This window comes from Rattus rattus, chromosome 4 (genome assembly GCF_011064425.1).
Source record: "Rattus rattus isolate New Zealand chromosome 4, Rrattus_CSIRO_v1, whole genome shotgun sequence".
NCBI classification, from domain to species: domain Eukaryota; kingdom Metazoa; phylum Chordata; class Mammalia; order Rodentia; family Muridae; genus Rattus; species Rattus rattus.
In genome coordinates, this window is record NC_046157.1 from 6,320,065 (window position 1) to 6,392,153 (window position 72,089).

The following is a 72,089-nucleotide window of genomic DNA, read 5'->3' on the forward strand; positions in this document are numbered from 1 at the left end:
AACTCGAAGAAGTGTTACATAAAACACCTTCCTGACTCAGCAGTGAGCTATCCCAACTGTTTTTGCATTTGCATAAAATCCATGCATCGTACAAAATTCTAGTCCATTTCTCGTCTAAGCCATTCTAATGCTTCATACAACCAAGCGAAGCAGAATCGATCAAACCTATTAGATTCATTCCTAATCCCTAAAGGACTTCTGTCTCTTAGCATTTTCATGCTAACTAAAACTAGTGTGTGTGTGTGTGTGTGTGTGTTTTCTTAAGATGTCAGATGTGTTACCTCCTACATATAATACCTATGAAACCTAAATGCTTCTCCCTGAACTGAAAAACCATCGAGAAGGGCAGTGGACGCTGTGGAGCCCACCCGGGGCCAGCGCAGACACTGTAGCGACTTTCTCAGCCAGCCCAGGCTGGGTCCACCTCTCCTTCCCCTGATCCCAACAGCCTCCCGGCGAAGCAAGCTGCTTGATTTGTGTCCTGTCCTGAATCCCCGCCGGACTGGACACAAACTAGAGAGCCTTTCAGTCACAGAGGCTGTGACACGGCCATCGCCAGGAGTCAAAAGGGACCTTCTAGAAGTAGCAGAGGCTACTCTTGTCCTGAGCCGATGTGGGTGGCAAACAGAAGAGGGAGGGAGGGAACACTGGCCGCTGCACTGTTTCCAGAAGTGAGCTGCTCCCCCCCACACCCTGAAACAGGACAGAGATGTCACGTGACAAGCCAAAGGGAAGCTGAGCTGAGCAAGAGCCTTCACCACAGAGGACAGACTACTGGGAAAATATGGTTACTTCCACTCTGGGGAGCTCCGCCATGTGACCTATGACACTCTGTGGTCACCACCGCTCTCAAAGTTCTCAGTGAAATTAAGGCTGGGTCACAACTCATGACACCAGATGCTACATAGAAAGCAAGATACAAAAGGAAACAATGTCATTACAAGGTAATAATATAAGGGGAACACTAAGCAGACCACTGGACTGCTACGGTTAGTAATGGGGCTTGGAAAATGCCAAGAGGGTTGGAAAAGGACTCGTCAAATCAAAGAACAGAAGAAGCTCAGGGTGGTCCCCGGCCGCAGTTCCCAGCTGCCTACACAGTGGTCTCCATAGTTTCGATCACTTCCAGATCGGACTGCGATGGGGAGAGCAGGGTGCACTCATCCGGTTCCCAGCTGCTCTCGGGGCTGTAATCTTCCTCGGAACTCAGCTCTGCCCCTTCTTCTGTGTCCTCGTCACAGGATTCCACATAGTGAGCCCCAATCGCATTGATCCCCGAGTCCTCGGAACCGGAAGGGGAGGAGCAGTGACCCAGTTTCGGAGTGTCGCTCTCTTTAGAAATTAAGGCATCGTGTGCAGAGACCTCCTCGGGGCTTATCTTCTGGGAATGGGGCGCCTGCTGCTTCTGCACGTAGCACATCTTCCCGTTAATACATTTAACCTGATAGTTGTCGATGAAGAGATCAGAAATCATACAGTACCTTGGTGAGTCAGGGGGGAGCGGAGGCTGGAAGACAGACGCAAATTTCAAAAAGTGTTCAGTGAGCGAGACGGAGATTTGAATGGTGTTGGTGGGCTCTCGTGGCCTTGCAGGGATCTCTGTGCTTGGAAGCTGTTCCACGGGGGTCATAGGCTGATACACATATTTGCCTGTGGGACACAGAAGACATGGCTGAAATGTAAGACCACCACGCAAACTGTATCAGCATAGCTGCAACGGTCTGGCTCTGTACAGCAAGCATGTTCTCTAAAGTGCTTTGCTGACATCCAGCTCGAACCAGTAACAGCATCATCACTTGACACTGTCACATTCACATCACTGGCACTTCAGATCCAGTGTGTCACTGTAATTTCCATGCAAGAAACCCAAAATACATTCTGAAAATTTAACTTCACAAAGAATGCCTACCCGGCATGCGTTGGGCCTTTGGTTCAACCACCAATGCTGAGAGACAGACAGAGACAGAGAGACAGACAGACAGACAGACAGAGCTGCTTCACTGTAGGCCTGGAGTGGGCAGACAATCCTGTAACCAAAACGAGTCACTCACCACACTGGACACAGTTCCCAGAAACAATAAGGCCAACACACACAAGCGAGAAGAAAACACAATAAACTACAGAACTGTAACTTCATTTTTAATTCTAATATAGGTTAACACATATTAATATATTTCAATGTATTCAATGTATTACTAAAAAGAATATGGGCGAGCGTCCCTTTGTAGGTGTTTGTGTTTTGACCTTGTTTCTACTGCAGTACTAGAGATGGAACCCAGGGGTGAGCGTGTGAGCCGCCACTGGGCTATGCCTGAGGCCCTAGGCGGGATGTTTTAGTCGTATGCACACATGTATTTAGCAGGTAATAGCCTACTAGACTGTCCTGACCACTGCACAGCAGGCTAAGGCTGAATCTGTCTAAAGACCCAAGGGAAATCATTATTGTTTCCCAGACACCAATGCCATGGCCACTTCAGAACGGAAACCCAGCAGGTGCACACACAGGCAGCCCAGGTTTCTCTCATCTCTATCTCTCCCCTTCTGCACTGGGCCCTCAGCTGCTTCTCGGAGAAAAACAATGGTGTCTTAATGTGTTCCTTTCCACACTCCCTTTACTTCTTTCCTACATCTAGAAAGTCTTTCAAGTGCCAGTTGCTAAGGAAATGGACTAAAACTATGCAGTTTGTAAGTCTAACAAATTGATATTGTTGTTAATGTTGTTACTGGAGACAGGGTCTCACGATGTAGCCCTGACAAGCCTGGAACTAGCTATGTAGACCAGGCTGGCCTCAAACTCAGAGAGCCACCCACATCTACCTCCTGAGTACTAGGATTAAAACTATTGCTACCACACCAGCTTCTCAGTCTAAAATTATTTCATAATACTAAGCTCAAAGGGGTCCAGGGAGATGTCACATAATAAAAGGACTTACAATGCAACCCTAATGACTTAAGTACAGATTCCCAGAACCTGAGAAAAAGTCTGGTGTGTGACCTGTGTGTCATTCACACAGCTACAGGGAGAAGGGAGAGAGAGGAGAGGCTCCCAGGAGCTTAAGGCCAGCTAACCTGGGGTACGCAGAACAGCGATAAACAAGGGAAGACCCTCCCTCAAACAAGCTGGGGACGACACCCAAGGTTATCCTCTGACCTTCACACATGGGTGGGTGACATACACAGTATCTATCTATCTATCTATCTATCCATCCATCCATCCATCATCTATTATCTATCTATCCTCTCATCCATCTATCAATCTATCATCCACCTATCATCTATCTACCATCCATCAATCTATCATCCATCATCTCTCTATCATCCACCTATCATCTATCTACCATCCATCTATCTATCATCCACCTATCTATCATCCATCCATCTTTCTGTCATCCATTTATCATCTATCTATCTAAGTGCAAAGGAAGAGGTAAGGAAGCCTTAAGGAGCCGCTGCTGTGGGCATCCTCTGTGTCCTCCCTGTTGGATGAGTGGGTTTAGTCAGGCTGGGTTTCATCCTTCACACGCATTGTAGCTGCTTTTAAACCTTAGTGCCACTGGGATTTTAGACCAGATCATCCTTTGCTGGGGCTATCCAGGTGCACCACAAGAGGGTTAGCCTGGCTTCTTGCTATCAACTTGACAAAACAATTAAAAAAAAAATCCAGATATTGCCCAATATCCCAAGGGAGTCCTCTCCTAATAGAAGATCAAGTGTTTAGGATATCCTTGTAAACATCTCACTGTAGAAGGGTGTCCCTGTAAACATCTCACTGCAGAAGAATCATGCTTTATTTCTTGGTCGAGCTGAAAATCCTCAAATCAAACTAGCTTTGTTAGGAAGACCATCTCAGGCTGTTTTGTCTTAACGTTAAGACACGGAAGAACAGCGACTACAGGCAGGACCATGTGCCGTGCTGTGCCACAGAGCACACTGTTGGCCATCAGCACCAGGCCAGGTTAGCTTAGGCTTCACCCTGGAGTACCACGGAGAAAAAACACGTCCAGAAAGCCTGCATGGATATGAATCATGTGAACCCCAAGGGCTGAGTTTGACAGGGGAAAAAGTTAGAACTTGATTACACCTGCCTGGGGACTCCGTTTTCAACAGACCGGGTCCCTGCACTGCTCTGTATCTGCAAAAGATGTGAAGCAAGAGTTGGGTGTGGTGGTTTAATCCTAGCCCTCTGAAAAGCAGAAGCAGGAGATCTCTCTCTCTCTCTCTCTCTCTCTCTCTCTCTCTCTCTCTCTCTCTCTCTCTCTCTCTCTCTGTCTCTCTCTCTGTCTGTCTCTCTCTCTGTCTCTCTCTGTCTGTCTGTCTCTCTCTCTCTCTCTGTGTGTGTGTGTCTGTCTGTCTGTCTGTCTGTCTGTCTCTCTGAGTTTGAAGTCAGCTGGTCTACAAAAGGAATTCCAGGCCAGCCATGGCCATAGACCCTGTCTCGGGAGGAAAGAAGAAAGGAGGGAGGGAAGGAAGAGAAAAGAAAGATGTCAGGGTTGGGGATTTGGCTCAGTGGTAGAGTGCTTGCCTAGCAAGCGCAAGGCCCTGGGTTCGGTCCCCAGCTCCGGAAAAAAAAAAAAAAAAAGAAAAGAAAAGAAAGATGTCATGCCAATGAGAATGACAGCAGCTCACATGTACCAATTGGCCAGCACGGGATCCCAGTCTCCAACTACTGGGGATATGGAGGAAGCCGGAAATGTTTTCCTGGGGCTGGAGAAATGGCTCAGTGGTTAAGAGCACTGACTGCTCTTCCAGGGGTCCTCAGTTCAATTCCCAGCCACCACATGGTGGCTCACAACCATCTATAATGGGATCCGATGCCCCCTTCTGATGTGTCTGAAGACAGCGACAGTGTACTCATATTAATAAAATAAATCTTAAAAAAAAAAAAAGAGAGAGAAAGAAAAAGAAAATGGTTTCCTGTCTAGAAGGAAATGGGCAAATGGGAGTCCAGTTTTCTTTCTGCCGGACTCTTAAGCTTGGGAAGCCACAGGTGGCAGATGTTCAATGAGCTCGCTACAGGGTGCTGACCGGGCTCACCCACCCCACGTGACACTGGTTTAGTTACCACTTGGCACCACTCTAGGAGGACCAGGGCAGTTGATTGCTATCTTCCAGAATCAGCCTCAGCCTCGGAGCAAAGGCTTCTGCTTAGTTCAGAGATGAGGGGAGAGGTGAGGCCGCGCTTCAGGGCTGTATCTCTCTTTCCCAGTCTTGACATCCCCTTGTCTCACTCTGCTCCCTTTCCCTCTTTTGTGATCTCCATTATATTTTTTGGTTTCTCTCCTCTTGGTTTGTGATCAGTTATATTTGCTCAGCCCAGGGGAAGTGGCACTATTAGGAGGTGTGGCCTTGTTGGAGTAGGTGTGCCACTGTGGGATGGGCTTTAAGACCCTCATCCTAGCTGCCTGGAAGCCAGTCTTCTCCTAGCAGCCTTCAGATGAAGATGTAGAACTCTCAGTTCCTCCTGCACTGTGCCTGCCTGGATGCTGCCGTGCTCCCGCCTTGATACTGGACTGAACCTCTGAACCTGTAAGCCTGCCCAATTAAATGTTCTTTATAAGAGTTGTCTTGGTCATGGTGTCTGTTCACCGCAGTAAAACCCCAAGGCATGGTTATTCCTTTCTTCCTCTAGCCTCCTTCCCTCCAAAGCTGTTTTCCCTTCTTGAAGTATGGCACCCAGTACGACTGCTGGGTCGCCACCTTCATGTATTAAAGTCCCAGTTACCAACCTGATGTTCTTGAGAGATAAGTGGATCTATGTGAAATGGTAAAGTGGAACCCCCCCACACCCGATGGGTTCCATGTCCTTAAAGAAGAGGATGAACCCAGAGCCTGTTTTCTCTTCAGCTTCTGTAACCTGGGTGAGCATGCTCAACAGACACTGCATCCACTAAATTTTCATTAGACTTTCCAGTCAGGCTGTAAAAAACAGATGTTTATTAAGCCATCCAGTCCATGGCAAGTGTGTGTGTTCATGGTGTTCGTGTGGAGAGGGGAGGCATGTTTGTGTAGCATGTGTGTTTGAAGTGTGTATTGTGGTCGTGGGGATGGGCTGGGTTCGGGTGAGATGTGGGAGTGTTGTGCACATGAGTGGGCATGTACGCACAGACAGAAGTTGGCTGAGTGTCTTGTTCAATCACTCTCCGACGTATGCTTTGAGACAGAGTCTCTCACTAAGGCCAAAGCTCAATGTTAGGCTCTCTGGCTGGCAAATGAACTCTTAGGATCTGCCTGTCTTCACTGACCCCCACCCCCATCCCCCAATGTTGGGGGATTGTGGGAGCATCCAACCACGCCCAGCTTTCCCCTTCATGAGTTCTGGAGATTCAAACTTGGATGCTCATCTTGCATAGCAAGCGCTCAGTGTGTGGCCCTGGACTACAGCAGTCTGAACTGCTATCCACGTAGTGAAACAGACCAGCTGGGAGAGGCATTGTGCGTCAGAGCGCAGCCCTGTCTCACTCTGAACTGGGCAAAGTCCGTGATCTGGGAACACAGATGCAAAGACAAAGGATGGGAAAGAGGCCGCGGCCCCAAGACAAATTATCACATAACACTGCATTGTCTGATCTCTTTACGGAAATAATGGACGTATGGCTGGAGGTGTGGCACCGTGGTGAGTCCCCTGCCGAGCAGGCACACATCTCCAGCACCACAATAAATAAGTTAATAAATAGCAAATTCCTGACCCAAAGAGGAGTGGAAGGAGAGTAAATTATCTAGAAGTTTCACTTCTGGACACACACACAAAGCAAAGGCAGAGTCCCACAGAGCAGTGTCTATACATCTCTGCACATAGTGTTATCCAGAAAAGTGTTCATCGACAGACAGACGAATAAAAGCAAAAATGTATATGTGTAACAGAACATTCAGCATGCCAAACATGGCTCGCTGGAGGATAGTGTGCTAAGGGAAACAAGCCAGTGACAGCAAGATAGCTTATCTGGATCATTCCACATGTGAGAAGCCCAGAGCAGTCAAATTCATGCAGGCGGAAGGTAAAATGTTTTCTTCCAGGCATGGGGCGTAAGAAGAAACTATGTAGCAAGTAATTTCAGTTTACAGGTTGCAAAGTGCTGTGAAGACCAATGGTGGCGACAGCTGCTCAATATGAATGTCACTCAACACGTACATGGAAAAGTGCTCAATGACACTGGTCACTGGGGACACACAGATCAACAACAAGAATGGCGGCTATCAAAGGAGAAAATAGCCAGCAAGATGAGCATGCTAAAAAGCAAGGCTCTCCCGAAGTACTAAAAGGAAGGAACGTTCAAACAATCATTACAAAGGCAGCAGGAGGGTTACTCAACACTGATGAAGGGCGGGCCTCTCTGTTAGAAAGGGTAAAATGTGCATGTCTGTGGAAGTAGGCACTCCGCCTGGGTGCGAGCCTGGGTCCAACCTCCAGCTAGCAGCAATGAAATCCAACTACAAATGAACGTCTGGTTGGTGTTTTGGGGTTTGTTTTTTTTTTGTTTGTTTTTTTGGTTTTTTTTTTTGCTTGGTTTTGCTTTTTGTTTTTTGCAACATAGTTGCACTGTGTAGCCCTGGCTAGCCTGAAACTCACTATATAGACCAGGCTGGCCTTAAACTCAGAGATGCCTATGCCTGCCTCCGCCTCCCAAGTATTGGGATTAAAGGTATTACACCACCGTGCCTGGCAAAAATGAGCTTCTATATGATCCAGCAATGCCTGCTGGCTACACACATCCAGTGGGCTGGGAATGAGGAGGCACCTGCACGTTCACCGTAACACAACTCACAACACCCAAGTCAAGGCAGCCAAGAGTAGTCGATGAGGAGGCACCGCACCCCTTTCCAGGGGCACGTCATTTAGCCGTGTAAGAGTACGGTGGACGGTGGGATGGCGAGTAAAATAGGGCAGAAGACGGTATGACAGAGTCTGTCTTGTATGTGGAGAATAAACAGTTGGTCTCAAAGAAGCAGGGACTATTAATAGTAGCAGAAAATTGAAAAGCCAGACGGAGGATGGCTAATGAGTGCCACTGCTGGGTGGCAGCAATTTCTGACGTTCAGAGAAGTCTACGGTTGACAGTAACTGACTCTTCAAAATAGCTGATGGAATCCTCAGACAAAAAACTGAGTCTGAGGTGACCCTTACGTCCTGTGATGGTTTGTATATGCTTGGCCTAGGGCGTGGCACTGTTAGAAAGTGTGGCCCTGTTGGAGTAGGTGTGTCACTTGGGTGTGGACTTTAAGATGCTCCTCCTAGCTGCCTGGAAGCCAGTATTCTGCTAGCAGCCTTCAGATGAAGATGTAGAACTCTCAGCTCCTCTTGCACCATGCCTGCCTGGAGGATGCTATGCTCCCGCCTTGATGATAATGAACTGAACCTCTGAACCTATAAGTTGCCTGGGTCATGGCTTCAGATCACAGCAGTAAAACCCTAACTAAGACACCTCTGTCCCTCTAATCTGATTAGCACACTGAACCGTCACACTGCACTCCACAAACTCAAACTATACTTAAAAGCTGACCAGAAAACAAGAGATATTCTTATTAGTAATCTTTAAAAGAAAAACTGATATCCCTTTTAAATAATGAGACTAAAGTTAAACACGGGACATGATTAACTGCACACACACAAAAAGCAATTGTTACCAACATGGGAAAAATGCATTTCAGATGCCTCATTTCTTTGGAAGGAATCTCCTTCAACATTTTCACGAAGATCAATCAAATCCACTCAAGTACCTCCCGTGAGTCTTTGGAAGTCTCTAATGATACCATTTCTGTGGAGGAATAACATTGTGGACACTTGCTCACAATACCACAGTGAGTCTCCGCACATGGAGAGACTTATGTTTTCCTGCATAAACAGAAGCAGGACAATGTCACACTGTCAGGCTCACTCATGTTTACGACAGGTGATTGTCTAGCATAAGGCGGCAGCCCCCTTCCTTCTCCAGGGCTCACCGCGAGGCAGTGCAAGCCTTCAGTGGACCATGCTCCTCACCTAACACTCCACATGTAGCACAGACTGATTACATGGCAGAAACAGTTTTTTTTAAGCTGTCTCATTGTCTTAGTTATAGAGCACAAAGTAAGGAAAACAAAACAAAACTGCAACACCCAATACCCGAACTGAGGAGGTTGGCCCATATACGTTCCTATGCCCCATTAACCTGCTCTATGCTCCTTTACCTGTTTTGTATGTAGCCGTACACACTTGAGACTTTAAAAAAATCTTCTGAGGGAAATATAAGCATTTTTTTCCTTTGCAGAGAAGTTGATGTTTGTTAAATGTGTGTCCCCTTAACACAGGAAATACCCTGCTCTCATGAATGCAGTCATTTTAGTATTAGCCCAAGAGAAATATGATTGGGAAAGAAAATCTGCAGAGGAAAGGCAGGGTGTCCTGGGGCGGCTGGGTGTCCTGGGGCGGCTGCGTGCCCAGCTCAGGTACTGGCACTGGCTTTTCATCAAGTCACAATTGTTTATGGTACTCTATCCTGAAAGAAATGCTATCTAGTACTTTTTACAGTGTATCAGTCACTGAGCTGAGAGGCCAGTCACTCCACAAGTGAATGGAAACAGTGTTACAGAGGCTAGACTCTCCACCCAGCCCACAGAAGCCATGTGTGTCCACTGTGTGCTCCAGGGGAATACAGAAGAGCGAGCACTTTCTAGTATGTTGAAGCCTGTGGTGGTTAGACTATGTTGGCCCAGGGAGCGGCGCTATTAATAAGTGTGGCCTTGTTGGAGTAGGTGTGTCACCATGGAGGTGGGTTTTCAAACCCTCATCCTAGCTGCCTGGAGGCCAGTCTTCTCCTAGAGGCCTTCAGATGAAGTTGCAGAACTCTCAGCTCCCCCTGTACCAAGGCCTGCCTGGATGCTGCCATGCTTCCGCACTGATCAAAGTGGACTGGGCCTCTGAACCTACTGTAAGCCAGCCCCAATTAAATGCTGTTCTTTTACGAGTTGCCTTGGTCATGGTGTCTGTTCAAAGCAGTGAAAAGCTAACTAAAGCAAAGGCCTAATTAGAGATGTAAGCAACATCCTAGTTTCTTACTTACAGCCTACGCCATCCTTAGTGGATCCCATTTAATATGAAGCAAATCCCTGGTGTGACAGCCCGGTAGGCATATCTACTTACTGAAACGAGGGCTTACCGAATAGCCACTGTACTAAGTCAAATGCCATAGGGGAAGAAAAGGCTGCACAAGATGCAGAGGTATTTCTGGAAGCATTCGGGTTGAGACAGAATGTGAAAAAGCAAAACCACTTCAGGGCAACGTAAAGCACAGGGCCACGCAGAGGGAGAAGGACAGGCCCCAGGGGAACTCTGCCGAGGCTGGGGACTCTGCAGTTGAGCAGAGCAAGCAGACTATTCCAGATTCCTTTTAGAGCCAGGGTAAACTCAGCGTGGGGTTTGGACAGCAGGAGTGTGGCTGGCTGGGTCCTGGAGCGCAAGGCCACGGTACCCAGTGTGGGTATCACAGTGAGCTGTGAAGATCTCAGAGAGGCAGGGTGGACAGGTACGGAGAAAATGTGTGCTGATGACCAGAAAGAGGTGAGTGAAGAGGCTGTAAAGGACGTTGGACTATGAAGTTCTCATCCAAGCAGTGGAGAGAAAGAAATCAGGAGACAGCCACCCCCAATCCCGCACCCCTCATCCCCAACTCCACACCTCATCCCCCACCTCTATCCATATACCCCATCCTTCCACCCCTCCATTTCCCCAACACCACTCCCACACTCCATACCCCCCATCCCCCCCACCCCCCACTCCCCGTCAAGGCAGGGGCCACCTGCAGGAGGCGATTAAAGACTGGACTGAAGCCATCCCACCTGAGCCCCAGTGTGCTCTTCCTCTGTTCTTGGATTTCTTAACACAGTTAACATTCTTACATTTGATGTTCCCGGGTGTACAAGTGGTTTAGACATTCACCTCAGACAGATGTTGAAAAATGTCTCCAAGCCTCAGCTCGGTGACCAGAGTACTGTAAGCTTCTACCCTTCTTGTTTATAGACCTTGTCAGGCCACCGTTTGGCCAGCCTCAGACCTCTGAGACTATTATACCCCATGTGCAGAGTCCTCCATAGAGGGTCGGACCCAGTGCTGTGACACCCCACTTTCTGCGCTTGTGCCCACATCTACTTTAATACTAATAAAGTGAACCTTAACTGTGTGCAGGGCACTGAGGACGTGTTTTAAACAACCGGGCTCTAACTGGCCTCTGAGCCACTGTGTATGCAAATCAGGAAAGATCCCACTCAACAACTCAACACAGGAAAAGACACATAATTACAAACTACTAAGAGCGATGCTGGCCAAGTGAGAGGAGGCCGCAGCGAAATCAGCCACAGGAAGCTGCACCTGTGTTGGCCTGTGCAGCCGGGGATGACATTCTGGAGGCAGAATTCAGTACACGTCGCCTCAGGACGGGGCAAAAGGGCAGAGGAGGCCTTAGATGACTGGATTAAAAGGGTCTGGAAGGGGCCAGACAAATGCAGAACTGAAGAGGGGATGTTCGTAGCTGGAGAGCAGGTTCTAAGGAGAAAGCAGCCACATTTGCCTGTCTTCTTCCTCCGCCTCTCTCACTGAAAGTCTCAGACAAATCTGACTAAAAACCCCAGTCAGGAATCAACATCAAACTACACACTTCTCTAGGATCCAACTTAAATTTGGCTTTCAGTCGAACAGGGAAGAGGTGGATGATGGGTAATAAGGCTGGTCATGGCCACAGGGGACTGCACTGCTCCCTGCTCTCCTTCCTTGTAAAAGCAAGCATCACAAAGCAACCTGCACAGGGCAAGTCCTTTAACAGTGGATTTCCATAATCCCCATCACCGTGGGCCACACCTCAACTCCTCTAGAGTACAGTGACCAGTGGGGCCTGCAAAACATGGAGGGATGCTTAGCTCACTTAGGAATGCCCTGCAGCCACTGCCAGGGGTGATGAAGCACTAGACTCTTCAGATGTTAAACCTTCATGAAACCCAGTTTTGTGGTCTCTGGGATTTAAGGGATCTATACATATCATTCACATTCACACACACACACACACAGCATATGTGTTAATACACACACACACATATAATATACATACACATATACACATACACACACATACACACACATACACATGGCATATGTGTTAATACATACACACACATATATATACATACACATATACACATACACACACATACACACGGCATATGTGTTAATACACACACACACACACACATATATATACATACACATATACACATACACATACATACACATATGCTGAAAACTCATGTGTTGGGTCTGGGGGAGAGCATTCAACTATATCAACACAAACATACACACACACATATACACACACACACACACGGCATACGTGTTAATACACACACACATGTATATATATACATAAACATATACACATACACACACATATACAGACACATACACACACACATATATATATACACATATACACACATACACACACAGACACATACACACACATATATTTACATACACATACACACACATACACACATACATACACATACATACACATACACACACATACATACATATATGCTGAAAACTCATGTGTTGGGTCTGGGGAGAGATTTCCACTCATCAACACAAACACACACACACACACACATACACACTGGCATATGTGTTAATACACACACACACATATATATACATAAACATATACACATACACACACACACATACACACACATATACATACACATATGGCTGAAAACTCATGTGTTGGGTCTGGGTGAGAAATTTCCACTCAACACAAACACACACACACACTCTCTCTCTCTCTCTCTCTCTCTCTCTCTCTCTCTCTCTCTCTCTCTCTCTCTCTCTCTCTCTCTCTCTCTCTCTCTCTCTCTCTCCAGGAGAAGGAAGCAAAAAGCTGTGGCTACAAACTATGCACAGTGTTCAGAGAAAAGCAAAGGCTGGGGCTGGAGAGATGGCTCGGTGGTTAAGAGCACTGACTGCTCTTCCAGAGGAACTGAGTTCAAATCCCAGCAACCATGTGGTGGCTCACAACCATCTGTAATGAGATACACTGCCCTCTTGTGGTGTGTCTGAAGACAGCTACAATATACTTACAAATAAATAAATCTTAGAGAAAAAAAAACTTTATAGAAAAGCAAAGGCTGAAAGGGCTGAAAAGGGCTCCACAGAAAGCACAGACTGCAAACTAAAGGAAAGGTAGGACCTGAGGACAAGGAGGGAGTGACATGCTTTACAGATAAGCCCCAGGTGTGAAGGAAACCTTGCAAAAAGAGACAAGGTAATGGTAAAGTGTTTTTGTGTATGTGTTCTTTTAGAGTTATGCTAAAATCTAGAGAAGCAAAGTCAATTCTCATAGATGCTTTTAGTCTTTGGACCCTGACTAGAGACAGCTTACACCCTAGACAAGAGAGAGAATGGGTTTGAGAAAAGCAGTGCTCCCAATTCTCCACAGATCTTTGGCGAGAGAAGGAAAATGAGCAGAAGCTTTTTTGGAGCTCTCCTAGGGACAGAAGGAGGTCAGGAGACGTCCTGCCTCCTTACTGGCTCCTATTGGAGACGTGCTTATTCCTGGTTCTGGGTCCCTTAGGTAGGATATCTGGGTCCCCTTGGTGGGACACCATCTAGTTCTCTCCCTCTACGTCTATTTGTCTGTCCTTGGTGCACCAAGCTGTCCACGTCTGTCCGTTTATGTCTGTTTCTTGTTTCATTGCTTGAATGTTGTTCTGTGTTTCATGTTCAAAAGAAAAAATGGTTAAAACTTTACCTGCCTGTTATTCATGCCTTGATTTGGTTTTAACTCGTTTCAAAAATAAATAAATAAATAGCAGTCTCAATTGGCCATTGGAGCCCTGCACCGGTAGCTAGGAGCCTAGGTCAGCTGGAGAAGCCCCCCCAGGGGCTGAGCATCTACACAAGCCTATTTTAAAGGGGCCATCAGCTCCTCAGCTTCTATGGTAAGGGATCTGATTGTTGTTTCTTTTAGAAAAAAATCTCTGTGGTTGTGTTTATTGGATTCAACAGGTGGCAAGGTGCTCCTCTCTTAAAATTACAGCTAGAAAAAGTTGAGAATCGGTTTTGGTCTAAATATTAAAGATATGTGTAGCCACTTCATTTTTGGTTTTTGATTGGCTTTATAAATATGTTCTGCATGTCTTGGTTATAGATTACTGGCTTTTAAGTTATTGGGTATGGTTAAAAATTTGTAACATTGGTAACAGAAAGTCGGCTTAAAAACTGGTAATTTGGATGGAGTCATTCTAGACAACACGTGGCCTGAGCCAACCCAGGGAAACAGGTCTCTAATGATACCTCCAACTTGGTTAATATTTTGTTCTTATCCTAGAAACCAGATTTATAAAAGCTAAGATTTAGGGAAGAATCTCTTTGAGATATTGGAGGCTGCACTGTCTCAAATTCGTGTGCAGGAATTGGCAGCCAAACTTTGTAACATGGGAGTGATACACTTGTTGATTTTGGAGAGACTGGATTGTTTGTTGGAGGTTGAGTTTTGCTTTCCAAAGTTGTGGTTGTGCTCTGGTGTTGCAAGGGAAACTTAAAGATTGTGGTTAAATAGCGAGTGTTCCATTGGCTACAGTTTACAGTTCGATCGCAGGCTCAGGATTCTAACTCACACATATTTGTAATTAAGTAAAAATCAAACAGGTCGAGATTGTTTCAGGATTTGCAAAGGGCTGAGGCTTTGGAACTTGTGAGAACGTTACAGCCTGTTTGCTTACTCCAACTGCTGTTTCAAGAAATACACATAGAATTATTATGGATTTGGAGGATTGTTTTTATGCTGTTTCTTTACATCCTGTTGATTGTAAAAAAGGTTTATGTTTAGTGAGCTTGCTTATAATTTTGGAGAGCCCATGAAGTGATATCATTGGAAAGTTTTACAAAGGAATGGCTAATAGCCCTACACTATGTAAAATTGTCACTGCTTCAATACAAGAAGTTAGGACTTTGAATCTTCCAGTGTATATTATTCACTGGATGGGATTTTATTAACTGATACCTCTGAAGGAATTTTACTATAAGCCTTTGCTCTTACAACGAGCTTTAAATTTTTGAAGTAGCTGTTGCTCCAGAAAAGATTCAAAGACAATGTCCTTTTCAATATTTGAGAAATCAGTTATATCATAAATAAATAGTGGCACGGAAAATTCAAGTAAGAAAAGATAGTTTACTTTAAATTATTTTTAAAAGCTTCCAAGATATTAATTGCCAGGAGACAATCCCTCTGCCCAAATCTGACTCAGCCTTTACAAGACGTAGTTAGCCAAAGACGGGCAACCCTTTGGGATTGGCACCCACCTAAGACAGTGGCTCTGAGACTGGCGTTACTTTAAAAAATAAAAAAGGGGGACTTGTCGGACCCTCCTGGGCTCCCTCAGTGTTTGCCCCCCCCCCCTCGGAACTTTTCTATGCATGTGGAAACTTTCACTCTTAACAAAAGAACATCTTGGCCTTTTCTGTTTGGCCAATAGGCGGTAACACCATTGAGTCAGTTCCTGGTTTTTGTTCCTGTTTTTATCCTGAGAACGTAAACTTGTTTTTCCATTGTGCTTCCTGGGTTTTTTTTTCACCCGGTGGACTTGGGGTATATATACTGTGAACCTCAGTAAAGCTTTGGCATTCCTGTAGCACGAACGACCGAATCTCTGTCTTTTGTTAAATCCCCCAGGCTTACGCTGGTTCTCCACACTGTGGCAGCACGGGCACCGTCAAAGTATCTAGATCAAGTCAGCCTGTAGGGGATTACCTTGATTGACCCTGCCCACTGTAGGTGGCACCATTCCCTAGGCTGTGCTCTTAACTGTGTGAGTGAAGAAACCTGGCTGAGTATTCAGGGAGGTAACATAATCACATTAGTTTCTCTCTGCTCTTACTATGAATATGATGTGACTAGCTGCATGAGAGCCTGTTTTGACATCCCTTCAGTGATAGACTGAAACCTGGAACTGTAAACCAAATAAACATTTTCCTTCCCTAAGTTGCTTTTAGTTAGGATAGTCTATCACAGAGAGAGAAATGAAGCCAGAGCGGTAGGCAAATCAGGGTTTTGTATAGTGACTATGTCTACCTCTTTCATTTACTCAGAAAGTCCTACTTATCTGAAGAACTGGTAGAGTAGAGTAGTGGTTATAGACCATAGCTGAGTGAGTCATTTCTGCAAGATTAGTCACTGGGGTTGGCAAGAAACATGAAAACCATATGTTCAGTGTTTGCAGTGGAGGAAGATGGCAGAATGGCAGATGGGGGTAGAGGGGTATTGACCAGGGTGGGAAAAGCTGCATGCATGATCTCAGGAACACTAAGACATGGTCAGCCCTGTTGCTGATCTTCTAAAATAACATACCTCAACCTTACAGATATTTTATAAGATCATCTCTGCCACTCGCAGAGCTTGAGTCACCAAACTGGACAGCACATTTCTAAATCTGGAGTTTAGAAACTCCATTTATAAACAAAGAAATTTGATCCTTCTGTGAGCAGTAAAGCCAAACCTGAGCCTGGCAGTCTGGTGGTAGCTCTCTGCCATGCCACCAGCACAGGGCTGTAGACTTCTGCAGACCTCCAGCAACGTTACCCAGAGCCTCCCATTCGACAGACAGGAGCTGCTGACGAACTAAAGCAAGGGAAACAGGCATGAGACATCCACCATGCTTCTTTATTACGCTGGGAATGAAAGTGCAGAGATTCATAAGAAACGGACACTAAGCCGACAGACTGACTCGGGAACGGTAAGATCTGGAGCGTCTGCGCTTACAGCAGCTCAGCAGGGCTCAGGAAGTGTGTGCTGCATTTTAAATATAACTCTGTTAAAGGTTAATTTTTTTTATAGATGCCATGTCTGTTCATTATTCATGGACCTCGTTTTCAAAAAACTATACAAACTAATATAGTTTTATACTTTAAAAATCAGGGGCTGTAGACACTGGCTCAGCAGCTAAGAGCACATTACTCTTGTGGAGGACAGGGGTCTTATTCCCAGTGGTTCACAACTATCTATAAATCCAGTTTCACTGGATCCCTGACCTCTTCTGACCTCTCAAGCATAAAGCATGCATGTGGGGCATATAGGTACATGTATGCAAAGTACTCATACGTATAAAGTAAAATGTGTACATCTAATTTTTAAAATGTTTAAATTAAGTAAAAGTTTAAATTTAAAAAAAATCATATTAAAAAACCACTCTCTACCAGTAAGATAGGTTTTTTTTAAGCCAAACTATTACCATTTATGGGCATAAATTATATAGTCTTTAACTAGAGAAAATATATTTTGTAGCAGAGGATGGCCTTATCTGACATCAATGACAGGGGAGGCCCTGGGTCCTGTGGAGGTTTGTTGCCCCAGCATAGGGGGATGCTAGAGCAGTGAGGTGGGAGTGGGTGGGTGGATGGGGGAGAACTCTCTTAGAGGCAAAGAGGAGAGGATATGGAATGGGTGGTTGCAGAGAAGAGACTGGGGAGGGAAACAACATTTGACACGTAAATAAATAAAATAACCAATAAAAAATTTTAAATTAAAAAAGAAAGAAAAGAAATAAAAACAAAAAAGAAAATATGTATTATCATGCTGTTGTGTTTTCTTTTTCAATCAGATGTAATAATTACCTGTATTTTCCTCTTACAACTCATAGTTAGGTTAGCCAATTTAAAAACTGATGCCACCAGAGACAGCCCAAGAATTACGGGCCAGAAATACCAGACTTAATAGTTACAAGCTCGCCAGTGCGTCCCCTTCACTGACCATTTAGCCACTGCATGATGAGGACAAAGAAGCCCAGACAGCCGCCAACAACTGATCTGATTGGGTCTTTGTGCAAGGACGTCCTCTCACACAGCAGGAAGGATGAAACACTCCACAGCCAATATTAAACAAGAAAGACTGGGTACGCAGTCCAACGAGACTATGGGTGCACTAGCTTTCAATGTGTGGCCTCTCAGCTCAAACACTCAGACATAATGGACAGAACTCTGAAGTCACTTCCTGTGACTTTCTTTATCCTGGTGCCCTCAGAAACCATAGATGGCTTCCTCATATACTCTAATCACTTCTTAGGGCCTTTAGTTAGAGTAGATGCCCTCTTTATTCCATCTATGGTCTCTGTTGCTTGATTGGAAGCAAAATGATTCAATAACTATGGAAGGGTGTCGAGATAGTCTGACTCCATGACAGGCTTCAAATTGGCGGTTCAAGAGAGTAGGCCTAAATCTCTGTTTTCAAGAACTGGGCAAGTCAAGGCAAGTCAGTTACTGAAAAACCCCAGGCCTCAAGGCAACTAGTCAGAAACTGCCCAGCCATTAAAAGCTGCCCCACCACATGGTCTGAGGCAAGGACAATGGGTCAGCAACAGTTTCCAGGCTTCCCCAGCAACAGTTTCCAGGCTTCCCCAGCAACAGTTTCCAGCCCCACCTCCACCCCTAATACTCCAGCAATGGTTCTGAAATGTTCCTAGAGATAGAGTCAACAGATTAAGATAAAGGTCACCTACCCCTCTCCAGAATTCCCCTAAAGTGCTTTAAATCAGGCCTGAGAGCTCACTGGAGTGCCAGACTTCTGCAGAATAAAACACTCTTTCCATTTGCATACTATTTGAGTCTGGGGGAATCACTCTTCTGCAAATTATGGACACTTAGAGGTGGGTTTCTAGCAGGTAGTCATTTTCTGACCGTCTACTGAGAAACACAGTTTAGGCCGGGAATGTTGCTCAGTGGTTGAACACTTGCCTGGCATGTGTGAAGCCCTGGGCGCAAATCCCAACATCTCAAAACCAAACCAACAAAAAAGAAACTTGCCAGTTTCTAGACTTGGAACCTACATTAGTGAGGGATAAACGCTATGTAACAAGTACAAACAACATTCTTGATGCTTAAAATTGGACAAATAATAAGCTGATAGTTTTAATTAAGTTTAATATTAACGGGGCAAGAATTTAAGATAATGCATTCTAAAATCTATTTCTTTTAAGAATATGGCCTTTAGGGCTGGAGAGATGGCTCAGTGGTTAAGAGGTCCTGGGTTCAATTCCCAGCACCCACATGGTGGCTCACAACCATCTGTATGAGATCTGACACCCTCTTCTGGTGTCTGAAGATAACTACATTGTACTTATATATAATAGGGGGAAAAAAAAAAGGATATGGCCTTTATCAACAATTAATGACCAAAAAAAAATTTTTTTTTTTTTTTAAGAAAACCCAAGAAATCTTTTATTGAGTACGCTGAATACAACCTACACCTGCTTCCTGAATAGTAAGATTCGGATTCATCCCTCAGAGTCGCTGAGCACAAGTTTATCTCTATTCCAGGATGAAAGGCACCATTATGATGCTGTTCTGCGGCTCTTTGAATGACAGCTAAGCACCGAGGGTGGCCCAAGGCTGCCAAAGCTCTTCTTCCCCGAGGCTAGAGCAGACCCCAAGAAGGACTGGAACGAGCTGCCTGCTTGCCACCCAAGGCCTCCAAAAGACTGCGCCCTGATTTATAAGTGAGTCCCGCCCAAAACAATGGGAGCCGCACTGAGCATGCCTAAGGAGGCGGTTGGCCTGGGACCGGCTTGTGAGGCCCAGTCCACACCCGGGCTGCGAAAACGAGCAATCACGGCGGTGTTTGAAGAGTTTTAGTCTGCGGATACACCTGAGATGTGGAAACAAGACCGCAGGGATTTTCAAGTGTGAAAATTTTCACTTGAAAGGACAAGAGAAACAGATATGACCCTCACCAAGAGAGAAAGCCACAGGCCCCACAGAAAGGACAAGCCGGCAGGTGCTTTTGCTCAGGATGGGCCTGGGTTAATCCAAGCAAATCACGCCGTCCCGGGGAGCAGTCAGACTACAAATGAGGCCCTAAACGGTGCCCTGCTGGTTTTGAAAGCACCAACGGAGGATTAAAAACTAAGTCGCTAATAAAGAACCACACAGGCTTCCCAGAGTTCCTGCAGCCAGGACTGGATGGAGTGAGACTACAGGATCAGTCAAGCAAAGGGATTAATGAGGCTTTTGTTGTTCTGTTGGATAAAAGTGGACCTCATTCTATTCAAAACAATTATCTCGTAGAGTCTGCTGAGAAGGCTAATAACTCAGAAAAATCTATAGCTTTGTCACGAAATCACAAGAGCTCCCAAAATATGATGAAGGCAGAAAAAAAAAACTTCTCCTCAAAGTACATGTTCTTGGAAATCCAGCTAACCTGTCATTGCTTCTCGGTAGGTGGTGATGGCTAATTTCATGTCAGCTTGGAAAATGGTCTTGGACACAATTAACACAGAAGCCGGTGAGCTCTGGTAAGTAGACGGCCTTCTGCCTGAACAGGAGAGTCTAATCTGTTTAAGAACAGAACAGAAGGGAACCTCTGGCTGCCCACGCAGGGGACACCTGCAACTTCCACACCCTTCCCAGCAGGCTTTCCTGGGCTCTCCTGTCACTTCATACCTGTCAGTCTGCAGAAGGCTATGGACCAATCTCTTCTTTTCTCCCTCTACCTCTTGTTTCCTGGAATACGTGGCCTCTCCTAGCTCCTATTGCTCTGATAGAACACCATGACCAAAAAGAATTTCCATTTACAACTCTCAGGCCACAGACTGGAAGCAGACCCTGAAGCAGAGGCCATAGAGGGGTGCAGCTTATGGGCTTGCTCTTCATGGCTTGCTCGGGCTGCTTTCTTATAGAACCCAAGACCACCGCCCAGGGTTGCACCACCTACAGTGACCCGGGTCCTTACACATAAATCATCAATCAAAAGTAAAATGCCCTACAGGCTTGTGTGTGGATAAATCTTACGGCGTCATTCAATTGAGCTTCCTTCCTCTAAGATGACTCTAGCTGACGAAAGAACCAGCCAGGATAGTAACCGAAAAAGTGGGGCTACCACGACCACCAAAGAGAATAAAATAGAATCAAGTATGACCAACTTTAATTTTCATGGACGGCAAAAAATGTAGCCTACTCTAGTCCACTTTGAGACACACGAAAGGAAGGTCTATAAAGCTGGCCCTGTAAGCAGCTGGAAAGGCAGCTCGAAGAAAGCCCAATGGTCTTCCCTTAAAAGCAAATATGTATTGTGTCTCCAAAGCTGATGAACTTACACTGTTAACTCTAGTCCAGGTACTCTGTGTACCAAAAGGTTAATCTCTCCAGAAACTCCCGCTAGACCTCTGTGCCTCCTTTATTCCTTTCTTCTTGGAGTAGGAGTTGAACCTGGAACCATATGCTTGCTACACACACACACACACACACACACACACACACACACACACACACACACACACTACATCTCTAGCATCCTTCCCTTTTGCTTGATTGTACTTAATTTTGATTTAGCACCTGGCTAAGTTACACAGGCCCAATCAAACCATGTGATTCCCCTGTTTCAGCTCCCAAAGCTGTTTTGTGTTGATGCAATTTAAGATCAGGTTTTGTACTATCTCTAGCATTCTTTTCTCTGCACGAAACTTTGTGGTTATTCTGAGTCTGTTTTGTCTCCGTGTTAGCTTTTAGGATTTTGTTGTTGGTCTTTGAGGACGGCCATTGTAAATCTGATGGGACTCGCATTGACTCTGTTGACTGATTCCGGTAATGTGGCCACCTTAACAATATTAACCCTGCCAATCCATTCACCCCAGGATCATCATTTAGAGTTTCTTCAACTTCTTCCTCTGGTGGCCTAACATTTTCATCGTAGAGACCTTATACTCATCAAAAGGATGTTTTTCTAGATTTCTTTCCTGACAATATTATTACTGATATACACAAAAGTTACTGATTTATGCATCCTGATTTTATACCTTGCTATTTTGCTGGAAATGTTTACCAGAACTCTGAATTTTCTAGTGAGGCGTTAGGATCTTGTATGTCCAAGATCATGTCATCTCTTCCTTCCTGTCAGTATCCCTGTTATTTCTTAATCTTGTCTTATTGCATAAGCCAAGTCTTCAAACACTATCCTAATAACAGCAGAGAGTAGACACCTTCCTTATCCTCTTCCAGAGAGTTTGGAGAAAATGTTCTCTCTCTCTCTCTCTCTCTCTCTCTCTCTCTCTCTCTCTCTCTCTCTGTGTGTGTGTGTGTGTGTGTGTGTGTATCTGTCTGTCTGTCTGTCTGTCTGTCTCTCGCTGTCACACACACAGTATGCTACCTTTAGCATTGTCACACATAGCTTCATTGTATTAAGTTAAGATTTAGGCATGTTATTGTACATTCTGTAAAGATTATCTTTGTATTATTCAAATGCTGATTTCTCTGTCCAAATATCTAATTGCAATGACTTTGTAATACTTATTCTAAGTATCTCATTTATCCCAATTTTAGTGGGGAGGGGGCAAAAGAAAAGCGAAGGCAAGTCCCTCAGGAGATACTTAGAAAATGCCATGTGCAGACTACAACCAGATATGGGGGCAGAGGAATCAGCATTTGAGTAACACAAGGCTAATCTTCCCACAGTGCACAGCAGCATAGTGCCTACATTGAGATCTTCTCCTTCAGTTCACATTTTCTTCATTATTTTTATTATGAAGGCGTCTTAGGGTCTTGTTGCTGTGAACAGACGCCATGACCATAGCAACTCTTATAAGGGACAACATTTAATTAGGGCTGGCTTACAGGTTCAGAGGTTTAGTCCATTATCACCAAGGAAGGAACATGGCAGCATCCAGGCAGGCCTGGTGCAGGAGGAGCTGAGTTCTACATCTTCACCCAAAGGAAGCCAGGAACAGACTGAGCATCCCCAGACATCTAGGAGGAGGGTCTCCAAGCCTACCCCACAGTGACACACTTCCTCCAACAAGGCCACACCTTCTAATAGTGCCACTCCCTGGGCTTAGCATATGCAAACCACCACAGAGGTGCGTTGAACTTTATCCAATACCTTTTTCTAATCTCTTGAGATGATTGTGTGATTTCTGTCCTCATGTCTATTGTAGGTTTTATTACAATTATTGGTCTGTGTGTTGAACCACCTTGCATTCCTGGGGTGATGTTTGGTCATGACATTCGCAATACTTAATGTGTTCTCGAATTTGTTTTGTGTTTTGTTTTGTTGAGAGTTTTTGCATCTATGCTCATTGGGGAAATTATAGCGCGCACACACACTCTCTCTCAATTTAATTTCAGAAGGTCATACATGTTTAAATATTCATTCCTATTTTCCAGCTTTTCTGAGTTTATGTTTCAAAGTGTTCCCTGGTACTCCTCAGGACTTCACTGCAGTCTATTCTAACAAGTTCCTTTAATCATCTCTAATACTCTTATTTGGGTCCTGAGGTTGTTTGAATAAAATAGCCTACACTTTGTTAGGCTTCTGTGTTTGAATGTTTGGTCCTCAGTTAGTGAAACTGTTCGGAAAGGATTAGGAGGTGTGGCCTTGTTGGAAGAGATGTATCACTCACTGTACACGGGCTCTGAGGTTTCAAAAACCCGCACCACTCCCAGTTAGCACCCGCCCTCCACCACCTCATGCTTGTGAATCAAAGTGAGCGCTCAGCTATTGCTACAGCAGCAAGCCTGCCTGCTTGCCGCCATGTTCCCCACCATAATGGGCACGGACTCTAACCCTCTGGAACTGTTAGCCCCAGTAAACATTGTCTTTTATCGGTTGCCTTGGTTATGGTGTCTCTTCCTAGCAATAGAAAAGTAACTGAGTTGGGTTCCCTCTTTCTTTTGGATCGTTTGGGTAAGGATCTGTAACTTTATTTTTATACATAGCCAACTCCTCGTTTGAGTATATTAGTTTTCTAGCATTTCTCTCACTCACTTCTATGAGTCTTTAGTACTTCTTCCCTCCGACTGCCTTTGGCTTGACTTCTTGTTTTTTTCTGAAAGTTTGAGGCACATTCTGAGGTTACTTCTATGATGTTTAATGTAAGTGGCTGTAGCTATAAGCCTTTCTCCAACAGCACATGATTACAGGTATAAGCCCCTCTCTGAGAACACATGGATGCAGCTATAAGCTGTTCTTTGAGAGCACAGTTGTAGCTGTAAGTCCTTCTCTAGAAGCACACAGTTGTAGCTATAAGCCCTTCTCTGAGCACGGTTATAGCTATCAGCCCTCCTTTGAGAACAGCCTAGATTTGATTCTAGGACATTGTCCATTCAAGTTTAGTACCCAAGTATTTGTGTCATCTCTGTGATTACTCATTTTATCCCGCTATAATTTGGTAATACAAGGAATTATTTCAGATATTTTGTATCTATTGAGGCTTGCACTGTGGTCCATATAATGTGATCAATTTTAGAGGAGCGTCTTTGGGCCACTAAGGTGTATTTCATGCCTTTCAGATGGAATGTCTTGTAGATATCTGTTAAAAACTAACCGATCTGTGTGACGGTTTAGCTCTGGGTTTTAATTTGGAATGCCTACCTAAAGATGACGGTGGAGCACTGAGGTCTGCCACTAACATCATGAGGACCTGTCTGACACATTTCATGCATTTAATGCTTACCCTTTAAAATGTAGGTGCCCCAGCATGCAGTGAACACATATTTGCAATAATTTCTCCTCCTCTTCCTCTTCCTCCACTTCTTCCCCTTTCTCCTCCTCTTCTTTTTTGAGACAGGGTCTCTCTATTATGTAGCTCTGGCTGTCCTGGGACACACTGTGTAGATCAGGCTGGCCTTGAACTCAGAGATCTACCCGCCTGGGATGAAAGGCTCCACCACGCCCAGCCTTGCGATAGTTATATCTTCTTGATAAATGGTTCCCTTTATTAATATACAGTGGCCTCCTTTGTCTCTTATTCTTTTTATAAAGTCAGTGTCATGAGATGATGAACTTGTTAATGAGTTTTAACAGTCATACCCCTCGAATATAGAAAGTTTCTCAATTATATAATCGAGAAACTACCCTTTTTCTACCTTATAACTTTCTTTTAAATAGAACAAAATGAAAACTGAGTGGTAAAGAGGAACGGTGGGTATAGGAACCACTAAAGGGATGTCGATAGGGTCTAACGTAAAAGCAACATGTTCTTTGAAACAAATGTGAAGAGATAACTGATGGCCAGGTCACTTAGGGTTTGGGGAGGGGGGTGTTTTTGTTTTTCTTAACAACAAAAAGTTTATTATACTTACAACAGATTTTTGCACAGATTTTTTTCTATACCTCTTCTGATTGTTAGCAGGAAATATTCTAATAAGCTGTCATGTCATGATGTAAGAGCATAGCAATGTCCTTTGAATGTCCTACACGTCCTGGCCTGTAACTTCACAGGTTTCATTCTCTCCCATCTGCTCTGCCCTCCCACCAGATTGCCCTTAACTCTATTTGTAGAACACATGAACTCTTGTCTTTCAGAGACCACTGGTTTTGCTGATGTTTCTGGTTTGAACATTCCCATACTCTGGTGACAACCCCACTTTCCTTCCAGCCTCCCATATGATACACTTCTAACTCCTCTTCTTGTTCTGCAAGCTTCTTAAGTACAATATGATTTCTTATTTGTAGCAAAATTATGCTTATTTCCTTAGTAACAACCACGATCTTTAGTCATGATGTAAGAATATCTACAAAGGCAAGACCCAATAGTATACTCTCTCCTAGAAACCCACTTTAAATATAAAGCCACCAATTGCAGAGAAGACAGGCTATCGAGGAAATCAAACAGAGAGACATTATTCCAAAGAATGATAGAGTTACCAAATTAATGTAAAACTAGTTTTAGAGCAAAGATATTACCGAGGAATAAAGCATTCTGCAGTTATGAGGTTCAAATGACCAGGAGATATACCATCCTCTATGCAAAGAAAACCTCACAACAGAGCCCCAGGATACGTAAATGAAAGTCAGATCTCCACCAAATGGCCTACGGACTCAACACAAACCAAAATCAAATCACAGAGCTAGAATATTACTCTAACGTGCACATGGAAGGCAGAGGAACCTCTGCTAAAACAGCACCTTCTGATACCACACATGCTGGCCAGTAGGGAGTAAGCTTTCTACTCAGTACCAACTTGCTCTCTCCATGTCCTATGACCACAGTGTGTGGTATCTTCAGCAATGGGATCTTAGCAGCAACCAAGAGCTGTTTCTTTTGCTCTCACTGTAGGCCTGGGTGAGAACAGAGAGCAGTAACCATGGCAGCCTGAATGCTAACCTGGCTTGAAAATCCTTCCGCTAAGCACATTAGTACATTACCTTTCAATTTAATCTCTCTAAAGTTCTCAGAGTACAAGCAGGATGGAGCCACATTCTTGGCCAGGATATGACAGGAATGGCCCCAGTCCAGTCCTTATAGGAGTCTTTGTTCTCCTCTGAAACCTCAAGATCTTGGCCTCCACTGTCTGCATTTCTCTTGACCTTAGTCTTCCAAACTCCCATCACAATGGCCCGGTAAGCTCTGCTTACACAACTCTAGGACTTTTCCAACCCAAAGTTCGAAACTCCACTGCATGCCTCATGCAAACCAGTTCTGAAGTTCTACAAATCACATGGCCAGGTTGATCCAAGCAAATGGCCAGTACCAATTTTTCTGAATTAATTACTCTCTCATTGCCGCAACAAGAGGCCTGACCTTAACCCAGGCAATGGTACTACAGTTTAGAATGATTCTTCCCACCTCAATTAAATCAATCTAGATAATCACTCAGATATGCCTAGAGATTTGTTGCTATAGTGATTCCAAATCCCGTTGTCAAGTTGATCGTCAAGATTAGCCATCACAGGACTCATAGCACCTTTCAGGCTTGACTCAAAGACTTCCCGCTAGACCATACCTGTGAAAGGTCACACTAAGACTTTAATACACACACCTTTGGCAGACGCTTAAGATGCAAACAACAGGCAGAATTTACCAAGAGATTCTAACTGGTAACAGCAGATTTTACAGCTCTATGCACCTATAAGCTACCAGTAAGAATATACAATTGAGCAGGGGCGGTGGCTCAGCCAGTAAATGTACCGCTATGCAAGCGTGATGACCTGAGCCCAATATCTAGAACCTACATTTTAAAAATGGGGTGGGGGGAAGCAGAGTGCTATAATCTCAGAGCAGGGGAGGCGGAGACAGTAAGAGTCCCTAGAGCTTCCATAACAGCAAATCTACATGAACCCCTGGGCTCTAGGATCAGTTGAGAGACTCTGTCTCAAAAAATAAGGCGCAACAGGCCAGCAAGATAGTTCAGTGGATAAAGGCACCCACTGTGCGGCCTGGTGACTTGAGTTTAAGTCACAGAACCTAGGTACAAGTGGAAGAAGAGAACCTGTCCTCCAACTTCCATGTGCGTGTCACAGCATGTGCGTGCACGCACGCACACACACACACACACACACACACACACACATGATGTATGTGCACCAACACATGCATGTGCACACAAACAATAATAAAGTTTTAATTAAAAAGTAAAATAAGGTAGAGAGCACTTGATAGCAACCTCCTAGCCTTCACATGCTCCCCCTCCCACAGAATATAAAACAGTTCCTAAAAGCTAACCGGAGATGCATTTTAAATTGCACTTTGTTATAAAAAAATTTACATGTATGTATCTTTCTGCCTAGTTTTGGCAAAAGCCAAGGAAGTTCTTGAAGAAATTATGTCAATTTGTACATCAAGAGGGTTGTTAAACCCACAAACAATCTGATGTTGTATTTATCCCTACTCTAAGAATTACTTAATAAACAAAAGAAATTGTCATTAAGATTTTTTTTCATTCAGTAACTTTTGAGGCAGTCTGGTGGAGCCCAGGCTGCCTAGAGTTTACAATGTATCAAAAGATGACCTTGAACTTCGGATCCCCTTCCTCCACCTCCCAGGTGCTGGGATTGCAGCCCTGTGATAGATGTGAACCCTTGTTTACCAGCCAAGCATCCTCTCAACTACCTTCCTCGTTTCCAATACCTTAGAGGTAGGCAGAAGTCGTGACACCTAACCTACTACGTGCTGGGAAACGGGAGTGAATGAGCTCCACCGCCTGACACTCTAAGGTCTGCCATAGCTCAGAGCACACAGCCTGGGCAAATGAGAGTTGAACCTGCAGTGGAGTGATGCCCCCTTCTCTCTCAACCCCGTCTCACACATGGGACAAAGCACCGGTCACAGAAACACTCCTTCCCTCCCAAACTGGCTATCTCCCCTCCTTTGTGACCAGAGTAGTAAATGATGCTTGGATTTACATGACGTCAGAGGTGTTTGTGTACACAATCTTCTCGTTCTATTCCTGCTATTTCTCTTTTGGGTAAGGCGATACCTAATACGTGGCATGATAAACCAGAAGGCTGAAGGGTTCACTGAATGGTAGAGCATTTGCCTAGCAAACAGGAGACCCAGAATTTGACTCTCAGTGTCAACACTGGATGAAGGCCCGTTACTGACTCTTCTTAGAAACCATGAACATACACAACAGCTCCCTGGGCGCTGGCAGCCCCACAGAGCAATAGCCTTCAATTCTTAGCAGTTACCACTCCAGACTTCTGAGAGCCAGTAGCCCTCAGCACCTAGTGTTACTGCACTCGTGGAATCCCAGCAATTTGGCTCCAGCCGTTCCTACAGGCCCTTCGGCAGATGGAGATGGGAACTCTCGGCAGCTCTCTGGATGGACTTCTTCCAGCAGTTGTATCCTGCAGCTCTTCCACAACCCTGGCCTTCCTAAGTCTCGGGTTTCTGCAATTCTTACCCCTCTCTTCCCCTTTCAACAGTCTGCCCCGGCCACTCTGAGGAAATCTTCAAACCCTGATACCTGCGAGTTGTGCTTGCAGCTAGCAGCCTCTCCTGTCGGGCAACCATCTTGGTCTAGTGCGTTGGTCTCTTCGATTGACCCGAGGAGAATTAGAAGATGGCTGCTTACCCAGCCAGGCACGCATGCGCACAGCCTGCACGTTTTGTTTAGTCATCGTACTTTGCAAAGGTGCACTGAGCCTGCCTGTCTTTGGGGTCTTGGGTGAGGAGGTGTTCTTTCTGGGCTGCAGTGAGACTCCTGCAATAGGTGAGGACATATGGACAGGCCGTGGGGGTAGGATAAGGTTGTCACCAATGGCACATCCTCCAGAGCCACCGTAGGGTGTATCCACAGGGATAATGGCTGAAAAACTTCTAAGGCAGTGGTTATTAAAATGGTGGCCTCTGGGACAGATGCAGCAGCCATCACAACTGCAGAGGTCTCTGTGGCTTCAGTGAGGTCTCCTTGGGGTTCCTATAGCTGGAGTAAAGTCTCCTCAGGGCATTCACAGATGAAAGGCAGGTTCCCCTGAGCAGGTGTTTGGCATTTAAAGCAAGCAACTCACTACATGGGGAAAATACAGACTCTTGATTGACAGGTCCCACACCGTCTTCAAAAACAATAGTTGCTACTGACTCTGATGAGACTTGAGGTAGAAATGGTACTCACAGCCTAGCCAGACTCAGGGACTGGGAAAATGACAGATAACACTCCAATCCAGCCTCAGTCCCTATCCATCCTGCGCACATATGACAGCTCTCGGTCTGGTAGCGGAGCTGGTCACCTGGACCAACCTTGACAGCTTCTGTCTGCTAAAAAGAAATAAAAAAACATCCAGAAGTGCTTGAAGCTAAGATTAACATAAATTAAGTATTCTGAGTAAATCCTGTCTGGTACTGAAACGGTCCATGGTGTGCATAACTGGGTTGCTAGTGGGTCTGTGTCCTCGTCTCATGAATTCAAAGAGCGAAGGGCGAGTTTTAGAGCAGTTTTATGCTTATAGAAAGATGAAGGATGAGTGGCAGAGAGCAGAGCTCCAGGGAGATTAGTAAAGCTCTGGAGGGGGTAACCAAGAGAGGGGAAACGTGTGAGGCCGGCAGTGCAGGAATTCAAACAGGACCTAAGGAAGGAACCCGACAAAGTCCTTTCTAATGAGACTGCTCAATTCTCTGAGCAGTTCACAAGTTGAGCCAAGGGAGGGTCTTACATGGTCCATTCATGTCACCCTAGCCAAAGCGGGGAGGTGTTCGTGTTCTGTCCATTCAGTGCGGGAGCTTTGAAACCTGCAGGGGTGGAGGACGCCCTGAGTGAATGAGGCCCAGAGTTTGTATTTTGATCTTGGCATGGCCACGTTGGGAGTGACTGAGCCATGCAACAATGTGGCAAAGATGATACCCAGATGGCCCAGGCTCCAGGGGAACGGCCAAGCTTCCCCCAGAAGTGCAAGTATGAATATTTATGAATGATTTGTTGCAAACAAAGACTCGCAACTATTACTTCCTCCTCCCAGACCGCTCTCCTAGAGAGACCTCCTACCAGAGTAGCTAACCCCTCCTCCTGTGCTATATAAACACTGAGAGGTTCCAAAGTTTTGTAGCAGCCATAGGAGCAGTGGAGCCCTGTCCAATCTCGGCTTCACCGTACTGTATTTATGTGCCTGTCCCTTCTTCATCCCCTGGCTGCCCTAGCCAGCATTCTAGGAAACCTCCTTCTGTCCACCTCTGACATGCCGTGCTGGCTGTTAGCCCAGCCATCTAGTTTTTCTGACCTCACCCATGTCTCTGGCTCTAGTCTCAGGGTCTGCTCCTAGTTCATGGGACTACGCTCTCCCTGTTCCCATGTTTGCACGACCAGTTTGTAGCTTACCATACCAGAGAACCTACTCTATCACAGCTCCCAAAGACAACTAGTCTTTCTTGGGTAACTTGTCCATGGGGCTCTGGGTGGTCTCCTCTCTGAAGCAGGTAGAGGCTTCTGTTTAGAAACCATCATTATTGACAACTAAACCCGTTACTTTTCGACACATTAGATGCAAAAGTGTGTAAAAAGGAGACAGTGTCTTATGCATGGGCTTCCCATGAGCCTTGCCCTTCTCACCTGGTTACCCACCTGTGCCTGGTTAGCTCACGCTCAGCTGCAAGCTCTTTAGGCTCTTATCTCTAACATCTACCTCTAAAATGCAGTCACACTGCATCCGTGCTTGACCTTCTACCTCAGTGCCTTACTGGAAAGAAATACATGTGCCTCTCAGGAGAGTCAAGCTCTCTTAATCTGTCTCACCAACACCCGCCCCCTCCTCACACACCTATGCACAAGCCCATACACACAACACACACGCCAAACACACACATACATACACAACAAACACACACACATACACACAAAACACACTCATACACACCACGCACACACGCACACCACACTCACACACACCACACTCACACACACCACACTCACACACACCACACTCACATACACACACACTCACACACAAACCACACTCACACACACACCACACTCACACAGGCACACACACACACACACCACACTTACACAGGCACACACACACACACACACCACTCACACAGGCACACACACACACACCACACTCACACACACACATACTCACACACATACCACACTCACACACACACCATGCACGCCACACTCACACACACTCACACACACACATACACACACGAGTTCCGGAGAGATTTCTGCTCATTTTATTTACCAAACACTATACTCAGTGAGTTTGAGCTCTCCATCTTGTTTCTGAAACCAAATGAATCCCCTGAAGGACTCAAGACTCATCCAACAGTGATGTCTATGATCGTCTAAGTTTCCTCTTTATGTAAAACAGATACAGAGATTCCTCACTGAAAGTATGGGGCGGGGGAGTCCAGAACAAGTCACTGATGGTCTACTGAACCCCCTGCCACTGGGAGCACAGAGAAAGGCGACATCTTTCTTTTCCAACGTCCAGAGACACTGCTGGGTATTTCTATCGCAGATGAATGTGTGAGGTTAAAGATCCCACTGTCTATGCAACCGTAACTAACATATAACAGAGCCACAAAGCCAACCTATTTCTACGACTGTCCTTGTTGAAAAACATGACACAAATGCGCATCAGAATGTGCATCATTTAATCAAGTAATTTCCAACAATTTTGCCTGAGTTGGAACTCAGCACACACCCACTGTGTGTCTAGTTCACGGATTACAACTTCTGAATTCATGTCTCCACCTGTCACTAACGGAACATTTCTGAGTATGTAACTTGACCCTTAAATTACGTTTTGAGGGCGATGCAATATTAAACGACAGTAGCAAACAAGGTCACTCTTACACTCATATTCAGGCAAAACTGGAAATAGAGACCCTTTGTGGAGGCTCATCTATGAGCAAACCCGAAGTTAAATGAAGGAACTCTACCGATCACAGCTTTAAAAAAAGGCACTAAAGTGTCTAGCTTTAATCTACAAAGTCAGTGTGAAATATATATTAATTCTAAAACACTGCTCCATGCTATACTAAATGCCATCAATGATTCTTTGTTGTTCGAATGATGTTTTTATATAACTGAGGTTTCTAACAAAAACACTTCACAAAGGTACAATGAACCAGAACAGAAAGGTTCTTTACCTTGACTGTGTCCATGTCAATGGGTAAAGAACAGACGGTGTCTCCCGTGTTATTTCTCATGACCTCATGCGAAACTACCACTATCTCCAAATGGAAACTATTTAATGAAAAAGTTAAATCTGAGATTTGATCAGAAATGAATGAATGTGGTTGGTAACCATACGGAGAAGACTATTTTGCGGAACATCTGAGCTTAGCCCTGCGACTGCCCAGTGCTGCTCGACTATGCAGCTTGAAGATAAACGCGCTCAAGGAAGTGTGAGCCTCCGCACTGGATCACTGGTACTGAAGGATGTGAGCTGCTGCTCACAACGGAAGAGATGACGAGGTGCGCAGGAAACCAGAGCACTCTCTCACGGAGAGGGAGGTCCAAGAATGCAAGGAGGAAATCACGTGCACGTGTGCACACACACACACACACACACACACACACACACACACAACTCAAGACAAGCACGTTCTCAAATAAATAACATGATCTGCCATAGCACCTTAAAAAACGAGAACAAGTGACCCCAAAAATGATAGACGGAAAGAGAAAACTAGGTTGGGCAAAATTCAATACAACAAAAATAAGGAATAAAAAGCGAAAAGGACCAATGACGTGATGAATTTATTCTCTGTAAAGACGGGCAGGGCTGAGAGGCCATCACAAGATGACATGGAATAAGGGATCCAAAATCAATAAAACCAGAAATGATAGGAGGAGACGTTAAAACGTGGGTCAGTTATATGCAGAATACCAAGACACACTGTTAAAATAAGCTCTATTCTACCAACTGGAAAAATGGATGAACTATCAAGATGCGTATGTCTTAGAAAAATTAAACAAAAAGTGAGATAAGTAACCATCACAGATCTATAACCAGCAATAAGAGTGATACAGTAGTGAGAACCTAACAGGGAGAAATCCCAGACAGGATGAACTGACAGAAGAACTCAACCAGATCTGCAAATAAAAGGCTAACACCAACAATTCCAAACTCGATCTACAGGACAAAGGAAAAAAGGAACACTTCTGAATCCTTCTACAAAGGCAGCAAAACCAAAACCAAAGCCAAAAAAACCAAAACCAAAACGAAGCAAACAAAACAACAGCAAAAAACCCATACCACAGAGCAGTCTCCCCAGTGAATGTAGACGCAATCCTTCTCAATAAAGTATTTCCTAACTGAATCCAAAGAGGAAAAAAAGATCACTCACTATTATCAAGTAGGCTTCGTTCCAGGGATGCAGGGTTGGCTCAACATATGCCATCCATCACATAAATAGACTCAGAGACAGACATAATGTGATCATCTCAACAGACATAGGAAAGCCATCTGACAAAATTAAACATTTCTTACGGGGAGAGCTCTGGAGAGGCTATGGATGGAGGGAACATACCTCCACATAATAAAGTCTGTGCATGACTGAGAAGACAGAGTCAGCCAGCCAGAGCCAGCCTGACTCCATGACCAGCCGCAAACTGGTAGTTGGAGAGACTAGGCCTGAGCTTCCCAGAACTGGCAAAGACCCAAACAAGTCAATTCCAGGAAAAAAACCACCCCTCATGGGCAGCACATCAGGAAGCTGCCCCACCACTTAAGCTGAGTCAACCTCATGTGCAGCCAATCAGGCTCTGTAGAAGCTGCCCCATCACCTAGCTTGACAAAGTATAGTTTTTGTTTTGTTTTGTTTTTATTTTATTTTATTTTGTTTGTTTGTTTATCTTTATTAACTTGGGTATTTCTTATTTACCTTTCGATTGTTATTCCCTTTCCCGGTTTCCGGGCCAACATCCCCATAATCCCTCCCACTCCCCTTCTCTATGGGTGTTCCCCTCCCCATCCTCCCCCCATTACTGCCCTCCCCCCAACAATCACGTTCACTGGGGGTTCAGTCTTGGCAGGACCAAGGGCTTCCCCTTCCACTGGTGATCTTACTAGAATATTCATTGCTACCTATGTTGTTGGAGCCCAGGGTCAGTCCATGTATAGTCTTTGGGTAGTGGCTTAGTCCCTGGAAGCTCTGGTTGGTTGGCATTGTTGTTCATATGTGGTCTCAAGCCCCTTCAAGCTCTTCCAGTTCTTTCTCTGATTCCTTCAATGGGGGTCCCATTCTCAGTTCAGTGGTTTAATGAAGGCATTTGCCTATGTATTTGCTGTATTCTGGCTGTGTCTCTCAGGAGAGATCTACATCCGGCTCCTGTCTGCCTGCACTTCTTTGCTTCATCCATCTTGTCTAATTGGATGGCTGTATATGTATGGGCCACATGTGGGCCAGGCTCTGAATGGGTGTTCCTTCTGCCTCTGTTCTAAACTTTGCCTCTCTATTCCCTGCCAAGGGTTTTCTTTTTCCCCTTTTAAAGAAGGAGTGAAGCCTTCGCATTTTGGTCATCCTTCTTGAGTTTCATGTGTTCTGTGCATCTATTGATCAAGTATAGTTAATCAATGAAAGTCCCCCAAATCCCCCAGAGCCTTAACCAATCACAAAGGCTCTCTTTCTCTATCTCCCATAACTCTGGAGATAGAACCAACCAATCAAGGGAAAGAAAGGTAAAAATCACTCACTCCTACCCTAACAGGCTTTAAATTGACTCTGCAAAGTCTACATATTGGTCGTCCATAATGTTGCGTGTAGGGTGGATTCTACACACAGGTTCTCTGCAGGATAAATGCTCTTTGCTGTTGCATACTATCTGGGTTACCATTCTTGGCAAATTATAGACCCTTACATCACAAATCTAAAACTGTGCTAAATGGAAAACAAAAGAAAACAAACAAACAAAAACAACTTGAAACATTTAAGACCAGGAACGAGACAAGGTGTTCCTTTTTCCTGCTCCTGGTAAACATAGTGATTGGAGTCTTAGCTACACTAGTAAGAGGGAAGAAAGAAGTACAAAGAAAGACAGAGGAAGTATCCTTGTTTCCTGATAATAGGACTCCACACACAAGAAACCCTGAAAATGCCACCAGAAAACTCTTGGAGCTGATAAAACTCTCAGCAAAGAGCAGGAGGCAGGTTAGAACATTAACGTATAAAAGTCCCTCTACCATCAACAAACACACCGGGAAAGAAATCAGAAAATAACCCCATTCACGAAATCCTCAAAAAAAGAGATATTAGCATGTTTTTTGGTAACCCTATATAAAAATAGTGAAAAACCCTATACAGAAACCTTTAAAATTCTAAAGAAACAAATTGAGGAAGACACTTAAAGATGGAGAGACCCTCCACGCTCAGGAATTGGAAGAACTCGTATTGTGAAAATGACTACCTACGGAAAGCAATCTACAGAGTCAATGCAATCCCTAAGTTCCAGTGACTGCAGACGAGGTGCAAGGAACAGATACTGCAGTGACAACTCGGAAACTTCGGTTTCTTTACAAAACACAGAATTATCATAAGAATGTGCTTTTGTCTTAATCCCATGTATGGAGACACGGGGCCAGGAGACAGTCTGCAGCAGCTGACTATGATTTGCCTTGTGCTCTAGAAGAGGTGTGGTTTTACCAGCTGCACCTGGTTTCTGCGATTGTGTGATATTCAGAATTCTGAGAGTCTTTCAGAGGATACATAGATGCTAGGGCCCCAAGAGACAGGTTTGGTGGCTGGTAAGTTGTTCAAGGGGGCTGATTACAGTTTGTTAGTAGTCATGCTCACACGGAAACAAAGGAAAGAAATTAGGGCTCTCGCTCTCTCTCTCTCTCTCTCTCTCTCTCTCTCTCTCTCTCTCTCTCTTTCCCTCCCTCTCTGTACCCCCACCTCATCCCCTGCATCCTTCTTTTTCTCCTTTCTAGTGATAGGGGAGATGTAGGCGGGGGTTGGGGGGAGGTAAAGGGTGGGGAAGAAAGAAATACCCACAAGAGGCTGGAGAGATGGCTCAGCAGTTAAAAGCACTGACTGATCTTCCTGAGTTCAATTCCCAGCAACCACAAGGTGGCTGACAACCATCTGTAATGGATCTGATGCCCTCTTCTGGTGTGTCTGAAGTAGCAAAGACCAGCTACAGAATACCTCCATCAAAGAAGATGTTAAATCAAAAAAGCTCCAAGCACAAAACATCCAGGAGATCTAGAGTACTATGAGAAGACCAAATCCATGAATAATAGGAATAGATAGAAGAGAAGCAGCACAGGTCAATGGCACAAAAAAATATTTTCAATAAAATCATAAAAGACAATTTTCCTAACCTAAAGGAGATCCTATCAAGGTACAAGGAGCATACAGAACACAAAAATAGATCGGACCGGAAAAGAAAGTTCTCTTGGCACATAATCAAAACAGTAAATGTACACAACAGCAGCAACAACAACAAAAAGAATATTAGAAGATGCAAGGGAGTGAGACCAAACATCTATAAAGTTTGCACTCGAGTCCTCAGTGGAGACTCTCAAAGCTAGAACTACCTGGACAGATGCTCTATAAAATCTATGAGACCACAGATGCCAGCCCAGACTACCACACGCCACAAAACTTTCGATCTTAATCGAGGAGAAAGAAAGATACCACAAGATAAAGCCACCTTTGAGAAGTACATCTACAAACCCAGCCCTACAGAAGGGGCTGGAAGGAAAACTTCTACCTGAAGAGGTTAACCACACCCAAGAAAACAACAAGGAATAAATAATTCCAGGCCAGGAAAAATAAAAAGCCACAAAAACAAAATAACAGGAATCAACATGGCTCAGTGGTAACTCTCAGTCTGTTTGTTTATTGGGGAATTCCAGTAAACTGAATGGATTGTGGGGTGGGATACAGGAGGGATGGGGGGGGGGGTCCACCCTTCTGCTGCATCTAAGAAACACACCTTAACATCAAGGACAGATATTACCTCAGGCTAAAAGTATGGGAAAAAGGATCTCAAGCAAATAGACCTAAGAAACAAACAGTTGTTTGTTTCATTGTATTAATATCTGGCAAACATTATTTTCATATAATATTTACATAGTAGACATCAAAACAAAACTAATCAGAAGACACGGGGAAGGACACTACTACTCATTCAAGGAAAAAGCCATTAAGAGGACACTGCAATCCTTGACATCTATGCACTGAACACATAAAGGGCACCCACGTTCATAAGAGAACCACTACTACAATGCAGTCTCCATCGAGACTCCAACACCGATATTAAAAAGACAATTCCCAGCTTCACATGGAAACACAAACATCCGAAACAAGCCTGAGAGATAACAGACTGCCGGATGTTTCACCATGTCCAACCTCACATTGTACTACAGAGCTACAGTGATAAAAACCAAATGGTATTAGCACAAAGCCAGGCACGTTGGTCAATGGAACTGAACTGAAGACTCAGATATAAATCCACCCTCCTATAGACACCTGGTTTTTGATAAAGAAGTCGGAATACACACTGGGTGGAAAAATGCAGCGTCTTCAACAAATGATGCCAGTCAAACCGGACGGCTGCATCTAGAAGAGCCTAAATAGATTCATACTTATTACCCTGTACAAAACTCAACTCCACATGGATAGAAGGCCTGAAAATAAAACCAGACACACTGCACCTAGTAGAAAAGAAAAGGGGGAATAACAAAGGACTCACTGACACAGGGAAAGACTTATGATGAGAGCATCAGTGGCCTAGGCACTGAGATCGACCATCAATAAATGGGACCTCATGAAACTGAGAAGCTTCAGCACATCAAAGGACACCACTGTTCAGACAAAGTGGCAGTCTACGAAATCAGAAAAGGTATCTATCAACTACACATCCAACAGAGGGTTAATAACCAAGATATATAAAGAACTCAAAAAACTGGATATTATGAAGACAAACAATCCAATTTTAAAATGAGGTAATTCTCAAAGGAGGAAACTCAGATGCCTGAGACCCACTTAAAGCAATGTTCAACATCCTAGTCATGAGGGAAATGCAAATCAAAGTACTTTGAGATTCCATCTTAAACCTGTCAGAATGGCTAAAATCAATAAATAACAAAAAAAAAAAAAAAAAAAAAAGACAGCTCAAGGACATAGAGTTAGGGGAGCACTCATTCATCGCTGGTGGGAGTGCAAACTCATACAGCCACTGTGGAAATCAGTCTGGCAGCTCCTTGGAAGGATGGGAATCCATCTACCTCAAGATTCAGCTACACTACCCTTAGGCGCAAACATAAAGGATGCTTTGCCCTCTGTAGAGACACTGGCTTAACCATGTTCTTTGGTGCTCTATTCATAATACCCAGAAATTGAAACCGACCTAGGGCTGCAAATTTACCCAACAAGCTGCTGTAGAAGATATAGACTCTAGAGCAGGACCTACCATTGTCATTTTCCTACACCAATACGATGTATGGCGGTACTATAAGCAGTTATCCTTATACTCACAGATAACTAGAGATCTCCCCTGTCATCAGAGAAGCTTGTTTTTCGGTGGACAGACTACAGAACTGGTCAAAATGTAGAGAATATGTGACAACGGGGTCCCCTGTGGAACATCTACAATGCAATCCCTACCTTTAAGGCTCAAGGAACATCACGGAAGATGGGGCAGAGACGTTTAAGAGCCAGAGGACCAGAATGCCCGAGGCTACGTAGTGTGCTGGAGACAAGGCAGGGATTCTGCACTCGTGAAATCTCGACAATATGGTTTCCTAAACAAGACCTGCACAATAACAGACCAATCGGTGTGTCAGTGCAGACGGGGGAGATTTCATGAGGACTCACTCCCAGATGAGCAGCTATAAGCAATGGCTCCTGAGACGGGAAGCATCAATGTTCTTCAGGTACGAGTCACCTAATAAGTTACCCAATCCCAATCGGTCATCCTGTGAGAATACCGCAAAATGGACTTGGTGGATTTGGAGGAGTTTTCTGGCTTGGTTTTTTGGTATGGGCAATCATAGGAGAGGTCGTTGACTTGAGATGGAGCAGGAGACACGATAGAAGCTGGGGTTGGAAGAGGAGGAGGTGAAAGTTATGTGAATACAGTGTTCATGCGTTCTCGAAAAGTGCTTTAAGTTGGAAAAAAGAACTCAAATGACCGCAAATGCTGGAAAGGATGCGGAGAAAGGGGAATCCTTATTCACCGTTGGCAGGAGTGTGAACTTGTGCATCCACGGTGGAAAGCAGTGTGGAGGTTTCCCAAAAGTTAAAAATAGAGCTACCATATAACTCAGCTATGCCACTCCTGAGAACGTGCCTGGAGGACCCCACTGTAGAGACACTCACACATCTTGATCTTTGCTGCTCTGCTCAAAATAGCCGTGAAATGGAATAGAGCTAGATGTCACCTGTGAGGGGACAACGAGCATGTAGGACATGAAACCAAATCATGAAATCCGCAGGAAAATGGACGGAAATGAAAAATACCATCCTGACTGAAGTCACACAATGCGGAAAGACAAACTCTTTCATTCAGATGCAGACCCTAGACTTCAAATTTTATATTTGTGTGTTTACCTTGAAGTGAACTTCGAGGCCAGGAAGCTAGAAAAGGACTACTGTTGGGGGCTAGGGAAGAAGCCTCAGTGGACAGGGGACAGCAGAACACATGTGGTGCACGGTACAGGGAAGGAATACTGAGACGGGAAATAATGAAGTTGGTATAGACACGGGCGTATGGGAAACAAGAGAGATTGGGAGAACTAGCCAAAACTAAGGATGTGTGAGAAACTCACGCAGAAACCTATTCTGAAAACTAACTTAAAAATACAATTTATACCAACTGTGGTGAGTGTGCGGCCAGTGTGTTCTACATAGCAAGATCCAGAACAACCACAGCTATATAGTGAGATCCTGTCTGGTACACAAACAAAGACTGCAACTAAAAGAAAAAGAAAGTTTGAATGGAAGTACCCAACATGGATAGATAATGCTTCTCCCAGAAGCCCCGAGTTACCAGTGCTGGGTGAATAATGGTTCCCTGTAGAGGATTGGTTACGGAGGACCAAGAGGTCCCCAAAACAATATAGGTCATTGCCAATGAGAACTTGACAGTGAGACCGGATTGCTGAAGGCACCACACCTCTTGGTTACGGGATACAGACAAATCGCACTGGAAATGAGATGAAGCTTCAGCCCTGATATCTAGTGTTCACAATGCCAGAAGGTTCTACGTAGGCTGTTGCCAGAGAAAGTCATCAACGGTCTTACCCAGTTGTGAAATCTATGTATTAAAATACTGACCTGCCAGGCAAGATGTGCTCGCCTATACAATAAGAGCATACAGTTACGGAGTAACTAACCACATTGTAATTGAATTCGAGTCCCGTAGGAGGGAATTCATACCTGCTACTGTGTGATATTAATTTTCAGCTTGGCAGAATCTAGCATCATCTGGGAGATGGACCTCTGGACGTGCCTACTGGGGATTATTTTGGTTACATTAATTGATGTAGGAAGACTCGTTTTAACTGTGAGTGGGAACACTGGTGATTATGTTCTGGACTATGTAAGTCTGAGAAACAGCCAAATATCACATGCGTTCATTGCTCTTTTCTCCTTATTTTAGATGTAATCCGAAAAGCTGTTTGACTCCCCCGCCATGGTGGGCTATGCCATGAACTGGGAGCTAAACTAATTCCTCCTGCCTCAGTTGCTTTTTTTTCTTTTCTTTCTTTTTTTTTTTTTCTTTTTTTCGGAGCTGGGGACTGAACCCAGGGCCTTGCGCTTGCTAGGCAAGCGCTCTACCACTGAGCTAAATCCCCAACCCCCTCAGTTGCTTTTTGTATTAGCTACTTGTCTGTGGTGGTGACAAGAGCAACTTATAAAACGAAGCATGGCATTGGGCACACGGTTCCATAAGGTTAGCGTCTACGATGGTTGAGCAAAGGCATGGTGGCAGGAACAGCTCAGAGATCACATCTCAAGCCACAGACAGGAAGTTCAGAAAGTTAACTCAAAATGGTAAGTGTCTTGTGAAGCCTCAAAGCCCAGTCCCCAGGAACATATTTCCTGATCCTCCCCAGACGAACATGAGCCAACAACTGGGGACCAAGTGTTCAAATGCCTGAGACTTACAGGTGACATCTCCTTCAAACCACCACACTTTTGTCAGAATATTTTATCACAGCAATACAGTACAGATCTGGTCAGAATGCACAGATGCCATAGGCTCTAGTGAAGAACCTCCTCGTGTTGCTTTACTGACTGGACATGGCATCAAACTGCCTGTAAATACTCATGCTTATGCTGTTGTCCTCAGCATTGCTCAGTTTGCTCTGTTTGCAGTGGGTGAGTTAACACAGAGACTCATACAGGAAGGCTTCAGCATGTGTAGACAAGCGTCCCATGCTATGCTTCTGGTGGGATCAACACATTCCTAAGCACAAGTCTGGTGTGAGGACACCAACCAGAGTCCTCCACCTCTTGACAACTCAAAATGGACTCTCCCAGAACATCGGTCCACGTCTCCCTTAACACCTGAGCTTTTCTTCTTCAACCACTAGCCAAGGTCAGGACCTTGAACCTTAGGAAGAAATAAAAATTAAAAGCTGACTGTTCTGCCTTCTTCTTCGGATGTGTTTCACTCTCACCTTCTTGAATGCATTCCCTGTAATTACGGTTATGGGTGTGGCAGAGCTGTCCTTGAGGAGAAGCAGCTGGACATTGCCTGGGGACACTAAAAAGCGACTGAGGATCCTGAGAGGAGTGGGGAAAGACAGTGCTAGACTAACACAAAGGCTACAAGTGCTAACTCACTAACAAAGTATATTTATTTGCCCTGAAGTGCTCTAATCAGCTCTTTATCTCTGTATAGGAAACTGATACATAGGAATTAAACTACACCCAAGTGCTTCGGGTAGCCTTGCTATCCAGGCTTCCCACCCATTAGGCAGGCTACGGTCTCCCCAACCATTCCTGAAAAACACTTCCAGCCCAGCCTCTCCGTCTCCATCCTTCTCCTAGGCAGTCTTTCTTTAGATATGCTAATCCCATCTCAGGTGACATCAAGTGCCACTCTTGACTGCTTTCAACCTGAAAGGAACAGACATCTGCTGAGGCGCATTCTGCAGGAACCGGAGCTCATCTATGGTGCGACTTCATGAAGCCGAGTCTCGGTTCTGCTAGTGGCACCTACATCAAGTCGTGTGCGCCCACTCAACCCTGCCTGACGCCTTCCCATCACTCTCTCTTTCATAACCCTTCTCTTGAATCTTATTCTCTGGATCCGGTGACCTCTTTACGGCTCTCGTGCTTTTTGGATTTCATTACTGTAAAACGACGCTTCTTCGCCCGTTTCTGAAACACTGTCTCCATCGCTGGCTCTAATGGGCCTGAGAGCTCATTAGCGTTGAAGCCCTCTGTTTTGGTGCTGAGTCAATAGCCCAGCATCAGGCACACCTGGATCCAGACTGGCGCCCTATTGCTGACTTGCTAGATGCCTGGGGGGTGGGGGCGGGGGAGGGGAGTTACTTGATTTTGCTAGGTCTTCTTCGTCAGCTCTAAAATGGACATAATGGCATTAATAGTCAAGAACACACTCGGCATAGTCAGTTTAGTCTGTCACAAAGCAGTCGCTGAACCTCTATGGACAATCACCTCTGTGTCCCATTGCTTAGCTCCTGGGACTCTGTTGTCCTTCTCCCTTGAAGAATCTATCTCAGATCGCTTTGACAGATACTTCAGCATACTCCCGAAGTGACGATTCCCAGGCTAAATCCTTCATCCTCCTCTTCACAGCAGAGAAATCTCGAGTGTTATCAGCCGTATCTAAGAACAACCTGACGAATACCGGTCTTGTCTTTCAGCCCCTTGTCCTGCACCCCCTCGCCCCTCCAGAGCTCTACTCTGAAGATGTTTCTTCTCTCCTCATCCCAGACTCTGGCAGTTTATCCTCAGGAGTTGACTCCCAACTCTGGTAGGCTTCAGGACCAACCCCCATCTCACTCCCGCTCCATGCATCCAGGGTGTAAAGGAAAGAAGCCTACAAGTTGTTCTCAATAACCTTCCCATTCCTTCCCTCACCCCATCCACCCATACCCATATCTGTCACCTCAAACACATCTCAAATTTGCCACCATCTCTAGTTTCTTCTTCCTTCTAAATAAATGTCTCCTTTCAAAGACCTTCATATAGTTGTCTATCTCCCTTCTGTAGCTAAGCCATGTCTTTTCTCTCCCCATTCTCAAAACACTTCTTAGAAACAGTCACTCGGGGGTTGGAGATTTAGCTCAGTGGTAGAGCGCTTGCCTAGCAAGCACAAGGCCCTGGGTTCGGTCCCCAGCTCCGAAAAAAAAAAAAATGAAAAGGAAAAAGAAAAAAAGAACCAGATTGAAACATTCACTCATTCATTCATTCAACTCAATATCATCCTTACCCAGGACAAGGTTAGCTAACACATTAAAAGTCCCAGTTTATTCCTCAAAAAACTAGCCATCATCCAAACACTAATTATGCAAAAATGCATGCAGGAGTATACGTTTGACATGTCTTCTGCAAGCATGAACATATTTTTAATTTTTCTATTTTATATGATTATGAACGTCACAGTTTTAATATCCATCATGTATACCGAATTTGCCTAATTGTTCTGGGCTCTCTGCTTTCTCAGCTGCAATAAACAAACCAGTGGTGCCCTCGTCTATACCACATGTGACTGTCAAGGAATGACAGTAACAGACACAGCAGGGGTCGCGCCCTCAGACTCCGTTTAAAGAGTGGGATTCAGCTGTCTTCATGTTGTATTCCATTTCTGTGACATCTCACAAAGAGAAAATATGTAAGATATATACAACAGATTAAAAGAATCTTGCCAGAAAAATAAGGTTCTCAAATAAGCCAATTCTCCTCAAGTAAAAAAAAAAAAAAAAAAAAAAAAAAAAATGTATTTTGGTAAGAAGGTGGTAGGAATTGATACCCGACCAAGTTAGGAGACAGAAATAGCACACCTGGCGGCTTCGAGTGCCACAGCTGCTCCTGAATGAGACCCTTGAACCACTGCCAGCGCAGGAAGCACGGAGCAGGAGCAGGAGCCTGGCACAGGCGAGGAAGAACGGGTGAAGGTCTGAGGACATGATGAAAGTCTCAGCCAGCAAAGTTCTTGCCATGCAAGGGAGAAGACCCAAGCTCAGATCTGCAGACCACACATAAAAGCCAAGCGCGGACGTCTGCAGCTGCAGCCTTAGTCCTCCTACCGTGAAACAGACCAGCCAGTCTGCAGATGGCAGAGTCTCTGACCCAAACAAGGTGGAAAGTGAAAGACAGGGACTCCCACACACCTTCACTCACACACTAACACACACATATGTACAGACATAAGCATTGTGTATATATTCATATATATACAGCGATACCACACATACATAATCACACATCCACACATATGTACACACACGAAGACACTACACACAGAGTCCCACACACATAAGAGCACAGACTATGCACATATACATTCACACACATATGGACACTGCACACACATACATATATATACATATACGCATATGTAAACACAGACACTACACACACCATCACTCACAAACACACACAAACAATGTACAGACATTACATACATGTATGTGCACACGGATCACACACACACACACACACACACACACACACACACACACACACACAGAAACCCTAAAGAACTACCAACATGCCAGTATCAGTATAGCTGATTTGGCAATCCTTCCCTAAATTTAGATTATTTAAAATCAGTCCCTGGTCTCTTAGAGAAGAAAACAGTAAGCATCCTGAAACCAATCAGTTATCTGAACTCAATCTAATTCCTCTTATCTTTTTTTAAAGAGGATTTCGCATCGACAGAGCACAGATCAAGAGGCAGCAGCCAAATCCCTGTGTTTGTGGGACTGCAGCAGTGTGGATGGCCATGTTCTCATTTACCCAGACGGACATAAACAACCCGAGATGGAAAACGGTGCGTTTAGGCAACTAGGCTTCTGCAGAACGGTCTCTGCAAGTGTTCCTTGATGAAATTCCATCAGCTTCAGGGGAGGTCCACCAGCCACCAGCAGGCTTCTGACTCTGTGGCCTTCGCCTGCTGACATTACACTTTATCAGTAACTAGAGCGAAGGGGGGGGGGTGCTTACTACACATACAATGACATGAATGCAGAAAGAATGACAAACCCATCAAAATGTACAAAGCCTATGCGCACCCAGTAAGACAGCCAAGACTTAGACTCACAGTGACTTCGAAAAATGGACCCATTCTCCTCCAATAAGGGGTAACGGGAAGAGGTCCCTAAGGGGCCAGTGCTTAAGCCGTGATCAATTGCCTCAGTTTTTAAAGCTTAGTGGCTTTGGCCAACAGCAGGTTCAGTTTGAGGGGGCAGCCGGAAGCTTGGTGTGATGAGGTACAGGCAGGGCTAAGGCAGAGCAGCGCCTCAAAGATGGCAGGCGGCGTCTTGGTCCACACTGGCCAGCCCAGAACTCAGGGACTTCTCACCTACCCCCAACACATGTGTTCAGAACAAATCATCCCAGATGGTTAGGTACATGGGTGCTATCCTGTACGAGGAAGGACAGAGGGAAATGGTGGCTCAGAAACAGGACAAAACAACAACCACAGTGGAAAACGGGGGGGGGGGCATCTCTATTCAGTCGTCCAATGCACATCAAGTTCAAACCTGTTTTGGAAAACCTACTTCCGTCAAGAATAGCGGGTTGTCCAGAGGGAGAACGGCCCGTATGCAAGAAATCCTTAGTATATTTAAATATGCATTCCCAAAGAGTTGAGGCAGCCATAATTTGGCCGAAAAATTAGACTGCTGCTGTATAAGATTCGGTCAGAAGAGACAGCGAGATGGTTTTGTGAGTCGAAGGCATCTACCCCATAAGCCTGGCAACCTGAGTTAGATTCCCTCAGTGACACAAAGTTGTCCTGTGATCTCACACAAGAGTCATGGCTCCCATGCACGTGCAGGCACTCTCACACCCACCCACGAACACACTCGATTTCATAGGGTACACGTAAGCACAGAGGAAAGGATGTAGTAAGTTTGCGGTTATCTCCTTGTAAGGAAGACACTGTGAGAATCATGGTTCATTAATGAGGAACACTCTGTCTGATTAGATGCAAGCATCCCAGAGTCAGCTCTACCATGAAAGGAAAGACAGAAAGGCAATGGCTGGGGCCATCTTATCTCCACATCCCACAGTAAGCACAGGACTTCTGCAGGAGGCGGGCTCCCATTAAATCCACCCGCCTTGTGTGCTTTAGCCTCCATCAATTTCCTACTCTGAAGCCACACTTTCAGTGAGAAGCAAGAACATTCTGTTTGGCCTCATCAGCAGAGGGAACAACAAAACCAATGTTCATTCTCCATGTACCTTGAATTTATAAGGAAAACGCGAGGATTTTCCTATCCCTTAATTTATTAATTCAACTAAGACATTCAAAGATTCTCAATTAAAAGCAAATAAAGATTTACTACGTATTACATCTCTCCTTGTAAACCATTTCCTCCTCAGTAACAGAAAAAAAAAAAGTTTGACTGACGATCACTTGGAAAGCGTACCTTACGCACTCCAAAAGCCCTCCTAATCTAAGAGTATGTGGAAACGGACTTTAGAATGTTTCTAAAAAGAAATGATTCAGCACTCAGATTAAACTAAATGCCACGAAGTAATCAAATTGTGGAATTCTGATTAAATGGCTACTTAAGTTTAATCTATTTAAAACTCTCAGGAGAAATACGAAGGGCCTAGGACTAGACTAGTCCTGGCTTGGCTCAAACGCTGTAACTGGGTGTCTAAGCTTAGAGTTCGCTCTTCAAACTGTTCCTTTTAACTTCTTGGAAGCCATTCTTCAGACTTTGGTTCTTTCTCAGTCTGAATACGGTAAATAAATAGAAATTGCTAGGACTTCGGGTTCTTTCTGTTCAACAGCAGCCAGAAAGAAAAAGCAAGAAAGTGAAAGGGGCATGTCTGTGCCCACCCACACCGCTGAAAAGGCTACCCCGCTGGCGCGCCTTCGCCTTGTCGGCTCTACCACCTCTAAGCAAGTATATAACAGAAAGGCACAGAAAGCCAGACCCAGGCTCCCGTGGGTAGGAAGGTCCCCTTTTGTGACTACAGCCAGGCTCTCCCGGGATTTCCTCCCGTCGTCCGGGCAGCGCCGGGGCCGCAGGCGGACGATCGCAGGCCGACGCGGCTCCACTTACAGTGACACCATCCCAGGTGACAGCACCAGTGCAGCTTGAAGCACTTGCCGTGGCTGTGCGTGGCACAGATGGACAGCCCGTCGCACGGCTGGAAGTCCGGTCTACGGGCGGCGCAGCTCCGCGCCAGGGCCTGCGCCTCGTCCACTTTCTCGCTCTTCCAGCCGCGCTCGGGCGCCGTGGCCGCACTCATCTCTCCCGGTGACGAGAGGGGCCCGGAGCCCGGGATAGAGCGGAGGCGCGGGGCGGGCAGGGCGCGGGCGGGCTGAGGGCTGGAGGCGCGGCGAGCACCCGCTGGCGGAGGAGCCGCCCCGGGAGGGAGCAGCGACCGGGCCGGGCCTGCCGCCTCCCCGCGCCCTGGTCCCTTCTGCGCCCTGCTCCCTCCTCCCTTCTTTCTCCTCTCCTCTCCTCCCTCCTCTCCGCTCCCTCCTCCCGTCTCTCTCTCTTTCGTCCTCCCTGCTCCCTCCTCCCCACTCGGGCCGCCACGCCTGCACGCGCACGCGCACACTTAGACCGCCGCGCCCCTCTGCGAGCCCATCCCCTCCCGGTGGCGCTGCGCGCGTCGCCTCTGCCCCCTGCCAGTCGGTCCCACACACCCCTCGAAGCCGAGGGAGGGCCGCGGGGACGGTCAGAACACGTCCCTCACGCCCTCGGCTACAGCCCGGCCTTCTGCAACCTTTAGGCACCGGGTCTAGCCTCACCCCTGGCACTCCCTCCCCGTCGCGCCTTGGCGTCCTGCGGGGCACACACTCGCCCCGTGGTCCTGGAGCGACTGGGTGGTAGCCCGCGGTGACCTGAGACCTCACCGGTTCTTCCTAGCGCCAGCCGACCGGGTCTAGTCCTGGTTGCGGGGCGCTGGGCAGCCAGGGTGGGTGGATGTGTTAGGTTTCTTCTTGATACGAGTGTGGGGTGTGGGGATGCACTGAGTGGTTTGCAATGTCCGTGTAGCCATAGACGTTACACGCCAGTCGTGCAGTCCTGGGGTGGGGGTGGGGGTGTGGACGCCCCAGTGTGTGAGCCTGATTAACTGCATCGGTTGAACATGGGTATGTGTGTGGCAGTATGGTGGGCTGGAATGGCGTAGTGAGTTTATGCATGGGCTATATGTGTGGAGTTGACACGGACGTGGGTACACAGACTGCCATGTGGCTCAGCCTGACCAATGGGTGTGGCTGCCAAGGCTGCAGCTCTCCCTCCCACCTCCCCCCAGTCAGCTCGTTAGTCTTCCCTGCTGGCCACAACTTGCTTCAAATAGGTTTTCCATCCCAGGCTGAACCAGAGAAGAGAAAAGGAATCTTTCGTTCCCCGGAGCAGTGTGGGGGAATTGGCTTCCCCTACCACGCGGGCCGGTACCCAGTCTAAAACCCGAAAGGAGGGAACGCCCTCCCTCTGCTTCCTTGCCGAATGCTGCTCTGGGCCCAGGAAAATGCCTGTAATTGCAGAGGGTCGGGAACAGAACCCCTCAGCACAAATGCTGGGCTGGAACTGTGCTTTCCTAAGGCCTCCTTTCCCTCCACTTTACACTCTTCTGTTTGGCAGTGAGATCTATCCTGGTCTTAAACGAAATTCATCCTCAAACTCTGAAAATTCTTTGCTGCCATAAGCAATCTTTCCTAATTTTCCCTTTTATTTAACCTTGGCTTAGGAAGGGAAATCTAATTTGCATATGTCTGACTCTGTGAAATCTTCACGTGTCAGGGATTGAGGGAAACTCAGAGGGCAAAGGCTGTTTTCAAACAACTGTCCCTTTTAAGTGACAAATTCTGGCTTCCCTCTAACCTAACATTGAAACCGAGGTAAACACAAAGTGTCATCATGCTTTACCTGCCTTCCAGGTGTCTGCCTGCTGAAGTCCCAGAGCAGCTCGCTGCTGACTCAGATAGCCTCCGTCCCCACGTAGGTATGTCCACCTCAGAGTAACTTCAGCAAAACCAAAGGAACCGACACCACAGTACGGCCATTTTATCAAATGCGGGTTTTCCTACATTTTATTACTTTGTGTGTATAGATGTTTCCCCTGCGTGTATGTTTGTGCTCCAGCTGTAAGCAGCGCCCTCCAGGGCCTAAGAATACACCAGATTCTCTGGGACTAGAGAACATACCATCGTTTGTCAGCTGCCATTCAGATGCTGGGAACCGAACCCAGGTCCTCTAGGAGAGCAGCCAGTGCTCTTAACCACTGAGCCATTTCTCCAGCCCAGCCAACCAAATTTTTTTTCATTAATTTATTTTTATTTTATGTGCACTGGTGTTTTGCCTACATGCCTGCCTGTGAGGGTGTCGGATCTCGTAGCTACAGACAGTTAGGAGCTGCACGTCCATGCTGGGAATTGAACTCAGGTCTTAACAGCTGAGTCCCTTTCTCCACATCCGTTCTCATCTATCTTTCTCCTCCAACCTATAAACTCCCTGTAATGCCAGTCATATCACATACACGAATAACCCCACTTGCTTTTAGTACAGACAGAACTGCATGGATCCGACGAATTAGGAAGCATACTGATACAGCGTTTGTTGTTTGTTTGTTTGTTTGTTTGTTTGTAGTAGATGATCCAAAGACCTAAGATGCCAGGCCCTCAATGACCAAAGACCACCCTTGACAGTGACTGGGGTTCACGTGTGAGTGGCTGGGCATTTAGTTTCCGTCACTCTGTGCTTATTTGTCTATTATTAATGTAAGCTGTCTCTGCACGGCAACCCTGAGACACTTACAAACCGAGTCTTTACAAAACAGGTTTTGGTTACTTAACCAAACCAAGCAACCATGCATCATGGTTATAAATAAGCTCCCGGCAGTCTGTCTGCTGCTTGCATCGAAGCAATCACGGGGCAGCCATGGGGCAGCCGTGTCCAAATGCAGCAGCTAAACTGGGAGGCGCCCGAGAGGAAGGAAGGGCGGGGTCCGTGCAGAAAGGCCATTAGCACAGTGTGGGCTCATCACCTGCTCCAGTGTCGAGGTAAGAGCAGCGTCTCTAGCTCAGAAGCTGTCCCCCTCCCTGTGCCACTTGCTCCTCTACCTCACCCACTGCACATGCTCAGTATTAGTCCCTGGCCTGGCTGGCTTTCTCCCACTGTAATAAAACACCGGCCAGAAGCAACTGGGTTTACTGTATCTCAAGCTTCTGTGTCACAGAAGGAAGTCATGACAGGAGCTGAAACACCACCCAGGAGTAGCATCTGCCCTGGCTTGTTCATCTGGTTTCTTCTACAATCCAGGACCACTTTCCCCAGAGGGCCCTGCCCACTTCATTCATCAATAAGAAAATGCTCCCGCACGCAGCCTTGCAGATAAGCCAGTCTGATGGACGGTCTGATGGACAGTCTGATGGAGGCCTTATCTCTGGTGAGGGCCCTCTTCCTGAGGGATGGATGACCTGAGCTTGTATCAAGTTGACAGAAACTGCAACTTCTTACAGCAGCTCGAAGGTTTCCAACCACAGGCCATCCTCCGCCGAGCCTCCTTCCAGGCTGCTGTGAAGAGATGGCCCTCTAACGACTGTTCAAAATGAATCTCCTCCCGAGCCTCCAGGGCCCTGCTGACCGGATTTATTTATTGCTTTATCTCTGCAAGTGTGCCATTCCTTTCTTCCTGACCTTGTACCACCTCCCCATTCTGTTCTGTTGCCTTGATTGCTTGACTCCGGTCAGATCTTTGTCAAGTTTAGTTACTGCCTGAAGTCTTTATCTAGTTCATTATCTGTCGCCATCATCGTCATCATCATCATCGTCATCGTCGTTGTCACCCGCATCATCGCTGTCACCATCGTCATCATCAGGACTGGAGGTTGAACCTAAGGTCTCAGTTATGCTAGACAAGTGCTCACCGTACAGCCCTGCTTGTACCTTCCATTTGGAGACAGGCTGTCTCTAAAGGCCAAGGCAGCCCCTCAGGCTTACAGATCCTCCTGATTTAGCCTCCTAAGTAGCTGGGAGTACAGAACTGTGTCACTGTGCCCAGCTTCCTCAGCAAAGTCATAACTTTCTGTCCCTGTAGGTGGCCCCCTCTGGCAGTTGAGTAGGTGCTATTTATTCCCAGCACCTGGAATTGGATTGGATTGGATGGGATGGGGGAGGCACACGACAAACACATCAAAATGTTCATGACTATGTTGGAGAGGTTGCTCATGAGTAGATGTAGGGAGAGCTGAATTTGATCCCCAAAACAAGCACACGTGTCCTCTCCCCCATCCCCTCACACACACACACAGATGGCCGAGTATTCAGAAGTGTATGGAAAGACAAAACATCCGATTTTTAAATCTCCAATCCCCAGAACGAGCACATCCTTTGAAGCCGGTTGAGATCTTGTGGTATCTTGTCCTAAGAGACTCCGCATGGTATAAAAACAGTGGTTTTGCAAGCTGTCCCTTGGCCCCATGAGCGGCTCATTGTACAAGCAAGTTGTAACTCCATTTTGAGGGAGGAGGATGATTCTGCACCGGGTAAGCAAGTGTATTTATCAGGGTGAATCGGGACTGTGAGACCACGCAGGCTATGGCAACTTGAACGGAAATGGCCCCATAGGCTTGTATATTTGAGTGTTTGATTCCCTGTTGGTGGACTATTTAGGAAGGATTAAAAGGTGTGGCCTTGTTGGAGTGGGTGTTGGAGAAGGTGCTCTACTGGGGGTGGGTTTGTTTGTTTTTGTTTTGAGTGTTATGTGTTGTGTTGTATTATTTTGTTTTTTTAAGGCTTCAAAAATCCACACCAGGATCAGTCTCAAACTCTCAATTTCAGATCAAATGGAGCTCTCAGCTACTGCTCTAACACCACGCCTGCCTGCCACCATGCTCCCAATCATAATGATTATGGATTGTTTTTTAAAGATTTATTTATTGTGTATATGTGAGTACACTGTCACTATCTTCAGACACACCAGAAGAGGGCATCAGATCCCATTACAGATGGTTGTGAGCCACCATGTGGTTGCTGGGAATTGAACTCAGGACCTCTGGAAGAGCAGTCAGTGCTCTTAACCACTGAGCTAAATGATTGTGGATTAACACTCCATGGTGGTTTGAATAAGAATGGCCCCCATAGGCTCATAGACTTAAATAAGTATTCAATTCATCTGGCAATGAATGGCACTATTTGAAAGGATTAGGGGGTATGGCCTTGTTGAAGGAAGCGTGTCACTAAGGATGGGCTTTGAGGTTTCAAAAGCTCAAGCCAGGCTCGATTGCTCTCTCTTCCTGCTGTCTAAAGATCCAGATGTAAAACTCTCAGCTACTTGTCCAGCAAGATGTCTACCCGCATGCCACCATGCTTCTTGCCATAGTGGTGATGGACTGGATCTCTCTGAACTGTAAGCCAGCACTAATTAAATGCTTTATTTTATAAGAGTTACCTTGATCATGGTGTCCGTTTACGGATGCAGAACACTCTAAGACACTCTCTAAAACTGTATGCAAGCCCCCCAACTAAATACTTTTCTCTGATAAGCTGCCTTGGTCCTGGTGTCTATTCACAGCAATGGAGCAGTCTCTAAGAGGAGCATATTAAAATCATACCAGGAAAACTAGGCCCAAGAATTGTTCAGGCACACCGGACTGAGGAAGAGTCCAACTCCTTCACACAGACCTCAGAGATGGAGGGAGCCACCCATGAGGTATCATCTCTCAAATGCTCCAGGAGCTTCAGCCTGGCTGACGAGCCTACTTAAATTGCCGAGCAGTCCCATCCCCCTGTTCTCTCCTCACCCTGGTATATCTGCCTGGCTGTACCAGCCATCATTTGTCTGGCCTTGCATTCCACTCGCCCCACCCCTGCATCCCTGCTCTGCCTTGCAGATCCTCCATCGGTAGCCAGCAGTTTGCAGCTGGGTTAGGCTCTGTTTGTTCTGTCAATACAGGCCATATTTTCATTCCCACCAGGCGTCGGGATGTTGGGGCTTCTGAAACAGTTTGAACAATGCTTCTTAGTCACCCTGAAACCTACATAGCTGGATGGTGATGATGGTGGTGGTAGTGGTGGTGATGATGATGGTATGATGGACAGACAGATTTTGCTGTGCGATATATGAAGTATGGTCTGAAAGTTAATATTATTGCTTAAAGTCAGAATAAAAGGGCCCGTGCTCTCCTCCGCAGGACTGTCAAGGAAAGCAGAAATATCTGGCAATTTGCTGCCAATGAAACTGTCATACCTTGTAAACTTGTTATTCAGTAAATTCTGACATCGAGGACAGACACAAACATTTTTTTTTCTTTTTTGTCTACTTTTCTGGTATCATGCACTCACAACAAAACCTCGATTTAAAACCTGACAGCAGGCCTTACTTGAATGTCTTGCCTCTGTAGGCGTGCAGGCTGAAACACTTATAGACCCAGAGAGATCTTTCAGATGTTGCAATAATGACAGACTCTTAAGAGTCTCTCGGGTCCCTCCCTAACCTTTTGATGGGGCATTACAAAATCCCACAAAAAGACACCATTGTGACACCAGTCAGACCCCAGCCAGTCCAAAATAGCAATCTTTTGTATATCTAAGGGGTGAGAGTAGTTGATGTTGGTGGGTCACCTCTGTGACTTTTGAAGCTCACCATTCTGTTCTATAGCTGCTCTCCAAAAGAGACTCAGTAGGGTTGAGCTAATTTGTCAACTATTTTACCTTTGAAGTTGGGGGGTGTTAAGTCTCTAGGTAAGTCTGAATATTAAAGGGGCAGACAAAAAGAAATACCATTTAGATACTAAACAAGCTGGCCCCCTGTGGGCATCCGTCAACATCCTGTGTGGTCATGCTCATCTGGACGGAGAATTCCCTGTGTGTCTCCTGTGAGGTGAAGGGATGCTGACAGTAGCAGGATGTGGGTCCATATGATACAGCCTCCCCTGTGCTCTGTCTTCTGCAAGCACTGACCTCTCATAATCTAGAATAAAAACGTGTTTCTGTCTTGTCTTAGTGGTGAGATAACACAGATGGTCTGTGTTTCCTGTTTTAAAAGTCGTTCTCTTCACAATTGGTAATTAGAATAATTTGGCTTTGGGGCCAGAGAGGTGGGTCAGAGGTGACAAGGCTGTCGCTCTTGCAGAGAGGCAGAGTTCCAGTCCCCTTCACCACAGCTGGGTGGTTCTCATCTGCCTGTAACTCCAGCTGGGGAGGACCTGCTGCCCTCTTCTGGCCTCTGTGGGCACCACATGCATGTGCTCAGGCACAGACAGAAACACATAAATAGAAATAAGATGAACCTTTGAGACACAAAACTAAACAGTCAAGCCTTAACCAGCTCATTTCAGGAAGCACTGGGAGGTTACAGTGTCAGTAAAGAACAAGTTAGAATACAGTGACTCGACTCATGATTATAAGTGAGGCAACTGGTGAGGGCAACAGACCACAGACAGCACTCTACCCACACCCAGGGCACCAAGCACTCAGGCAGCGCTCAGGTGACACAATGCTTGCTAGCTGCCTTGCTGTGTACTGTGTACATTGCCTTCTAAGTAGAAACTTTCCTCCTATAAGGAGAAGGGAGGCCCCACAGTTCCAAGACTCACAAGGTCTTACAACTGCTGTGAAGGAGACTCTCCAGTCAGTTCAGCTGTCTACACAGTGTTCAGGGAGTTCCAGGGAGGCAGCCTTTTGTGAGCTGGCACTCATTCCGGGGTAGGCTTCTAATGCTCTTGTAGATTACCCCCTCACCCATGCTTTAGTAAGTATCCCCAAGAAACTTGCTGGCTCATTACGAAAGACTTCCACAGAATCCTTTCTCTAGTTGGTCCCAGGTGCCCTATCTGGGGTGAGCAGATGTTCATGTCTCCTGAGGAAAAGTCACACAGCATCCTGTTTGCTGGAGAGAATCTGAAAGTGCTACCTAAAACAAGCCTAGGATACAAAAGGTAACGGCTTATAAGGGTTTAAACTAAGCACAACAGAATGGTGTAGAAGGGTAGGTCTGCTCAAAGCCATCAAAATACATTTCCCAGCAAGAATGCACTGGCTGGACATAGGCCAAGGAGAGGGCAGAACACACTGAGCATCAAGCGAGCCCTGGGCCAGCTCTGCGATCTCCTCGAAAGAAATATGGGTCAAATGGGCAACTTCAAAATAGAGGTGGGAGCATTTCCAAGACGAGGTTGCAAAGAATGAGGCGTGTGCTGGCCTCTTATCAACCGCAGGGTTGGAAGCAGTCTGGTGGATACAAAGTATCCTGAGCACATCTCGCCCTTCCTTTCGGCTGAAACAATGGTTCCCCCAAGAAATCTGATTTCCCCAGGAACTTTCCACTGAGAAATAGAAAACACTGAAGCCAGCCAATTTCACAGTTCAGACGACTTTGCAGGAGAGACTGGAGCTGAGACACTAACGGGTATATGATGAGACAAAGGGACACTATGACTAAGACTGCCTACCTCTGGATTTCTATTTAATACCAAACCTCATGCCAAGACCTTGAAGTTCACGTAGAGAGTCACTGGGCCTCTAGCTACTCTTTCCTCCTGAGGAGTTCATTTTTTACATCCCGTTCTGTCTCTACTTAGAAACTAGGCTATGGACCATTTGCTATCTATCCTGGGTGTGAGGTACTTTCACAACTCATCTGCCTGTCTGAGGTGCTCTGGTGCTGCACCTCGAGGTGTTAGCAGTCGGAGGCTAGGTAAAGCCTCAGGAGGGAGTTGTGCTTCTTTAAGTGGAAGTCTGGGGAGAAAGTGGGGGGGACTTATCTTTGTCCTTTTTTCTCTGCACTTGTACTCAGAGCCTTTTTACATGGTTAAAAAGTCCACTGCGAGTCTGCACATAAATTCAGTCATAAATTGAGTAAGAGGTTATAACAGAGAACGGGGACATGCATACACACTAGGAGAAAACATCTGGCTTAAACTTCCCCCATTTGTTTTAGCTTGCAGGGTCATGTGAAGTTTAAGACTGTAACTAAGCCGTCCTTGAAGTTTTGTTAGACAAACCCAGTCGATATCTTATCTCCTGTTTCTGAACCTGGGGTCCTGCGATGTATATCTTCTTTATGACCTTCGGTTAGTGGTTTCTGTAACCCTTGGAATGTGCCCTAAGTTTCAGGTCTGCTGTTGTCTCCAAAGCAATTAAGCAGTCCTGTTATAAAAGGGACGTGAACGTCTCTATCTGGGTTGCCATTTTGAACAATGCTAGATGTTTCCGCAGAATAAATTCTCTTTGTATTTGCATATTATCTGAGTCTGGGGTCTTCCTTCAGTGATTTTCGGACCCTTACACTATGCATTCCCAACACTGAATAAATCTCCTTTCTCTGGGTCCCAATGTTACTTCTCGGTTTAGCTGGCTTATTTAAGACGGATGGCCAAGCCTAACCTGTCAGATCTACCAGCCTCCAGGCTGTGACCCTAACAGTTCTGGGTCTGTTATGATTGACCCTATGGCTGCCAAGGACCAAGGTCTGACAATAAATACTGAAGCTTACAGTTTTGACCACTTGACTCAGACCAAGGCACAGTCCTGGCAGCCTTACGGACCCCTCTCACCAAGAAAGCTGTCCCTAGATTCCTACCCCGCAGAACACTGGGAGACAATAAATTTATGTTGTGTTAACCAAGTAAGTTGTGAGGAAGCTTGTTGCATCTCAATGACCAACTAATGGAGGACAGTTGTTAGGGTCAGGTATGCATTTCATATGCTAATGTATTGGGGAACCCCAGGACCCCTTAATTGGGGCAAGGCCAGAATGAGGAAATTGCTAATCCAAGGAGCCGGAATGGGAGGGGAAAGTGTTAATCCTGAGGAGATGAAACCAACAAGATTTGAGGTGATTTGGTTCTAGGGAGCACCAGACCCACCACAGCTGTGGCTCTCTGAACAAGACCTGGTCAGGACTGAGCTCGACATCATTCAACCTGAGTGAAAAGAGGAATAAAAGGACAAGGGTGCTCCTAGGGGCGGAGGTACTTATTACAGACTTAAGGGAGAAAACAGGCAGAGGCAGGGACATCCGGGAGAGTCCAGAGTGGACATGACCTACAAAACTGAGTCAGGCCGTGTGAGGAGAGGGGGCAGAGTAGGGGTAGAGCCAGGAGATCAAGAGGCCAAAAGGCTAAAGGGATCAAAACTGGGCCAGCATAACCAGAAAGGCTGGATTGTATAGGGAAGAAGTGCTGGAAGGGACTGGGGGATGCTGGGAGTTTGTGTTGATCTGTTAATGGGAACCTCAGTTTGTTGTTTGTTCCTGGCTTGAGAACGAACAACACCCATATTGGCAGTTAGTGCTACTGGGAGTGGGGAGTTATTTTCCTTTGTGGCATGACCAGTGGTGACTGCTCTTGTAAATAACCCCCCTCACTGCCCCACCCCATAACTCTTGTTTATGCGAGCAATTCAAATTCAACTCAGTAAGTAAATCATGAAAGTAAGTGTTCTTGAGAAGAACAGGGGTTTGTTATGTCTCAGGAACCAGGGAAAAATATCGGAGGCGCCTATTAACATATCAAAGCGCTGGCTAGCACTCCCTTCAGTCCACGTGGTTCCTCCCAGGTCTCCAAATATCGCTTAGTGCCTGTGGCTCCTCCCAGCTTTCTCTGCGTCTCTCAAAATCTGGGGTTCCTCCCAACTCTCCTCACCCTGAACGGCTCCCTCCTAAAGCTGGGCTTCTGCTTCCTTTTCCCCAGCCTGATTTCCTGTGTAACTTAACCATTTTGTTTTTGTCGGTCCTTGGTCTCTTGGTTTGGGCTGTGTTGTGGTATTGAAAACCAGGAGCAACCACTGAAATGTTGCAAAGGAAAAAAATTATTTTAAAGACAGGCCAAACTAGCGGTTTTTCTTTGACGTAGGAGAGAGAAGCATCGAGGAAGCATCTTTTTTTATAGCAAGTGAACAGGTGATTACACAAGGTGGAATTTTGCAGATATTTTTATGATCATGGGAAAAGTACTTGTTGTGGATTTATAGTCAGACAGTTCTCCCAAACGAATCATGAAACAATGGGAACAATTTATGATGTGTAAATCACAAGATTATAGAGAAAGAACAAGTCAAAAAACCAAGTTGGCCTTTAGCTTAGAACATAAATAGAGAAAAAAACACCATAAGGAAGAACATAGAAATAAATCACATTCTAACATTAGGTTTAACTAAGAAAAGAAAGAAAAAAATGGAGAAGCTACCCCTTGTCAGGCTATCTCTGTTGGTCAGCAGCTCCGTTCTTGCTCTCCCTCCCCCTCTCCTCTCATGACCCTGTTCAGTCTGCCGGCCACGCTGAGCCTGGGCTCTCTCTGCCTGCTTTCTCCCTTACATCTACAATAAAAACCTTCTCCATACTTTAGGGGTCATGTTCTCCTCCTTTTATTTCGTTTAGAGGGAATGTGAGGAAGACAAGGGAGAGTAATGCAGGTAAATATGATCACACTATGTTGTGTACATGTATAAAATTGTCAATGAATACATTTAAATATTTAATTGGCTAAGCCTAATTAGACGATTCAGATATATCTTAAGTTTGAGTCTGCGATCGAAAACAAATCTGGTGATGGGTAAACATGAAGGAACACATAAAGAGGGTGGAAATTAAACAAAGGAGGCGTCATCCAGTGGAGTAACAATGTAGCAAGTCTGGCGGGGGCTGGGTTGGATCTTTGCAGGCATCAAAGCCAAGTGTGCGAAATGCCCTGCTGTCCGCAAGCCTAAATCCTGCTTCAGAGGAAGCTAGGGCACTCCTGACAGAGTTGCACCAGGAGACTAAAGAAGCAGAAACTTGGAAATAAGTCAGAACTGAGTTCAAATCTTGTGTCTGTCGCTTGCTAACTCGTGTCCCTAGCCAAGGACATTACACTCTCTCAGGCAGCCTTTTTTTTTTTTTTCTTATCTATAAGGTATTGGAAGTATTGATTTTGTGGAATTGATGTACTAGAATACAGAAATGCTTGCTAAATGCCCTGTGCTGTTCCTGGTACATTATTGGAAAGTGGCAGGCAATAATGAGCTAATGCTGGCAATGAGCACCCGTTGAAGGACTCTTCAGCACAGAGAATGTCTGTGAAGAGCAGAAGAGCCACGGCAGCTTGCCTGGCTCCTTCGATGACCTCATGCCCCTGCTCTACCACTTCCCCACAGCGATGGACTGTAGGTTCCCCCTAAAAACGTAAGCCAGAAGAGGATCTACCTGGGGGCATTTCTGCTGGGACTCTCGGGGTTTGTTTGTTTTTTTCTCCCCAATTCTCCAAACTCTAAGAGGCAGTCAAAATATCCAGAAATGAGCTCAACCTGGGCCACAGGAGGATTTCTGGTGCTCAGGTAAAAGCTAGCATTCCCAAGAAACGAGTGAAACTGGTTCCTGTTGGGAGGGTAGCATGAGATCTCTGCACTCACCGATCTCCAGAGAATTTAGGAATGTTGAGCTTACAGGATTACCTTTCCAAGATATGGGAAAGAGGAAGAGCCTGTTCTTCTATGTAGAAAGCTGAGAACTGGAAGGGGTTAACAGTCTGGTTATCTGTTGAGCCAGGCCACATTAAGCTCCCACAACCAGGACCAGCGGAGGCTAATAGCCCAAATGACCTCTACACTCTTAGGCCCTTAAGCTAGGACAGGTAGTGTATCTCCAGATCCCATCTTCCTGGAAGAAATGGCACATACCCTAAATTGAGTTTCAAAGTAATTGTGCTTCATTGTGCACCAGGGATTGTATGGCACCAGGAAACTTTTTTTTTTCCCCCAAATTGCACTGTTTAAATACATTGGGAATAAACTGTTACTAGACTCCCGTAGTCTGATCCAGGTTGACAGTCAATCTGCTCTTTGTGGGTTTGCTTCCCTGTGTGACACCTACAGGGACACTCCCCCCGCTTCCATTTCCCTTGCCTCTGGCTCAAAGGTGGCACCTATTATGGAAGCTCATGCTTGCCTCCGAGCCCTTCCGTTTCACAAGTACCTGCTGTATATGTCGATGCCCATGCTTCCCAGCACTTCGCACCTCCTCTTCTGCCCTAACCCCCTCCCCCAGCTACCCATTCATCGGAAAACCTTGCTATTCCTGCTATGTTCACGCTCTGCTCTGCTCCTGCTTCTCTCGCTGTGTTTTGTTGGGGGTTGGTCTGGTGCTGCTATGTATCCAAATGATAAATACCAGCCCCCAAGATCTGGTTGCAGTCTAGATGAGCACATTCTCACCATATGATGTTGTATAAACTTTTATACCGAATGGTGTTGCATGAACTTTGCTCACCAACCTTCTCTGACTGGGTAAATAAATGTCACTGGCAGCCAATTAACTGGTAAGACTAGAGGTGGGCGGGGCTTCAGTTACTAGCCTGGGACCATGAGGCTGAGAGAGAGATCAATGGAACGGGGAAAGAAGATGGGGCGAGCAGGAAGATCGACATTAGACGGGATGGACGAGGAGCACATGGCCAAGGGAGAAAGTGCATCCCGAGGACAGAAAAATAGAGCAGAAACAGCCCGGGTGAAACTCAAACAGAAAGTTAACTTGGAGAGCACCCCTAGGAAAAAGCCTGTGTTAGCTTTCTTCTAGGCTCCGCCCAACAGTTACCTAGCAACATCTAGGTACCAGCCTGACTCACCGGTAAAAATAGTTAGGGCTTCTCTCCCTCTCCTCCCTCTCCCTCTCCCTCTCTCCCTCCCCCTCCCCGTTGCTGGTCTCCCTCTCATATCCACACAGACTGCCTAATTCGTTTGAGGTCAGTCTGGAGTACAAAGTGAGACTCTGTCTCAAAGTGAAACAACAACAAAAAAAATCAATGAAGTAAAATACAATAGAGTCAGCGGGCCTCTGGTCCTCAGCTTTCTATGCAGGGGACTAGGAACAAGGAAGCACCATGATTGAAGAGTCCGGTGTGGTAGGTACGCCAGTGTACACTCATCAGAGATCAGGGGTCTGGGAGTCGCCGGGCGAAAAGGATATCTGATGCTGGGAGCTGAGATGGCTGAGCGGTTAAGAGCATTTACTGCTCTATCAGAAGACCAGAGTTCAGATATCACACTGGGGAGCTCACAAACACCAATTAAGTCTCCTCGGGATTGAGTGCCCCTGTGGCGGCTAATCTTGAATGCCTTGACACACCTAGGAAGAAGCAACCTTAAAGGAATCCAGACGCACACCAATTATCAGGGCCTTAAAGTATCAATATCAGGCCCAAATCGCCTGTGGAATTCTGGGAAGCAGCCAACACCCACACCATGCCCTGGAGCCCAGAGATCACAAAAGCAGGCAATCTGGTTTACACCCATCCTAAAGTTTTGAAAAACAACAGCAACAAAAACAAAACAGTTTATCCGAAAGAGCAGTTTCTGGGCCTGTAAAGAAACTTCTTTCTACTCCCACTGACACATACTGATTCCCACACCTGGCCAGAACATTCCCTTGAATCTCCAGATACCCAGTATTTGGGGATGCCAAACTCTCTTGCAATTCAGGTTGCTCTCTCCATTTTGAGGTCAAACTGCGTTTATTCTTTCACTTTCCTCTGCTGGCAAACTTCAGTGGGACTGTGGCCATCGGTTTGGCCTGGGGACATTGTCCTGACTGTTAACTGATGTACAAGGGCCCATCCCACTGCGAACAGTATGATCCCTAAGCTGATGTCCCTGGCCTGTATAAAAACATAGCCGCTACCCATAGATCCACAGAGGTTAGGGACAGAGTAAGGGGCTGGAGTGTGGGGGTATGGCTTTTCCTAGGAAGGGAAAATAGAAGAGACAGTTCTAGATGGATGGGTAAAGGGGGTGAGGGGTTGGAACAGGAGGATCAAGCAGGGAGGGGTAGGGAAGAGTAGAACGAAGGAAGGGGTATGGGGACAATTAGGTGAAATTAAGGGTTATTTGAGTGGTAGTGTAGAAACCTGAAACCGTAGAAGCTTCACCACATAGATAGACTATACAGAGGCAATTTCTAAATGAAATTTTCAAGTAATGTTGGAAGCAGAGCTCCAAATGGACATTTCTTGTTACCAAATGAAGCTTTCAGTATCAGGAATGAGTTACATCTAATTGAGTTGTTGGCCAAAAGGGTCTCATAGGGCCCTCCAAACGACTCAGCAAGGCGTCATTACTGGAGACAACACCTACATAACTCATTGAGCATGGAGAAGTCGAACTGGTGTCTACCTAGAGCCTACACTCCTGCTGGCTAGTGTTCTTGGTACCAGGAGGTACTTGACATGGTACCAAAGGAGAAACATAAACACCAACACGGCTGCAAATCCTCTGGTCTACAGTGGTGTCCTCTCTACAGGGTATGCTAGTACACAAAGTGTTAGCGTTCCTTTTAGGCTCCGCCCAACAGTTACCTAGCAACAGTCAGGTAGGACTAGCTTGCTATAAAAGAGGCTCTTTGACCCTCCTCACTTGTAGAGGGCCGCAATAACATTCGCCACCACTAGATGGCGCTGGCTTCCACTGCGCCCCACGTGGAAGGCCAGGTCAGTCAAGATGGCGCTAGCCTTTACCGCGCAAGCCGGCTCCCTATGGGGAGGTTAACTGTGTGCGCATGTGCAAGAGTGCCTTCTTGCCAGGTCTTTCCCCATTTCCGGGGCGTGCCTGATGAGGTCATGAGTAAGCAACCAATCAGGTGTGGATGCGTGTGAGAGGGGTAAGTATTCGCGCCTGGCCGGTGCACGGGGCTTCCACCATGAGAGGAATAGACAGGAATAAAAGTCACTCATAGTAAGAATTTCTATGTCTCGCGTGCTCCTTGCCGGCGGGAAGTCGTGCGTGGGACATTTGGTGCCGAAACCCGGGATAAAAACATCGCCGGTGCCACGGGAAGCCTCCATTTCGTGGGAGAAATTCAGAAGCTATGAGTGGGGTAAGACTCTGAGAGACCATGGCTAGCCTTGATCCGCTCCAACTCAGCCCCTTGCCGGACGCGGCAGGTGCCGCTGTGGTTGCTCTGGCAACCCTCGGGCTTTTTCTATTGACCTTTGAGTTTCTAGCTACCGCCAAAAGGCGTCAGAGGTTACATGGGAACTGCCTAGGTAAAACAACAAAGCGGAGAGTGTTGGGGCGAGGGCGGAAAAGATGGTCAGAAACAGGGGGTAGTGAAAAGTTGCAACGAGAAAAGGAAGCTGATCGATCTCAAGTAGCAGTCCCCTCCAATTCGGAGGTGAAATATTGGGGAAAGAATGCCCCGGTAGAGAAGGGAGGAGGTAAAAGGAACACAGTATGTTGGCAGAAAAACTTTGTCTTGGTGCTTATAAAAGGTGTACTTAAGCTCCGGGCGCCCGGCTCTCGGGAAGCCATGGCGTCCGTGCGCTTGACTCGACAGCTTTACAGAGTCATGCTGATCAGATTTGATCGAGGCAGACCGCCTGAAAATTTATTCAGGAGAATCAAATAAAGGACATCTCAGTGCCCGTGCACAGCCTGATGGAGTTTATGTAATTGGGTTGTGAGTAAAATATTCAGGGCTGTGTTTCACTTCCATACCATTGGCAAATGTCGGTCGTGCCGCTCAGATAATATATCTTAGTATCTTACAGGAATTGGGTTTCAACACGTTGGTGGACTAGTCCAGGAATTGAGACAATCCATCGCCCATATCAACTCCACCCGAGTGGATAGTCACCGTGGACACCATCTGGTTTTTTCCCTCTTTGTCTATTGTTTGTCTCTGGTGCACCAGGATGTCTCCATGTCTGTCAGTTTATGTCTGTGATTTTTGTTTCTCGTTGTTTAAATGTTTTACGTTTCATGTTCAAAAGAAAAAATGGTAAAAACCTTATCTGCCGGCCGTACACACCTTGACTTGGTTTTAACTCGGTTCAAAAGGGAACAAATGAATAGAAAAAGGTTTCAATCAGGTCTTTAAAGCCCTGTGCCTAGAGCCAGGTGTCTAGATTAGCTGGAGGAGCTGCTTAGAAGCTGGCTAAGCGTCTACACGGGCTAATCTTAAAGGTGCTAACAGCTTCTCAGCTTCTTTGGTACGAGAGTTGATAGCTGTTTCTCTTAGAAAAATCCCTGACTGGTTAATTGACTCAACAGGTGACAAGGTACATCTCTTAAAATCATAGCTAAAAAGGTAAAAATGGTGTTTGATATGTGTAGCCACTTCAATTTTGTTTCTCATTGGTTTTAAATGTATAAATATGCTCTGCTTGCCTTGGTTGTGGACTATTGGCTTTCAAGTTATTGGATATGGTTAAAAAGTATAATATTGGTAACAGAAAGTTGGCTTAAAACTGTAATTTAGATGAAATAATTCTAGATAACATGTGACATTGGGCCACCCTAGTGAGACAGGTCTAAATTGAGGTAATGTTTTTATGGAATTCTTATGCTAGAAACCAGGCTTCTAAAAGAATTTAGGACATTGTCTCGAAAGGTATTGGAGACCACGCCATTGTGCGTTCTAATGTAGAATTGATAGTCAAACTTTACAACATAATAGATAGACTTGTGGTGCCTTGGAGACTAGATTGTTGGGGGTTGACTTTTGCTTTCCATAGGTGTGGCTTGCCCTGAAGTTATCTGTATTCTAATGCTAATTTCCACTGCCCGGAGAACAGCTGCCTAGTCACATACTAAGAGCTCAGGTGACCTTGTGGTGGTGGTCTGCTGTTACAAGGAGAATTTAAGATTGTGATTAAAGATTGCCAGTGTTACATTGACTAACTCAAATTTATTTATAATTGAGGAAAAATCAAACAGGTAGAGATTGTATTGGATAGAGATTGTTACAAGATTTATAAAGGATTGATGAGGTTTTAGAACTTATGAGAACATTACAGCTTGTTTGCTTACTCCAACTGCCATTTCAAGATAGATTTAGAGGATTGTTTTTATGCAGTTTGTTTACATCCTGGCGATTGTGAGTTTTTATTTTGTGAGCTTGCTTATAATTTTAGAGAGCCCATAGAGTGATATCATTAAAAGTGGCTAACAGCCTTATATTATATAATTTTGTTACTTCTTCAATGTAAAAGGTTAGAACCTTAAATCTTTCAGTGTATATAAAAATTTTACTACAAACTTTTGCTCGCAAAATGAGCTTTAACATTTGGGGAGTAGCTGTTGCACTACTCCAGAAAAGAATATTTGAAACTATTTTAAGCTACTAAAGATATGTTAATTGGCTAAGTACCTCACCTTACCAGAGGACTTAGGTCTTTGTTATGAACATTGGAGATAAAACTTCAGCTGTGTTAATACAGAATTGTAGGCTAGAGTCATGGAAGTATTTTAAAAAGAAACCTGGTGAAACATACCTTAGTCCAAACAGCAATTTAATTGGTTATTACAAAATACTGATATTTGGCCTATTACATATACAAATTTCAGGCAAAATTGATAACTTTACTCCCTACATGCTTTTGTATTTACTGTAAATTTGTGCATGCAACCCATAGAAAATGCGCTTCCACTGTTTTTTATATGTTAAAAAATCAAGCTTTCACTTCACATACTGATAGTCATTGTGTGGTTTGTGGTTTACAATTGATTTCAATCACTTAATGCTTTATTGGAGACAGGTTTTCTGCTTGAAATCAGTGAGTGATTCCAGTGTAAATTGTCTGACAACTTACTGTCCTTTCAGTGCTCTGGCTCAGAGAACTAAACAAAACCATAGACCCAGCTCTTTGAAAATGATAATGGAGTTGATAACACACCCTCACGAAAAGAGGAAGACTCCATTTGCTTACTTTCAACGCCCAGCCTCACCCTGCCAACTCAGATTTCTAAATAAGGCTAAATCTGGACCTTGTTTACAGGATTTGACATTTCTAATTAATGCTTATGTTTAGGTAAATAAAGTTTGTGAGGTGCTGGAGAGATGGCTTAGTGGTTAAGAGCACTAAATACTGTTCCTTTATAGGACATCTAAGAACTCAAACTGGATTGCCTAGACTCCTTAACTAGGGAGGACAGATATCAGACAGATTAGGCCTTACATAAGAAAAATTAGTGAAAAAATCTCATTCTTTATATATCCAAAACAATAATGCTAGAAACAATAATTTGGTATACAAGTCAAATTATAAATACAAGTGCTCAGTGTCCTCAATTTTATCCTCGAGGACTTATCTTAATAAACAATATTTTAACAATTTTAATAAATAAATAGGGGGAGATACCCCTGAATGCTAATAATACTCCTTTTATTTCAATTTTAAAATTTGGATGCCAAAGTTTATGACACCCTACAACTAGGCATACTCCTGCCTAGGTGAAATAGAGAGATCCACATATTGACATGATCCTGTCCAGATATTTTATATGGGGAAGAGGGAATGTTTGTGTTTTTTCTACAGGATGCTACAAGAGTGTGCCAGCTGCCTGGGTGGTTGCTGAGACTTGCTGATCCTGGTTACATGAAGATTCAGCTCTCGTGGTTCGGGTCCCTAGAGTCATTCCTCTGTCCTGAAAGGAAGACGGAAGATCCCCCCTTCACCTTTTGTCATCACAGAAATCTTGCCGTTGCTGCAGTCAGTGTTACCGGGCGTGTGTTCCCGTCCACTGTGGCCTCGCTCAGACTCTGTACACTGCTGCTTGCTGATTCCAGCTGTTACCCCTGTCCCTTCATTTCCCTGGTGACTCTTGCTGCCTTAACTGGTAACTGGTGTTGCCATTTTACAGACTGTAGCTTCACAGAAAGCCACCTGTGTAAAGCTACAATGACTGGAGAACTCTGTCCTGGTCATGCAGATCTCAGAAATTGGTTCCATTGTCTGCTGGTTGTTCCAGAGAAAATGACTGATCCTGAACTGTCCTGGAAAAGACCTTGACACTTTCGCTGCTATTGTAGCAGACATTACTGCTGCAGACATTGTGTCTGCAGTGTCTGAATTATCCTCCCCTATTGTTAGACAAGTACAATGGGTGAACTTTCTGGAGTAGTTACTAACAATTGGGAATTCTAAATTTCATTATAGGAGTGGCTTGACCATGGCCCTTGGTGGCAACAGCTGAGGAGGACCAAATGAGGTGCCCACTACTTATCGGGAGTGGCTCTGTTTGATACAGCCCTATGCTGTGGATCAGTATTCATACCATGGTTGGTTTGCAAACTCAGATCTCAACAGTAATGTGACAAGGCCGTTATTCACTCAAGCACTTATGGCCATTGTACAAAGGGCCTCCACTGAATTTGGTTATCTTGCTCAGGACTTACTCTGTATCTGAGTTCCCTGCTCCTGCACCCCAAGGACCTGTGGGTCCATTTGCACTGGGAGGAGAGGGTCTCTCTCTGTATTCTGAGTTCTCTGCTCTTGCACCCCATAGATCTGTGGATCATTGCACTGGGATTGAGAGAGACTCAGTGATTTCCTTGATCAGCCCCTGCACATCGCTGAGGTTTCCTCATTGCACGCGATATGGGTGATCATGACTGCTATAAAATTTATAAATAAAAAGGGTGAGATGTAGAGGGCATAACATTCGCCACCACTAGATGGCGCTGGCTTCCACTGCGCCCCACGTGGAAGGCCAGGTCAGTCAAGATGGCGCTTAGCCTTTACACAAGAAGCCGGGCTCCTATGGGGAGGTTAACTGTGTCTTGCATGCAAGAGTGCCTTCTTGCCAGGTCTTTGCCCATTTCCGGGGCGTACCTGATGAGGTCATGAGTAAGCAACCAATCAGGTGTGGGTGCGTGCACGGGGGGATAAATAGGCGCGCCTGGCGGCGCAAGCGGGGCTTCCACCATGAGAGAGGAATAGACAGGAATAAAAGTCACTCATAGTAAGAATTTCTATGTCTCGCGTGCTCCTTGCCGGCGGGAAGTCGTGCGTGGGACACTCACTCTCTTCCTTCTCTCTCTGACTCTTTTCTCTCCATGAACCCTTTCTCCCTCTCTCCCCTTCCCTGTCCTCCCTCTCTCTCCACATGTTCCTGACTGGTTGTGCTCTCTCTCTCTCTCTCTCTTCCCCCCCCCCCTCTCCCCACTCTCTCTCCCCACATTTTCCTGGCTAGTTGTGCTCTTCTCTCTTCTCTCTTCTCTCTTCTCTCTTCTCTTCTCTTCTCTTCTCTTCTCTTCTCTTCTCTTCTCTCTCTCTCTCTCTCTCTCTCTCTCTCTCTCTCTCTCTCTCTCCCCACTCCCTTCTCAACTCCCTTCCCATGCCCTAAATAAACTCTCTATTCTATACTACACCCAGAGTAGGGCTGGTACCTCAAGGGGAAGGGATGCCTTAGCGTGGGCCCTCCAAGTCACCCCTCCCGCCTCACCATACCATGTTCTACAAAACATATCCTGGCCATTTTTTTCTTTCACAAAACATAACACAAAGCTTGTGGGAGTAACCAACTAATGTCCGATTTGACTTAAGGTCCACTCTGCGAGATTAAACCCATACCTGACACTCCTTGAGCGACCGAGAACCCGAGACCAGATAGCCCAGAGACCTGAGGGAAAACCAAATAATAATAATGTTCCACCAAAGGAATGCAGCAATAAAATGACTCCTGATGACATTCAGCCATCATCAGGGAAAGTGTCTTCCTGAAGCAGATGGCGGCAAATACAGAGACCCACAGTCATACATTATGGAGAGAATGAGAGATCTCAGGACACTCAGCCCTGATGGGATGCCTCCCTCAAATGCCTCCCCTCAGGGGTCAGGGACCTGTGCAGAAGAGGAGCTAGAAAGAGTGTAAGATAAGAACCAGGGTTAACAGAGGACCTAAAGTAAGCAAGGCCGTCTAAACACAGCAGGACCGGTGTGTGAACTCCCGGACACTGGGGTAGCGTGCACAGAACCTGCACGGGTATGCACTGACTGTGTTTCCGTGCTGAGAGGAGAAGTGGGCATATGCACCATCCTGTCTCAAATGCACAACCACTTGCAAATGAAAATCTAGTTTCTTCCAAAGGAGTCTCACTGGGGCAACAAACCCCTCCTAAGTGTAGGCAGTGTGCCTGGCAGTCGGGGGCCAGCAGTGGGCGTCCGCAGAAAATGAACTCAGCGGTCACCAGAAGTTTCTTGTTTCAATGTCAGGTCTGGGCTTTTATTTCTTCCCTACATTTATTTTTATTTTTATACCCTACCCTTGGCGTGTATATTATGGCTTCCAGTTTTGTGTTTTTATGGGACTCCTGAGTGTTGCTTGTGCCCTGGACAGCTCTCTGCCTGATGCTACTTGCCCTTGGGGGTTGGGGGCGAGTTGTCTCGCAGAGCCAACGACACAGACTCCAGGAGCAGGTGAGAAAGGTTGCAGCAAGCTCATCCGAGCACGGACGCAAGCTCCTTTAATACCCTGCACCCGTGCCCCCTTTGGTCCCCAGAAAGCATCTCTTCTAAGCTGCGGTTTGACTGGCTGGCAGTGTCCGCAGCAGCAGCGATCTGTGGTCTCTCAGGCAGTCCTCAGTTAGATCCTCCTGCAAGAGAGGCTTTTACAGCTGCACGGCCCCCAGCGTTTACACAGAGGCAGCCCTGCTGTGCCTGCGTCCACACCTGAGTGTGTGTGAACGCGTGTGTCTCTACATCTTTATCTATTTCCTGTGCCTTGTCTTGGACTCTCGTCCTTGTTTTTGTTTTTGTTTTATCATATTTTAGTTATATTATTCCTTAGAGGCTTATTTGTTTTCTAAAGGAGACAAAATGAAGGTGGATCTGGATGAGAGAGGATATGGGAAGGACCTGGGAGGAACAGAGAAAAGGAAAACAATAACCAGAATGTATCATAGGAAAAAAAAAAAAACAAACCTATTTTCAATCAAAGAACAAAACAAAAACAAAACCACTTGGAGCTATGTTGGAGACAATACACGCTGCACTCAGCTACCAGACTCCTTTATGCCTTTTGCTTTCTTCTAATTGGTCTCCTATTTTATTAGGCTGAACACCAAACTGATTGACACAGAGGAGATTTTATTGTAACCTAGAAACCTGTAGTAAGATCAGGACTTTTAGAAAAACACAGGGTGGTGAGGAGTAACATATGTGCACGAAAGCATTAATATAGGGCATGTCGTTATATTGTTATTAAATGTTTAATACGATAAATTACTGGAAATGTATCAAGATTAACTATGTATATCATCACGTTCTGAGAGGAAATAAAATTTTTAATTCTAAGAAAAATAAAAGGACAGGCTGGAGAGATGGCTCCGCGGTTAAGAGCACTGACTGCTCTTCCAGGGATCCTGAGTTCAAATCCCAGCAACCACATGGTGGCTCACAACCATCTGTAATGGGATCTGATGCCCTCTTCTGGTGTGTCTGAGGACAGCGACAGTGTACTCATATGTAATAAATAAATATCTTTCAAAAAGGAAAGAAATAGCTGAATGGGGGGCCTGGGAACAATCTAGTGAAACATTCCCCCTCTGGATTCTGCTTCGAGTTTCTGCCTTGAGGATTTATCTTGGCAACAGAAAAAAGAATTAGAACAGCCTCCTGGCCTCCATGCGCATCCCACACATGGGCACGCACATCAGATAAGATAAATATTTCTTAAAGATATGATACTGCTATTTCAAACCCAGTAAGAGGTGAATTACAGCCATGCAAAGCCAGGGCTTCTCCAGGGTCCCTCTCTTTTACCCTTCCCCAAAGTATCAGGAATGAGAAGTCACGAGAGAGGGTTTGCTCCCGACACCATGGCCATGATGCAGCCTTAGGACTTTCTGGGAGCCCCAGACCTCCCAACAGCAAAGGCACAAGGATAACACTGGCTCTCTTGTTTTGCCTCCTTACCACCCATATCCCCAAGTGTGGTCAGTGGCCTGCTTGACACTCCTATCCAGGGCTGGCTACTTCATGTGGGTAAAATCAGGGCCGGGCCAGGCCTTTTCTCCACACTGACAGCTACTTCGCCCTTTGTGCTGCTGACAAGTGACTGTCATCCCCATTTCTTGGGGGGGAAACTCAGGCTCACCAGCTGCCGTGACATTCAGGAAGGACAAGCTGCTGCTCCCTGCCCTCCCCCACCTCCCGAGGGCACCGAAATGTGTGTGATCCTGTCTGGAAGCTCCAAGTGTGAAGAGCTTTGAAGTGATTTGAAAGAGTGTGTTGCTGTGGTGGAGAGGCCTGGTTAGGCGATGATGCCCCTCTTAACACTAGGGAAAGTGGAAATACAGAAAGGTATGGGGTTGCTTGCCCAAGGTCATAAAGACTCATTCCATGAGACTCTTCTGGTGAAAAAGGAAATAGAATCTGATTGGAGATTCTAAGGCCACTGTTCTAGCCTGAAGGTGTAAACAGGGTCCAGTATTATGTTCCTCAGTACTTCACACACTCCTGCTACTGTCCTTCTCACCCTCTACCTATGTTGCTTATTACAGTAGACCCTCTCCCCTCTCTCTCCTCTCTCCCCTTCTCCCTCTCTTCCCCTCTCTTCCCTCCCCTGCTCTTTTTGATAGTTTTACTATGAAGCCCAGGATGGCCTCTTGCCTCAACCAACCCCAGGAGTGCTGGGATTACAGTTATACATTGTCCTCTCCAGATATAACAGAAAAGGACCTCACCTCAGTGTGCTTTCTCCTGCCCACAAGGCTACAACCAGGGCAAACACAGTAAGTAACCATGGGTTAGGAAGTGTCTGTGGTGATCTACCAGGCTCCCTGCCCCAAAGTAGAGGCCATCGGTGAAAAAGCAAACAAAGTCCCATGTAACATGTATTCCTACTCTCTGATCAGATGTCAAGAGAAGAAAGTCTAGGAATAGGAGATCCGCCCCACCAGAATGACAGTGGCCCTGGCTTGTTTGCCACCTAAACACACGTGGGGAAAGGAGATGTCTGAGCTCACTTTCCATCGATGCGATAAAACACCAGGACCAAAAGCAACGTGAAGAGAAAAGGATTTGTAGGGACAGTTCTGATGCTAAA

General features: G+C 45.7%; 1 protein-coding gene across 1 annotated transcript; it reads right to left on the minus strand.

The window, feature by feature from the left end:
* Positions 1-255: 255 nt before the first annotated feature.
* C4H3orf70 (chromosome 4 C3orf70 homolog) lies at positions 256-47,820 on the minus strand. The gene is made up of 2 exons (XM_032900000.1): positions 47,400-47,820; positions 256-1,650 (listed from the first exon to the last, which is right to left on the minus strand). Exons 1-2 carry the CDS (start codon positions 47,587-47,589, stop codon positions 1,094-1,096), a joined length of 747 nt encoding a protein of 248 aa, XP_032755891.1. The 5' UTR covers positions 47,590-47,820; the 3' UTR covers positions 256-1,093.
* Between the last annotated feature and the right edge of the window lie 24,269 nt (positions 47,821-72,089).

Excerpts from the sequence above, each read along its gene's own strand:
- C4H3orf70 (XM_032900000.1), bottom strand. The coding sequence starts at position 47,589 with ATGAGTGCGGCCACGGCGCCCGAGCGCGGCTGGAAGAGCGAGAAAGTG. Across the intron at positions 1,651-47,399 it reads TCACCTGGGATGGTGTCACT|GCAAATATGTGTATCAGCCT; the intron begins GTAAGTGGAGCC and ends TGTGTCCCACAG.